General features: G+C 36.8%; 1 protein-coding gene across 1 annotated transcript; it reads left to right on the top strand.

Annotated features, from left to right (window-relative positions):
• Positions 1 to 5,134: 5,134 nt before the first annotated feature.
• DNAJC15 (DnaJ heat shock protein family (Hsp40) member C15) lies at positions 5,135 to 46,340 on the top strand (the record flags this gene model as incomplete). The annotated part of the gene is made up of 6 exons (XM_084234634.1): positions 5,135 to 5,597; positions 23,728 to 23,779; positions 25,876 to 25,949; positions 31,291 to 31,367; positions 34,265 to 34,335; positions 46,270 to 46,340. Exons 1-6 carry the CDS (start codon positions 5,493 to 5,495, stop codon positions 46,338 to 46,340), a joined length of 450 nt encoding a protein of 149 aa, XP_084090760.1. The 5' UTR covers positions 5,135 to 5,492.
• Between the last annotated feature and the right edge of the window lie 14,608 nt (positions 46,341 to 60,948).

Genomic DNA, 60,948 nt, shown 5'->3' with positions numbered 1-60,948 from the left:
CTCTTTTAGGCCTTAATTTTTCCTATTAACATATGTGAACACATTGTGAAGCTTTCTGGACTACCACCTCCCTAGTCCAGTAAGCAAAAGAGCAAAATGGCTCACTTTTTGTACCTGTATAAACTAAATTCAAACTTTCATTTGCTAGAACAGTTCTGAAAGAAGAAAATATATTGAATTGCTTCCTAGGTTTGAATCCTCACATTTATTTAATAAACTCAGTCATGCTAACCCCAATTTATATAAGTCAACACAGCTGTTAAACATAGACACAACAAACCAAAATGTAATCAATTCGTGCTGATCCCACCAAAACCTAATACTCAAAAAGCTGCCAATTTCAACCTCATCCAAAAGTGTCATTTTTAAACAATCTGGAGTTTCCTGGTCAGTATTAATAAAGAAATATACACCAGACATTCCTGCCTTCTCCTAAGGTGAGATTGTATTCAAAATTACCTTTCTTTTTTCTTTTTCTTTTTTTTTTTTTTTGTTAATGACCTTGTTTCACCCTCTTTCTGACTTTAAAAATATTTAACTCCTTGCAGAGCCTTTCTACTGCAATACAGGATACTTGATTCATGAATCATTTAACAAAACTAGATCTTTAAATTCATTCAGATGAATTTTTTAAACACACCCTTACCCTTCTTTCCCCAATGAAATACCACAAAGACACACATAGTATGAACTGAGTATATTTGCAAGGCAAGGCCATTTATTTGGCTCAGGTCCTCTGATTCAGAACTGCTTCAGATTTCTTCCACATTGATAATCTATATCCTCTGTGATTCCTATTTGGGGTTTATTTTATATGAAGTGGAAACAAGGCACTTTAAAAGTAAACTGAGTGTAAAAGTAAACAGTGTAAAAGCAAACTCAATTTTTATGATTCTCTTCCTATGCCCACCATTTGACAGCTGTTTTGGTAACTTGCTTTTATCAAATCTATACAAAGCATTTAATTTCATTTTCATGAAAACAGCTCTCTACCCCCCACATACACTTACAGTTCATCAATATGTAATATCTAATTAAATTTTATCAAAGAGAAAACAATCATTTGGGGATCAAATACAACTGTGGGTGATGGCAGTGTCAGGGAGAAAAAAATACAAGGAAACAAATAGGAGAAAGAGGTAACATAAAGAAAATAGTAACTAACGCTTTTGCATAACTTACTTGATATTGTAGGAGTATAGGGGAAAGTCTCACAGTTTTCTGGGTTTATCCAGTCTTGCAAATAATCAACATCAGACAGATTGACAAAAGATAAAAACAAAACAAGTTTAGTAATGACATGTATACCTCCTGTATACATGGGAGAAACCCAGTAAGACTGAATAACTCACCCATGTGGGTCAGTTACCACTGTAAATATCTTCAGGTTGAGATGAAGGACATTGCAGGTGTGAGGTCAGCCATAAGGCATAGCAAGCTAGGGCTTGGCATTTATGCATATTTAAGTTCAGTCTTCTCTATTAGTAAGAGTGAAAGTGATTAGGTTTCCTATAAGTGAGGAAGATGCCCTTACAAAGGGAGATTTTTTTTTTTTTAATATAGGTAAATGTCTCACAAAACAGTAACCTCTACCTAGCCTTCACAGTCCTTCCTATGAAATAATTCTTACAGCAAAAAGAAATATCTATTGGAAATGGCAGATTTTGTTTCCCAACAATATCAAGCACTCCTCTAAGACATTTGCAGAAGTCAACTCATTTCATCCTCAAAAGGGAGGTGCTATTATTATCCCCCACTTTACTGGTAAGAAAATTGGGGCATACGTAGGTTGTTTTTGGCAAGAATCTTTTTAAACAACAAATATTTAAAATACATTTTTTTACTGAGACGTTTCTAAGCTGTATTACCAGTGTCTGCTTTTCTTTTACAAAGTCTATTGAACATAATGTAATCTGTCTTATGAGGTGTCATAACTGATAAAAATAGGCTGATGAAAATTTAATGTGGCTTTCCCTTTGGGTTTCACAAAAAATACTCTTTCTTTGTTCTCAGGGAAGCCAGAGAAGTGTGTTTAGTGAAGTCAGGGAGAGGACTAAATTGCTCATTTCCATCCTTTCTTTGCTGCTGTGCGGACTTCAGCAAAGAACACAATGCTAAAAAATGAGTAGTTTTTATAGAAGATTTTTAAACTGGCTATTGAAGAAGGAGTAGATGCCTGAGGCAATAGTGGGCCTGGGGGTCAAGTCTGCAGGCAATCAGGGAACTACTCTTAATAGATTGGGGTTTGAACTGAGGTCCAAAGCTGCTGAGCCCATCTTCCCCCCACCTTGCTATGCGCTCCCCTTGGCCCTGTGGGTTCTTCTTTCTCCCCCTTTCCTGACCTCAGATGCCCTAAGCTGCTTCCATAGTCTTTCTTTTTTTTAAATCCTTACAACTTCCCTGATAAACGGATTGTTACTTCCCTTCCACAAATAAGCAAGACTTGGATAGATTTATGGAAATACTACAGGACATGTCTTAGGAAAAAAAAAAAAAGAACATAAGTACTCAGATTTTTCTCCATTTTCCTTGTCCAGTTGTCTTTATATGGCTGATCAAGGCATGTGCTCATGTTCTGGCATGTATTATCATCCTGCCTCAGTGATATCTTCCCTAATAAATTGTGACTTCCTTCAGAACTTAACTGCTTATTACACCTGCTAATAATGTCAACTTAATAAAAGTTAACAGCCCCTCAAAAATTTAATACAGCAAAGGAAAAAGAAGCTTTCTCTTCTTGTATGCTGCTTTTGCAATGGGTATAAAGGGGAAAAGAGCTGCCAAGTTGGCTTCATTTGTTGGTTTTGTTCCCAAAAGGGAAAGGTTTAAAAATTGTTAAAATGGGTCTTTCTATATCCATGTCAACAGAACACCCTTTATGGGGAGTAAGATTTATTTACTAACTTTGAAGCTTCTTTGTAATTTCATGTTAAACATGCAGAGCCATTTGTTTGAGAGAGAGGGAAGTAAGCAAATTCGCTCTTCTATGGCTGGAAGAATTGTGGCATTAAAAACAAACATGAATAGTAGTAGTGTTAGGGGGAAAGGGCATCCTGAGCTAATTCCATACAGGCTTTGTGGACTCCACCCCCACTCCAGACCAAAGCCATCAGGACACTGGAAATGGCAAATCCCATTACCAATGGGAGGGCTGCTGGGACCTGAAAGCAGAGTTAAACAGCCAGGTTTGGTGTAAAACCAGGCACATGGGCTTTGGGTGGCTCTCTTGGCCTCACAGCTCTTGGCTCTTGCCAGCTCTCAGCATGCCATTGGGAATTCTAGGTCGGCAGAATGGGTAGGACACATCTAAGACCTTATCTCCCTCTTTTCTCTCTGAGTTGTACAGTTCCTCATTCCCCTTCCCTTGTAAATAAACCTTTTTATTAACATTTTGTGTGCACCTGCAGTTGAGTATTAAATAAGTCCCTTTTAAGCATACAGGTGAGGACCCACAGTCAGGTAACCCGTTTCATAGCAGGGTTGCCCTGTAACAGTTGTGAAGCTGCTGTGCGCTGTTAATTTAGCCTTTGAAGCACCACAGGTTCTTGTCCCACAATCCAATGACCCAGGAAACACACTGTGGGAGTTGGGCCTTGGGCCTGCTAATATGGAATAAACAAAAACCCCTCTGCTTCCCTGGGGACTTTGCCTGAATTCTGAGCCACCCTTGGCTTTAAACCAACAAGTAGATCCCAGCCCCAATAAGATGTGGTACATATACACAATGGAATATTACTTAGCAATCAAAAAAGATAAACTCATGTAATTTGCAGCAACATGGATGTGTAACAGGGTGGTCCCCAGGAAAGGGGGAGGTTCCAGGTTCCCTGCCCCACCCAAGGGAGGGTGGAGCTGAGCAGGAAGAGAAGAAGCTGCAAAGGAGACTGAGGAAGGAAGGAAGCAGGATGCAGAGCCAGAAGGAGACCTGGAGGAGGCACATGGAATGGAGAGATATGTGAAGAAACTGTGCTTGCCTTTTGGTCGTGGACTGGGTGACACAGATGTGGGTGAGACCCGTGGGGAGGTGACAATGGCAGCTCTTATCTTGATTTTGATTTTGCTCTTTTCCTTCCGGGCTTGTCTGGTTGTTTCTGACCCTTTTCTGTGGGTCCCCACTGGAAGATGCTTTAGACTTGGGGCAGACTTTGGGCCCTTGCTCTGGGCCGATCCCATATGGATGGACTTTTACCCACAAGGGGACGGGTAACTTTGGGTGCTTGATTTAGAAACTAGATTCTTTGCCTTTCCTGTATTGTTTCCTAGTTTTATTAAAGCTTCTTCCCATTAAAGTCTCATGTTTTGTGTTGATGCGGCGGATGGAAGAACCTGTAACAGGGTGGTCCCCAGGAAAGGGGGAAGTTCCAGGTTCCCTGCCCCACCCAAGGGAGGGTGGAGCTGAGCAGGAAGAGGAGAAGCTGAAGAAGAGACTGAGGAAGGAAGCAGGATGGATCCAGTCCGGAGACCTGGAGGAGGCGCATGGAGCCTAGAGACACGTGAAGAAACTGCGCTTGTCTTTTGGTCGTGGATGGGGTGACACAGATGTGGGTGAGACCCGTGGGGAGGTGACAATGGCAGCTTTTATCTTGATGTTGATTTTGCTCTTTTCCTTCTGGGCTTGTTTGGTTGTTTCTGACTCTTTTCTGTGGGTCCCCACTGGAAGGTGCTTTAGACTTGTGGCAGGCTTTGGGGCCTTGCTCTGGGCCAATCCCATATGGATGGACTTTTACCCACGAGGGGACGGGTAACTTTGGGTGCTTCATTTAGAAACTGGACTCTTTGCCTTACCTGTATTGTTTCCTAGTTTTATTAAAGATCCTTCCCATTAAAGTCTCATATGTTTTGTGTTGATGCGGCGGATGGCAGAACCCATTTAGAATGGGCAGGTTTGCGGGGCTTGGGCTGCCCCTCTCCCTGTCCTATAACAAACCCATTTAGAATAGGCAGGTTGCGGGGTTTGGGCTGCCCCTCTCCCTGCCCTGTAACAGATGGAGCTGGAAGGGATCATGCTCAGCAAAACAAGCCAGGAACGAAAAAGAAAAATACCAGATGGTCTCACTCATAGCAGGAATTTAGAAAACCTAAATAAGGGACCAGGAAAAAGACTTATTATAATAAAGTAAAAAATCAAAATCAACAAGCAACTATAAACCAGAGACACACGATGGGGTTTGGTGTGGGGGAGGGATTAGGGTCAGGATGGGGGGGTGAGGGTTGTGTGGGGACTATAACCAGGATGGGAAGGCATACATTGCGCAAAAATGAAAAATGATGTAAAAAATATACAAAATAAAAACAAATAAATTAAAAAAAAAAAAGCAAACCAACCAACCAATCAAAAAAAGAATGAGACCACCGGGGCCCTGCCTTTTTACATCACCAGGCATGGAAGTCTTGGCCTAAGTCCGCGAACGAGCCCGCCCTAACTAGTTTGTCCCAGCGGCCGACCCGTAGGCGGCGCCGGGCGCACCGCGTCTCCCCTCGGCCGCATTGCCATGGCGGCCCGTGGTGGCGTCGCTCCCGCCGCTGACGGGCTGCGCTACGCCGAGTACTCGCCGCCGTCGACCAAACGACCTGACGCAGACATTGACCACGGTCTGGTGAGTCCCGCCAGCGGCTTCCGCACCTCGCCGGCTCTTAGCTGCCTCGACCCTGGGAATCCCTTGCCACTTCCCGCCTCAGCCCTCTGTGCCCGGGTGCTCTGGGCGTTCCTGCACCGTCTTTCTTCCCCTGTTCGTGCGTTCGGCGGAACGTCGCTCCTGGCCAAGCGTTTATAACTAGGCGTGTTCGGAGAGTCTGTTCCTCAGGGAGCTTCCAGTCTGGTCGAAGAGAGACCAGGAAAAACAGGCAGTTGCAGATACCGTGTGATAAGGCTGCGTTTATTCTATCTACTTCAGGGGAGGAGCCCCCAGTCGGGTCTTGGGGGAGTTGGGGGTGAGCTCAGGGAAACTTTATAGAGAAAGCGATAGTTAAAAACTTGGGTCTGAAAAATGAGTAGCAGCTCATGAAAAGGGGAGGGCAAAATGTTTCAGGCAAACTGGGTGAGGAAAATCGGGCCCTTTTGGAAACAGCAAGGGTTTCATTCAGACGGACATGTCGAACCAGGGAAGAAAGTATCCCAACAGAAACCTAATGCGAGCCACGTGTATTTTTTAAGGTTTTGGTAGTTCTATTAAAAAAGGAGAGAAGAAATTAAGTGGGCTTAATTTTGACTGTATGTATTTAACACAATATGCCCACAATTAGACGGCAGCATTTAGTTGATGTAAAAGTTAGTGAGCTAGTTTACATCTTTTTTTTTTGGTACTAAGTCTTTAGAACACGGTATTTTATATATTAACAGCACACTTCAGTTGGACTGGTCACATATCAAGTGCTCAGCAGAGGTATGTTGTCAGTGACTGTCTTAATGGTCAGTGCAGTCCCCAGCGATGAAGGGGAAGTAGGAAAAAACCAAGCCTGTGGTAATCCAGGTGAAAGAGTTGGGGTATTCTGAAGGAGTTGGGTGGTACCAACTCTTTGGTGATTTTTAAGTAGAGAAGTGACGGCTTGGGCCATTGTATGATTTTTTTCTCTGGCTATATATAGGAAAAATGGATTAGATGGATAAAGTCTGGAAAGGTGAGATTGAGCCTTTTATCACTCCAAATTCCATGCTTCTTCAGCCCACAGTCATATATCATGCTTTTAGATAACACTTTTATTGCCCATGTCATTTTTTTACTAGTCGTATATTGTCTAGTGGTATTTTATGTTGACCTGTCATTCTCCAGTGTTTTTCTTAGTCTCTTGAGAGCAGTGATTAGGTATTTACTTCCAGTGAGCAGGCAATTTGTGACTCAGTCTGATACACTTGTGGAGCAAACAGTTTGATGGGCTAGCCTCGATAGGTTTCAAAAAGCAAATATTTTCATACTACAGACATTTCTTGAGAACTGCTATGTGTCAGGTGCCATTGAAGGACCTTGGGATGCCTAAGTAACACGGTCTGTAGTGAACTTCGATTCATACAAACTTTGATACCACAATTTTCTGAGGAAGGAATTTTTAATTTTCAGTTAAGAAATGGAGAAACTCAGAAAGTGATAAGTAACTTGTCCAGGCATATTCTCCAAATAAGAGGCAGATTAGGATTCTAGTTTCCACTGTCTTGATGGCTACTTGGAAAGGTTTTCTGAATGGATTATATAGTCTGTGATATGGGCCTGATAAGATATTAGGTTGGGAAGAAGGAATCTATTTATGGAAAGTCACAGAAATCTCAGTACTGAACTGACTGCCAAGCATTTGGGAGCTCTGTTGTGTTTTGAAGATGTAAATAAAAATGACCAATATTATTTCTATCTATAGATACTTTTGCTTGGAAGAGTAAGTGTATAGAATCCAAGTTAGCAGTTAGGAGACTTCTTTATTAGTTTAGGTATATGATGTTTAAAGTGTAAGCCAGTCCCACACTCTTTAGTCCACTGTTTCCCTCTAACAAATACTTTGTCAAGTCTATAATATCTTGAAATGAGAGTTAGAGGCAGTAAAATCTACTCATTAACTAATTTTTAAAAATCCCAATGTAATGCTGTTATTGAAATAGAGAAGTAAAATAAGTATTTTATTAGAAAATAGCATACTATTTAAATATATTAATGCTTAGACTCTTGCCTACATTAGAAGACTTTATGAAGTAAGCAATTGCCGACTTACTGCACTAATGCCAACAATCTCAGTGAATGTGACAATTATAATAACAGACAGATTTCAGATGTATTATACTGGCAATTCAAATACCAGGAGGGCCAAGTCACCAACCAAACTGATTTTTCTCAAATTGTGAGTAATTTTGGTAAAAATCTGAACAAAGTAGAATCTAATTTACAGCATAGTTACATTTCTAGAAAATTCATTCTATACTAAAACATGAAATACTTTTATATATATAATAAAGTTCTAGATGAAGATGAACTGGCTTTTTACCTTAATGACCAGTGGATTCTTCTAAAATCTTGAGGGAGGCAGTCAGTTCCTTATTGTGCATGGTTGTCTCCTTGGTTTTATTTATTTATTTATTTTGTGGGACCCTTACCAGCAGCCAGGGAACGAACCTGCGCTGCAGAGGCTGCAGGCAGCCCCACAGCGCAGCGCTCAACCCCTGCACCACCGGGGAAGGCCCTCCTTGGTTTTAATACTGACATCTAGGATCAATCGTCCCCTCCCGCCAACTATTTTCTCTCCTAAATTCTGATAACCAAAAAAGTTATACATTTCAAAGTGTCCTTTAAGTCCTATTTTCCTTCAGTTGGGAATCATTGATCCAGGCCATGACTAGTGAAGAGGTAACAGAAAAGAGTTGATAATTTGGGGAACTGAAAGTGATGGGAAACTGACTGAGGGTTTTAGGAAAAGAATAAATGAGCTAAATGTGGGACATACTCGACAATCTCATTGAAAATAGGAGAAAATAAAATGTTTGCCAACAAGGTAAAACATTTTCATGCCATTTTTTTAATGCAACTTATTTTAAAGTTTTTAAAATATCTTATCTGCTGCTGTAAATTAAATAACTCTTCTCAGGTAAGCCCTTTGGGGATCAAGAATTGATGTTCATTAGCCTATTTAGGTTAAAAAAGTAAAAATGTAGGCAAAAATATCAGTGTGGTGCCTTGAATAAAGTGTCATTTATTTTTTATGTACTTATTTGTACTTATGCACAAATAATTGTTTAATACTCAGAGATCATGGCAAAGCTTTGTGTTAGAAAAGCTGGTTTTCATAGAAAAGTACAAAATAAAGTAAATGTTTCTTTTAAAGTTAAAACAGGTTATTACCAATTTTTAAAGTTTGAAAGAAACTTAGTTATATGAAGTAGTAGCCTTTTAGTTTTCAGGACTTTCCTGAAAAGTGTAACTCCTAATGTTAGTAGGATAGTGTAACATGTAAGAAAATTAGCTACACATCCAATATAGTAAAACTGATTCATAAAAGCTAAAACCTATCAACTATGTATCAGTGTTTTATAAAAATAGATCACAATCACTATTTTTCATTTTTTTTTATTTAAAACATGTTTTAACATATCTGAAACTCTTCTTTGAAATTTCACATGGATTATATATATATCCACATATTTAAGTTTGATTCTCTCCTTACTATACTTTTTTTTTTTAAAGATTTATTTATGCATATTAGAACTGGGGTACAAGCCAGAGGTGCAGGGCATGAGAGAATACACTAGAGACAGAGACAGAGTGGGGAACAGAACAGGTGGATCTACTGAAATACACTGCTGAGGGGAGCAGCGGGCGAGACACCAGAGGTCTGCTGTGCCCTGTGGGCCCGCTCCTTGGCTGGCCAGGGATCGAACTCGTGCTGTAGAGGCCGCAGATAGCTTCATAGTGCTGAGACTTAAAGCCCTGCGCCACCAAGGAGGCCCTTCTTATTCTTCTTTATATCATAAGAGGAAGCTAAAATTTAAGCTCCACGGATAGGAAATTGTAAAAATAAATGAAATTCCTAAATATATTGAGTTGGTGATATGCAAGCAAACAGTTAAGGAGGCTGTGAACTAATATTTAGTGAATGTCTGCTATGTACCAGACTCTGTGATTATGTTTTCTCAATTCTCATAATAACCCTGTGAAATTATTATATTACTTTTCACCATTTTACATATAAGAAAACTGAGGATCAAAAAGTTAATTAACTGTTCTCTCTCATATAAATTATAAGTGGCTGGCCTAGGATATAAAACCAGTTTTCACTCAAAAATTTTTGACTTCTTTACTGTGCTTTATTGTTGCTTCATCATTTGAAATCAGAAATTAATGAAAAGCAACTTCAAGAAATGATATACAATCTTGGGTTTTGTGGTAATTTTCAGTCTGCAGATGCTTCAAGATATGTTTAAAAGTTCTTAAACAGCGAAGCAGAGTTCATTTCATTTCACCTTAACTCAAAAAGGAAGAAAAGAATATTGTGTTATGAAATTTAAGCTGTAAGCATTACCACTCTCAGAAATTGCTGCCTTAAAATAAAATAGACTATTGTAAGGGAGTAAAAGTAGTTTTCAGAAATTGGAGTGATTGCTCAAGAAGAATGATAAACAAATCTATAAAATACTGCAAGTAAGACGTACATCAGATGTAAGCCAAAAGAGATTTTAGGTCAACTTGCCAGGGACTCCAAAGTCATTATATAAAAGCTTCTGAGTACATAATAGGGAGGAGGCTGGCTAGAGAAGTAGAGAGATGAGTTTTATGATCAGAGGGCAAAATTAAGTGCAAGGATAAAAGGGGAATACCAAAGATTAGGTGTATTTGTTTTTATTAAAGAATGGAAATCAAAGCCAGTGGTGGTCATTGTATAAAAGTACAAAATCTCCAAAATATTGCGCGACTTCTGCTTGCATCCTTCAGAACAATTAGAGATGGAAATTTTTAGAGATACCAAATACATGAATTGAGTGTGTGATTGATTGTGTAGGGGAAAAAGAGGTAGGAAGGGTCATTTGAAGATAGACTAAAATAATTTAGAACTTAATTCAAGGATAGTTTAGAACTCTTAATTCAGAAAGTCATTAGACAATAAGGAAGTCAGTACAATAATGAGTTTTGTTAAAAGGGGTAGTCTCTGGGTGAAGTCTCCTTGCAAATTTTAGAAAACAACTAAGGGTACTCCTTAAACTTGAAAGAGGTAAATTTAGGACCTGTGAATTAAATAGCAGTGATCAACAAGTTATAGAAACTAACTCCTAGATCTAACTAATATTGGAATGCTACAAGACAGCTTTGAGAACAGATACTTTTGAAGCTTCAGACCAAAGAACAAGTCTCAAAGTTTTACTTTTACACTTGACATGTCCAGCATCAAGAACTAAAACAAGGATGCAGTGCCTTCTGTACTTCTTAGATTCTAACAAATATTTTTTAAACTTTGAGTTCATTTTTCTGGCTTAATTTTCTAAGTAGAATATGACTTTGATAAGAATCTTGTCACTTTTTTTGAAAGATTTATTTATTTATGCATACAGTTACTGGGGTACAGGCCCGAGGTGTGGTGGGTGAGAGGATTCACCAGAGACAGAGTGGAGAGCAGAACAGGTGGATCTACTGCAATGCACTGCTGAGGGGAGCTGCGGGTGAGATTGAATTCATGCCGCAGTGACTATGGATAGCTTCACAGTGCTGCATCTCAACCCCTTGCGCCACCAGGGAGGCCCAGAATCTTGCCATTTTTTTGACCTTTCTGCTTTCCTTGTTATCTTGAGATAATTATATGTTGTTAAATAGTTGGTAGTTGGCCTTATATTTTACAAATTGTCTCATCTAATTTGTAGTTAAAATATTGTTCAGATAACTGGTATGTTAACATCCTACATAGATGACATTTTAGGGATGATTCCTTTCCCTTTTCCCCAACGTGTCTATACTGTTGCACTGAGTTAAGGGCAGAACTTGAATCATATTTCAGGTTTCCCAGTTTCTAACCTTTGTTCTCTCCCTGTACTTTACCTTTAACCTCCTTGGTCTAGCCTGGACCCTTTCCTTCATTTTTTTCTGAACTCTTCTCAGAGTTTTTTTTATGACCCAGAGCAAAGTACTGGGCCAGCTGGCCATGTACCAGCTATCCACACATCAGGCTATCCCATCAATTATAATAATTTTTATTTAGCCCATAGTAAGTTCTGGGAATACAAAGGTAAATAAAGCCAACTTCTGGCTGTCTAGAGGCTCTTGGTTTAGTAAGGAACACAAACTGTGAAGGTGTGGTCTGGGCTTACTACGAAGAAATTACTGGGAGGTGGACAGGTGGAGGATATTGAATATGGAAAAGGGCAGCACTGGCTTTGATTTCTTTCATATTTGGAAGTTGACTTGATCCTATTGCCCTTCTAGAATAAGTTCCAGTTTTCTTGTCTATTTAATAGCTGAAAAAACATATATACCAGATACCCTTCTATGTGAGAGAGAAAAATCAGTCATCTTTAAGGGCTATGTGAGAGTCATCTGAGAATAGCGACGGATGTGACTCAGGTACCAAGTTTCCATCACTGAGAGCCAGAAATAGAGAAGGGAGAGCTTATTTTGAGAAAAAAAAATATGGTGGTCTAGACAAAGGTAGGGACCAGTTCACGGGGAAAATTTGTAAGGTACAAATTTCTTGTTGGTCTCTGATATTTGCTGAGATCCTCTTTCAGCCTTTCACTTCCATTACTACCTACTAGCACTGATTTTACTAAATCTTTAAGAAAATATAAAAATGGAACCTTCTTTGTTCAGGTTAAACCTAATATTAAAGTGAAAGTGTTATGCATTTTTAAAAATTTAAGTTCCACAATTATAATTTTGTGCATTTAGAAGAATATATTAGTGTAGACTTGCTTCCAATTGACTGAATGGATGTGCTAACATTAGCAAAATCTGTACACTAATTATTCTCAGCACATTGAGAATTATCTGAGTGTAATTATATAAAGCAGTGCATCTTAATGCCCCTACACAGTGATGTAGTAACATAAGAAAGGAATTAGATTGATATTGGTTGGAACTTTCGATCAGACACTAATGTGAGCAAAGAAAGATGCCTACTTTAATTTTTAAAAAATATTTTATTTATTTATACATACAAGAACTGGGGTACAGGCCAGAGTTGTGGGGGGTGAGAGGGTTCACCAGAGACAGAGCGAAAGAGCAGGCAGATCGACTGAAATACACTGAGGGGAGCAGCAGATGAGTTAGGAGAGGTCTGCTGCGCCATGTGGGTTGCTCCCTGGCCGGGAATCGAACTCCTGCTGCAATGGCTGTGGCGAGCTACATAGGTTGCGTCTTAACCCCTTGCATCACCACGGACGCCCGGAAAGATGCCTACTTTTTTAGGAGAAAGTAGAGAGAAGGTTCGCATAAGCGGGTCACCAAATAACTGCAAAATCATACTTAGAAAATATTATTTTTAAGAAATCATTATAGTTAAAGTTTGGGGCATTTTTTTGTAAATTATGTTAGAGTGTAGAGAAGTACTCATTTGGTGTCAGCCTAAGATTTTTGTGTCTTTTAATGTTTGACGTTTGATTTCTTTTATTGTTGTGCTTTGATTTTATTTGCCCTTTTACTTAATTCTAGTCTTGCTATAAAAATTAATACTTGCCTGTGGTTTAAAATTAAGTGACTTTGAAATGGAGCAAATGCAGATATAGTTAGTTTTGCCTCTTCTTTTTAATTTGAAGTTTTTACTCGAATTGGTATTTTGAGACAAGTACAGTATTTGTTTTTGGCAGTGAAACAGTAGTGGTGAGGACCAGGTAAGTTAATGTGGATTGGTCCAATTTAGATACAAACATTTGTGAAATTCATGTCAGCTTGGAGATTACAGGGAAGGATGATTGTGTAAAAATTTCCTTCCTGAAGTCATCACATCCGACACTTTTTCTAGAATACAAATTCTCCTCCTGTTTTTTAATCTGTGGGTGAAGTACCTGTCCCACATCTGCTGATTTGCCAGTCTTTCTTGTTTCCTCTCTTTTCTTCTCCCTTCCACTTTATGTGGTTTACATTCAGAGAACTCTCTTTGTAGAAATTGAGCCAAATAATAAGGCAGCAAAAAATACCAAGGTCAGCAGAAAGTGACTTGCTTGAGATTAACCCCTGAGAAATAAGCAAAAAAAAAAGAAAAGAACTTTGTGAGACAACTTGCTCATTTTTTTTTCTATTAGTAGGTGAGACTCTTACCACTCATTGTTATGAATTCACATACTGTTTTTTGAGTTCTATCATCCTCAGCATGGCATGTTTTTAGAAAAAGTATAAAAGAGAGCTTATGACAACCCCTTACTCTCTTCCCACTCCTCCTGTAGTCTTTCTCAGCAAAAGTCAGTTCTACTCTTCCCATTGTAAAAGGCAATAGTAATAATATTCTTTTTATTCTTTCTAGCTTTATTGAGGTTTTAATTGACAAAATTGTGTATATTTAAGGTGTGCAATATTCGAGTACGTTGTGAAATGACTGCCACAGTGTGTGGCTAGGGAGGAAAAGATCACTTAAGAGCTATGCTGTAAGCAAACTTCAGGTATAAATTTTTCATCTCATAACTGAAAGTTGGGCTAACATCACCTGTTTCTCTTACCTCCCGCTCCTGGCAACTATAATTCTATTCTCCACGTCTGTGAGTTTGACTTTTAGATTCCAGTGTAAGAATATACAGTATTTGTCTTTCTCTGTTTTATTTAACTTTACATTATGACCTTCAGGTTCATCCATGATGTTGTAAATAAAGAATTTTTAGGGGTGTGTGTACACCACATTTTCTTTATCCATTTATTCATTGGTGGACACTGATTCTTCTCTTCCTCTCATACATTACATTCAGTCTCTCAACAGATCTTGTTGGCTTAATCTTCAGAATATATTCCACTTTTCCCCATCTGCATCACTAATCACTTTGGTCCAAGCTAACATTACCTTTCCCTAGATTATTTTAATAGGCTTCATACTCATCTCCATTCCTCTGGTTTTGACATGTCTATTCTCAACATGACAACTAGGGATCATTTTAGAATTCTAAGTAAGATAATATTAGGTCTCTGCTCAAAACAATCATGTCTCATATCACTCAGAAAAGCTAAAGTCCTTATTTTGATCCCTAAACCCTGACCTGATCTGCTGCTCAATGATCCTGCTTCCTGGTCCCGTGCTCTTTCTCCCCGCTTCACTTTCTGCTTTATGCATACTGAACTCCTGAGTATTCAGGCACACCAGGCACACCCTTACAGTTTCTTGTTTCATCTGCCCACAGCGCTTTCTTTAGATATTGGCATTACTTCCCTTTTTTTGTTTTTTTTTCCTTTGCAAAAGTCACCTTTTCAGTGAAGCTGTCCCTGCTTTCTATGTAAATTTGCTATTCACCATACAAACACACACGTACTTCTTTACTTGCTCTGTTTTCATCCATCGTACACACTCTTTTGTATATTTTTCTTACTTACAATGTTTATTGTGTTTCTCATGCTAAATGTAGCTTTGTGAGGATCAGGATTTTGTCTAATACATTCCCCAGGAATTAGAATTATGACTGGCACATAGTAGGCACTATTTGTTGAAATCAGTCAACCAATTAAAGATGGGAGATATCCTCCAAATGGGATTAGTCCACATGACTGCTTGATAAGTTGGTAGTTTACTTTTCTTTATGTTTGTTTAACAAATCAGTTGTTCCTTCATGTTTTCCTATGTGAATCTGTGGATTATCTTTGTTTCATTTTCGTAATAAAATTTGTCTGACTGAAGTCCTTCTCATCGTTTTCTTTGTCTTCCATGAAAATTTTGGATTTATTTTTCTGATCCAAAATATTTCAAGGCATGATTATGTGTTTCTTAATTAAGTTTGGCTGTCACTGTCCATTATATTTTCCTACTTCAAAACATAATCCCTGCCACTAGCAGACACCAATACAGTATATAAGTAATAGAAGTTACAAGAAGCATCTCAGTAGTGGAGAAGATCCTGAAGATCATTTTCTTCCCATTATATAAACTTTTTGAAAATACACTGTTTACCAGGTACTTTGCTAGATTTTAGAGAAATAAAGAGATAAAAAGTCCCTACTTCCAGAAGCTTGTTTTAGGAGGGACTTGAAATAGGTCATTATTAACTAATGTGCCATGTATTATAGATCTGCTAAGTACTGTGTGGGATTGGAGAATTTTACTTGAGTGAGACGGTGGGTTTGGGAAAACTTTACTGACACAGCTATTTGTTGAGGAATTACTAGGAATTTCACAGGAAAACTGAGCAGACACTAGTAAGAGTAGAGATGAAGGAGTAAAAATAAAGATGTGTGAGGTGAAGAAAGAGCCTCCATAGAGTACCTGCCATGTTTCCATGCAGTGCTGGTTTATTTTTCATAATCTTATCTCTTAAATCATGAGCATCATATGATGAATGTATCCACATTACCCTTTTATAGATGAGGAAATGAGTCCAGAGCGATCAGCTTAGAATCACAACTGGTAGATAATGAGTTAGAATTGGAGCTCAGGCCTGATTAACTTTGAAACCCATAGACGTTCCATAGTATCCACCTCATGCACACAGAGATGAAAGGGTGGCTTTTGAAGGAGTTCATGCTTGCTGCATGGATGGCAAACATTACAACTTAGGGAGAAAAGTAGAGGTTTAGAATAGTAAAGGCAAAGAGGAAGTGAGGTAGAAAAGCAATTATGGATGAGGAAGATGATGACTCTGAGCACAGTTGAAGACCTGGTAGACAGATTAGAAACCATAATTTTGTAATGATGCTATTTAGTGTGGACATAAGAATTTTTACTTCACATTACAGTCTAGGAAAAGGATTCTCTATGATAACTCTCACCATCTTGATACCAGTAAGTGATTTCACTGAGAGTTTATCATTTGTTAATTTTTATAGTGCTATTATGCATATTCCTGGAAAATTTTATATAAAAAATATTCATGCAATTTTTTAGGGTCACAGGGAATTTAGCAAAAACAATGCTTTTTGGTATTTTTGACAAATATAGTGTAAAGTCATAAATTTTTTAAAGATAATTATCATTGGTCAATATCACATAAATTTATGTTCATGCATATCATCTGACTATGATGAGATTGTTAAAAATGGAATTTTCATATTTTGTGTAAATAGAACGTTTTCTCTTTTCCTTTGATAGACCATTCCCCCCAACACCAATCCAGACCAGTTGTAAAACTATTTTTAAGTGACTTGTAACAGATTTGCTTCTCAGGCATATATATGTGCAGATTTATGGAAAGATGATCTTTTTCTTACTAATTTTTATATTGTATATATACATACATATTAATATATATGTGTAAATATATAGATTTATATATGTATATATAAATATGTATTTATCTCTAAGAATTTATTTAGATCTTTTACAGATCATTCACTGTCCTATGTGTGTGACACCCATGGCAGCTTTAGCTTAGGCTAGGTTCCAAGTGGTATATACATACATACCTTTCTTTTAAAAATCACTGCCTGATTTATTTTCAACACACATTCTAATTTTGCTAAGTCAGAAAAATCATGGCATTTCTCTAGTTCTGTAAGATCACAGATATACCATAATGTCAATTTAGTCATTTAAAGGATTTTAAACATTTAGCCTGGTTACTACCTAGTTGGTAGAAAATGACTGTACTTAATGGTACTAATACTATGCCTGATTCATCGTTTTGCGTTTTAAATTGTCTTTTCAATGTCATTTTGTTATTCTATTACTGGCAATTTAGTTTTAAAGGATAATAATTTAAAAAAAACTTACAAAAAATAAAAAAATTGAAGTACATCTTTGTGCTGCCTAGCATCAAATATGGTGTTGCAATCATAAAAGAAATAAAATAGATCCTCTTAGCCTGAGGATACAATATTAAAGTTTAAGTAAATGTGAATAACATAGTGATACAGCATATGTGAAATTATTTCCGATCACAGTAAAATAGAAAAGACATTGATGGAATTCTCTGATATTTACAGTTATGTCAAATGCATCATGTCAAATGCATCATGGATGATTTTAAAGCCCCAGTTATTTCACTTCAAATTAAGGTCAAATGGTCAAATAAAGGTATGGTCTGAAGTTCTTACTCAGTTTTCAGATAGACTCTCTTTGCATTTCTATTTTCTATATTTGCAATTAGATAGTTTCTTTTCCCCACTTGGGTCATTCTCATATGCGGATGGTTGGGGAAGTTATTGTCTTAACCCCCTAGATCTATAAATTTGTGCCTGGAAAGAGACACTGGTGAATTTTTTAGTGAATGAATAAAAGTTAGGTAGAGGCAGATAAATATTTCTTCTCTAGAAAAAAATTGCATTCTGGAACTGTTTAAGTATTATGGTATGTACTTATATCTAAGAGTCTTAGTATTTCTATAGAAAACCTTATGAGGATCTTTATTTTTATTTCAGAATGGAAAATTTGTTGTATAGGATATTTGTATTGTAGCCATGCTTAAAAAGTAGAAGTTATTTTAACATCATATTATTTTAAAAAACATTTAAAAAGGTAAATCAAAGTTAACCCCCTTCCAACAAGGAATTTTAATTCTAGTAATGGTGTTTGATTAGCTATAGTATACTTCATCCTCTCAGTGTGGATAAGATTTGGTTGCACAAATTTTGGTCATTTATTGAACATCCTTATGTGCTCTAGTGATTACTTAATTTGGGTTTGTTTTTAACGATTAGAAAGCCTTTTGTGTTTATTTTTAAGTTAGTCTTTAGAAATATGTTAATTATGGCATTCTTTTTCTTACTGTGTTGAATGAAAATTGAAGTGTATCTGGCAAATCTTCTGAGGTGTTCTAGGAGCTCAGAGGTGAATGAGGCACCCTCTTTGACTTCAGTGGACTTGCTTGCTTATGTAGTTGTTTGTTTAATTTATATCAGGATTTCTTAGGTTGGATCCATAGATTTTGTCGGATTTTTAAAAGACTCTCAATATCTCGGAAAGTTAAATGAAACAGAACACTAAACTATAATTTAGTGTAATATTGTAATAAGAATGAAAATAAAGATCTGTGGGAGATCAGCATAATTATTGGAGGCCCCAGATCCTACATAGGACTGAGGATGTAAGCCTGAGTCCAGGCTCGTTCCAGGCAACATCTCTAGTACAAAAATAGTGGCTGGTGTATAGTAATGTTTCTTTCAGTGAGGGTCCTGGTAGTGACAAATGATGATTATTTGCAAAGCTTTAGTCATGGTTTCAAGTATCCAAAAAGGGATAATGAAGCACCTAGGGCCCAGCAACAGTTGGAAACTCTTATCCATGCAGGCAAGAGGGCAAGAGGTTGAAAATTACGTTTCGGAATCCAGTGAAAGTTATAGGCATGGAAAAGGAGTCACTCAATAGGAGCTTGGGCCAAAAAGGAAATATAGCAGGGAATAAATTGTACTGTTATTTCTGCCTTCTTCCACGCTGCTTTTCTGCTGATGCTCCCCGTTGGGAAAGGCAGTATCCTGTGCTCGGTCTTTTAACTCTGCTGTCACAGAATGGACCTTGGCTTTGGAACACTTGCTTACTGGGAGATGAGTAAGCCCGCCCTCACAGCTCCTGCTCTCCTTACCTTCTCTGTGGGACCATCTTCGCCTGTTTCTATGCTCACTGAGTACTCCTTTATTCTGCTCAACCACATGGAATGACTCTCAGACCTGCCCCCTACTTTTAGTGGTGCAAACTTAGAGGTTGGTTATAGAGGGGAAGGGTTTTGTCTGCAGCAGCACAAAATGTGTGCTCTGAACCAATTCCCCTTTGTTCACTGACTACTGAGGACACCCTGATACACACAGTTGGAGCTGATCTTACTCTTCTCTGTGTGAGTAAAATATGTTCTACTCCATGCTTGACTCTGAGGAGTTTGGGCAATTTTGATACCCACATGCAGTAGGTAGACGTGTTTAGGGAATGGTCCCCGGAGTTGACAACCTGAGCATGGTGTTCTATACTATACTTCCTCTCACTGGCAAAACCTAACCAGAAACTGGCCAGAAGTGAGGGGACAGAACATGACACAGAAGGGTAGAAAATGGATCAAGAGGAACAGCCAGACAATAATTAGCAGAATGCTCAATACTTATTTTTTTAATTACATTGAATTTTGTTGTTAAACACAAGTTAGCCTTACATGTTATTATTGTGAAAAATTGGTTTAACGTTTCTGGTATGAATGCCTTGAAATGAAAATCTCTTTGGAATTGTAGCGGCAACTATTGGTGTCTTACATTTTGAATAATTAAAATAGTAAAAATCTTATAATTTATAAAAATGTGAAATTATAATAATTCCACTTGTTAAAACTTTTTATTTTTTAAATATGCATTACTCAAAATGTGGAATTTAGATTACTTAATATGGGGAAGACCAGTTTATTTTCTATGGCCTGTCTGAAAAATCACTACTGTGAATCTTTTATTTACAGATTTAAGGATTGTAGAACCTTATTCATACTTCTATTATACCATTATTTTTAACCACATCTAGCTATTTTTATTGATAATATTTTTTTAAAGATTTATTTATTTTTATACAAGAAACGGGGTACAGGCCAGATGTGCGGGAGGATAAGAGGATTCATGCCAGGGACCAGCTTCCGGCAAAATGTCGTGTCAGGGGTTCCTGAAAGGATGAGACGGCCTCGGCGACCTGTAAGGGGCTGAAACTTAAGGGCTAAGGGGAAGGGGATGAGGTAGTATGAGGAGACACTGACACTAGGTGAGGTGCAAGTATCTTCTGCGGAGAGACTCAGCAGGTCTTTATTTATTTATTTTTAGTAAGCAGAAAAAAAAATACATTGTCATGTGTAAAGCAGAAACAATTAGTGTATTTTATTCCCATGGACTACTGGCTCCTACGGGTCCCAGCTAGACGGTAGCCTTCAAGGTTAATAGATAAAAAAACAGACCTAACACTAAAACTTATTTTTTCAGCTAGACCATTATCTAAGACAGTGGATAGTCGCCAGTGCATCCCTATCAGCTAAAGCCTAAGCATCAAAAGACTATTTTATTCACATGGCCTTCAGTCAGAGACCAGCTGCTACTCAGCTAATCAGAACTTTTTCTACCTACAAACTTTTTAACACAGTTAACTTCATTTAAAAACTTTCCTAAGAAACTTCTAAATAGAAAGGAAACTTCTAAAAAACAAAAGAAGGATTTACTATAATTGTTATGCTGGATTGCTTGTCAGATATGTACAATAAATTATCTCCCATTGTTAATTGGGCCGAATTGTGTAGTAACTAATTTCTAAACAGGTAATTTTCTGTGCCAATTGCTTGCAGTCTGCTGATACATATAATTTATAGCCTAGTGTACTTTTTGGGAAATTTTGTCTCTCTTTATGACCAAGAACAAAAAATGAAGGAATGTTTGATCTTCAGCCCCACGGTGTGAGGCCCTTTACCTTCGCTGTTTGCCAGTGTCTTATCTGGCTGGGGCATCAAGGCCTCCTGCAGCAGATTCACCAGAGACAGCTGGGAACAGAACAGGCAGACTGACCGAAATACACAGCTGAGGGGAGCAGTGGGCAAGACAGGAGAGGTCTGCCCCGCCATGTGGGTATCTCTGCAGCTGGCGGGGATTGATTCGGCGCTGCAGAGGCTGCGGACAGCTTCACAGCACTGTGCTCAACTGCCTGCACCACCGGGGAGGCCCTTTATTGATAATATTGTTTTAGATACTTTACATAACTTACTGCAGTTTGTTCTCACAGTAACTCCAGGAGTTAATAGATACTATTGGTTAGTACTTGGCATGGTAGTCAACAGAATGAATTTCAGAATGACCAGAAAGCTTTATGTTCTGATATTAATATTTCTACACCATTATGACTTTGTTGTTATAATTGGTATCCCATAGTTACTCTTCTCATATTTGTTAGCCATTTAGATTTTTTCTTATGAAGTCCCTGACCCAGTCTTTTGCCTGGTTTTTGTTATTATTTTCTTCTTTTGGGTTGTCTGTCTTACTATTAGTTTGCAGGAAATCTATAGGTATTTTTGGATCTTTGTTAATTGTTAGCTTTTACAGATTGCTTTTCCCATTCTTGTGGCAGATTCAAGTTGCAATTTCAAGAGTAGATCAGATCTCGATAGACAAAGATAATATTGCTAGTCAATAGAGAGAATAAGCAAGATTATAAGGCACAAAAACCAACTCACATGAAATCGTTGACTTGCTTGGTTGGACGGAAGGTCCTTAAAATGAACTAATAAAAGATAAACTTAAAATTCGTAGCACCAGGGAGGCTCTAGAAAATGTCAGAAACAGGGCCTCCCCGGTGGTGCAGTGGTTGAGCGCTGGGCTACGAAGCTGCCAGCAGCCTCTGCAGCGCCAGTTTGATCCCCAGCCACCAGGCGAGGGTCCCACATCGCGCGCAGACCTCTCCGGCCGCCTGCTGCTCCCCTCAGCAGTGTACTTCGTCAGTCTGCCTGTTCTGCTCCCCGCTCTGGCTCTGGTGAATTCTCTCACACTCCCACGCTTCTTACGGTACCCCGGTGCTTGTATAAATAAATAAATAAATCTTAAAAAAAAAAAGAAAATGTCAGAAACGTACCTCAATAATTGAGACTAGACAAACTGAAGGAAACCTTGAAGACTGTTTTACCTTTGTGGCTAGCTAGGTGTAGGCTTTTTGCCTTTTCTGCCAGGGAATGAATCTTCCTTTACTTAAATTGTCTGCCCTTGTGTCACTCCTGCTGAGAAGGTGAATTTTGGAGTTGGAAGTGAGGAGGAGCCTATATGGACTTGCTTCATCTTATCTGTGAAGAACTCTAGAATTCTAAGACAGACTTACAGGATAGTAAGCCATAAAATACCTTCATATAACTACCTTACTGACTTGATGTTTCTTTTTCTTTTCTTTTTTTAAACTTAGACGTTCTTTATTACCAAACTTATGCAGGGTTAATCCTAAACCAGTTAACAGCAAATGGTATCTCTAATAGGTTCTAGGATGGAGCAGCAGACCTAATAAAAAATGGCCTCTTAAAAAAAGGGATTGATATATGTATGCATATACACACATACACATACATACATATCATATATATAAGCATTTTTTTAAAAAAGTAAAATTCTCCAGTGTTGAGGAAAACGTATATACTAAAGTGATTTCAGTTTATTAAAAAACACCATTTGGCAGTCTATGCTGCCTTTATTTAAAAACCCAACTCAGGATAAACCCAGGAGAAAACCATCTTCTCTTTTAAAAAAAAAATTCCTCCTGGGCCTCCCTGGTTGCACAAGGAGTTAAGATGCAACCTACGAAGCTATTCGCAGCCACTACAGCACAGGTTCGATCCCTGGCCAGGGAACAACCCACATAGCACAACAGGGCTCTCCTGACTTGCCCGCTGCTCCCTTCAGTAGTGTATTTCAGTCAATCCACCTGTTCTGTTACCCGCTCTATCTCTGGTGAATCATCTCACCTCACACACCTCTGGCCTGTATCCCAGCTCTTGTTTGCTTAAATAAATAAATCTTTAAAGAAAAAAAATTCCTCTTTCTTCTCCTTCTTGTTCAACTTCCACTACTTATTCCTAGAAACACCCATGGAATAACAGTGTAACAACAGCCAGCAGTCCCCTTTCAGTCTCTTCCCATCCATCCTTGAATACTCATGCCAAGAATTGATTATTATTTAGGAATGTTCACCTCTTCTACTATCAGGGCATTGATTGTAATTTCAGGGCTAGATATCTGGGAACTTGTAAAAAACCATCCTTACTCTTTCTTTCTTCAGTGAGGCTCCTGCAAGCTCTGTGAAAGACCAAGGTGGGCAGTGAAAATAACCCAACCAGAAGACCAGGGGCCCTTTCTAAATAAAGACACCCAACATCTTATAACCTAAGTCTAACCTACTAGGTAAAAATGAGTAGCTGCAGGCACCAAACTATTGACATACCAGAAGGTGCTCCTTTCTCCCCACTTTTGCTATTATGCAGGTAACAGAGGGGAGGAAGAGAGAATGAATTCAAATATATGGAAATTAAATTATTATCTTCATTGAAAATTATCTATTGTATAGTGTTCAGCAGATAAAATCTCAGACTTTGCAGGTTTTTTCAAGTTCTGTTCACAGCAAAGCTTGAAGAAAATGTAGTATTTAACATAACTGTTCTCATTATTAGGAATGATATACTTTTAAAACCTAGTGTGTAATACTAAGTGATAATCATTTTTTCCTCCATAGGCAAGAAGTTTGATAGCTGTAGGACTGGGTGTTGCAGCGCTTGCATTTGCAGGTAAGATAAATAAAGGATAAACATTAATAAATTTTACAAGAGCAATATTACCAAATAGCTCCTATAGTGATTTGTAAGCAGACTCTTAGTATCCTAAGGTGTTTGGCTTTAGGACATTATCTAGTCTCATTCTTTCCACCATTTATAGTCACTGAACATTTGTCAGCAAAATCTAGATAAACTTTGTAGTGAAAAAAATTAATAATATAAAAGCTAGGAAAACTAGCCCCATAATAGTCAATCTGCCTGTTTGGTTTTTTTTTTTTTTTTTTTTTTTTTTTTTTTTTTTTTTTGGTAGTATGATCAATAGTGTACTATAAAAAAAAATCTTTAATATGAAGCAATGTAGGTGATATGGGGTTCCTTCATTCTCCCATATTTATTTTTCTTGCAGGTAAGGTCACATATTTCCTGCTATGTCAGTTCTTTCTGATCAGCACAGTTGGTCCCTGTGGTGTACTTGTTGCTTCATTTTTTTCTTTTACAGCCAGAATCACCTTTTTTTTTTTAAATCTTGGGGTACAGGCCAGAGATTCAGGGAGTGAGAGGATTCACTGGAGACAGAGCGGGGAACATAATAGGCAGACTGATAGAAATACATTGCTGAGGGGAGCAGCAGGCGGGTGAGACAGGAGAGGTCTGTTTTGCCATGTGGGTTGCTCCCTGGCAGGCCAGGGATTGAACTCTTGCTGTAGAGTTTGCGGATTGCTTCATAGTGGGGTACTTAACCCAGTGCGTCACCAGGGAGGCCCCAAAATCACCTTTTAAGGAAGAATAGTTATAAAGACTTAAAGCACAATTGTTCCCTTCTAGTCATTTATTTACAGTTTTAACTGGCATAGCTGTTCTTTAATTAAATTATCTAAAAGCATTTCCTTATTGATAAATATTTATAGTTTTTGTCTTAGTATTTGTGTCTCTAAATAGATAGCTTCTTCTAAAATATCTATGTACTTGTACTTTTTGTAGAAATCTTGATTCACAAGATAAAGTTATGATGGGATATTGAATTAAAGTTCAGCGTGTCATATAATGGTTTCGGACTTTTGGGACAAGGGACTAGTATTAGTTGACACACATTCGGATTAGGGTACATAAGGTGAATTAGCTAGATAATTTATTCTTGTTCTGTGCTCTCAAAACAATTTCAGACCTGTTTTATATCAATTTGTAGATTATTAGGATGCCTAAGAAAGGAAAGTCTAAATAAAATAAGTTCAGAAAAGTAGTCATCCTCAGTGAGAAATTGGTAATAAACTTACTTGGTAAATATTTCTACATAATTGTTTTTTTATTTTAGAATTAACTTTATAAAAATCATGCCTCTGTTGTATAGATTTTATTTTTTTTTAAAGATTTTTTTATGCATACAAGAGCTGGGGTATAGGCCAGAGGTGTGGGGAATAAGAGGATTCACCAGAGACAGAGTGGGGAACAGAACAGGCATATTGACTGAAATACACTGCTGAGGGGAGCAGCGGGCAAGTCAGGAGAGGTCTGCTGCGCCATGTGGGTAGCTCCCTGGCCCTGGCCGGCCAGGGGATCGAACTCGTGCTTCAGTGGCTGTAGACAGCTTCATAGGTTGCGTCTTAACCTCTTGAGCCACCAGGGAGGCCCTGTTGTATAGATTTTAAGTAGTGTTTGTTTTCTGTTGTTTCAAAGTGATCATCATTGAAAAGTAATACAAATAATCATTTTAGATACATGAATATCTTTATACATAAGGGATGTTATTAACAGTTTCTTGTGGAAAGAGTACTAGAATATTATTTTTTGTGACCAGTAATGTTGTATAAATTAAGGTACTATAAACATGAACACTGACATTTTGGAATTTTATAATCATGTTCTAGAACTTGATAAATTTAATAGCCATGGTAATGATGTTAAAATGAAATTCTTGTCCATTTGATAAATTAGAAGTTTGAAAAAATACAACTTTCTGGTAAATTTTGAAGTGGTTATTAAAACAATGTGTATATATGTGATATGTGTAAAGAAAATATCTAAATTACCATAAATACCAAGGTAAGCACCTATGGGTATTGACTTTGGTTATAGAAAATATATTTGCTTTCATTCCTGTTACTTTTTAGGTCGCTATGCATTTCAGATTTGGAAACCTCTAGAACAAGTAATCACAGAAACTGCAAAGAAGATTTCAACTCCTGTAAGTTAAAGATGCCTTTAGTAAAAAAGTTCAATTTGATTGTTTTATGCCATATTTGATAGTAATTTATAAAATGTCTCAGATTGTCCAGTGTTTGTAGAAATTTACTTCCTTCATTATATTATCTTGGAGTTATTCTAATTTACTGATTTTATGTCTTTAAAGTTTCTTGGTCATTTTTTTAATGCCATCTAATTCCTGTTTTTAACATATAATTGTTATATTTCTTTTAACAGTATTACATCAAGTCTGATGTAGTTTATTTTCCTTGCATAATTAATAGTCATTTATTCATCTAGTGATAGTCCCTGTATAAGGAACTGATACAGGTCCCTGACTTGATGAGCTACATAAGCATTTATTTCATCTTACAATTTGAAAGTAGGTCCCTTGTACCATAATACCTGTGCATTCCAAATATAGAATAATAAGATTCCAAACCTGAAATCCTGGAGGGCTTACATATTTACCTACTATACATTATAGGGACTCTGCTGAGCTAAAAGAAGAATGAATGATAGCAGCTACCTAGAAAACCTCAGTGTGGTGAACTGGTTTGTGACTACTTTAGACATTGCAAAGAAACTCACTGAAGCAGTGCAGCAGAAATATTGACTTCTGGGAAATAGAAGCAGATCAGGAATAGATCAAGTTGACTTGCAGCAATTTGAGAATGAATGACTTGTTTTAGCAAAGGCATTACAGACTTGAGAGGCTTAGTTAGCTGTGAACAATGACTACACTTTCAAAGGATGACAAACTGACAAATAATTAAACTGAGGTTCAAAAGAATAGCAAGTGATTTTGCAGACCTCAAGGTGCATGTCTGTGAATAGAGGAATCTTCTGTTTATTTTCTGTTTCTCTATTTTATTTGGCTAACGTACGGATAGCTGTTTAGCATTCATTCAGTAGATATTCCTTATGCACATGCTGCATGTCAGACAACAATGTGGGAGTGGGAATGTAGTGTCATGGATGATTATATATGTGTACATGCATTTTAGTGGAGGCAACTGAAAAATGACTAAGTAAGATAAATACTATTTAGAAAATAGGGCAAGCGAAAACAGAATGTAATCTGTTAGATTGATCAAGGAGACCTCTCAGAAAAAATGAGGGAGCAGGCTCTGTGAATATCTGAAAGAGTTTTATGGGCACTTGGAACTCCGCAAAGATCCAGAGGTAATAATGAGTTTAGCAGCAAGAATAACTCCAATGGAGAATTTGAGGGAGTCCTGGTAGGTTGCTCCTAGATCATAAAAGACCTATGATAAAAATTGCAAATACTACAGTAAGTATGATGGAGCTTCTTTGAAACATTTTGAGCATGAGGGCAATATGATTTGCATTTTAGATATCACACTGCCTGCTACATAGAGTTTAAAGTAGGATGAGCCAGAGTAGAAACAAACCAGCTAAGAGAGTATTGAGACAGTCTAGATAATAGATAACAGTTGTTTGAAATTGAGTAATAGGAATGGAAATACTGACATAGTTTTTTAAGTGAGGCTATGTATGTCTTTCCATATGTTTATAAATAATAAGTAGAGAGAGAATTTCAGAAATCATTTCTCTTCTGGTAGGGTATGTTATATAGATATATTTATATCATATGTAGATATATTTATGCCATAAATTGAAGAACTATATTATTTAACATTGTAAATGAAGAGAGAGCAAGAAAAGGAGAAAATTTTCACTGTTCTGTGGAAGCTTGCAATAAGGCTGAGTAGTTAGTGAGATTGCTGTGTAGACTGATCCTGGGGCCTTCGTTTTTCTTTCTTTTTTTGTAATAGCTTCATGAAAACTTATTTTTTTATTACTTTATTTTTTTATTTTTTTATCATTGTTCATTTTTAAACAATATTTGCTTCCCCCAACCCCCTCAGGTGTAGTTCCCATAGTTTCCTTCACCTGTGTGGTTTTATTATTATTTATTTATACAAGCGCTGGGTACAATCAGAAGCGCGGGAGGGTAAGAGAATTCACCAGAGCCAGAGCGGGGAGCAGAGCAGGCAGAAGGACCGAAGTACACTGCCGAGGGGAGCAGCGGGCGGCAGGAAAAGTCTGTCACGCCATGTGGGACCCTTGCCTGTGGCCAGGGATCAAACTGGCGCTGAAGAGGCTGCAGGCAGCTTCGAAGCCCAGCGCTCAACCGCTGCGCCACCAGGGGAGGCCTACCTTGTGTTTCTTAAGGGGAGGGAAATGATGTATGCCAGTTCCCTCTCCTTTGTGGGCTTCAAGTTAAAAAAATAAACAAAGGCTTTTGTTAAGTCTGGCCCCCTTTTAAAGTACTACTACTCTTGCAGCTTGCAGTGACACATCTTAGGATATCTTTATTGCCATCATCATTGTACCTCAGTTGAGCTATGAGTTTGTTTACTTTTTAACAATTCTTTAAGTTTTAATTATTCTGGGGAAACTGAGAAGTGGAATCTGCATACATTCTCTTGGTTCTACAGACTCCAAAGAAGAAAAGCTTCATAAATAGCATACAGTGTTTTCATTTTGTCAGCATGATTTGTTATTGAATCAAAAGTTACTGAAAAATAGGAAGTGTAATCATGTGTTACTGTTTCTGGTACTCAAAGGAGAACTTCGAGGCTCAAGTTCCTTTGGGTTCTTTTCATTTTTCCTTAAACATTTGCTTCCTCTATTCTTTAATATCATCTCATTCTTAAATCTCATCTTTCTGTTCACCACACTTTTTTTTTTTTTTTCATTTTGTTGGAATCTTCTCTCCCCCCCCCCCCCATATGAATATGTGGGTAGTAAATAAGTTCTTTTTTCTTAAATAATTTGCTTCTAATGCTTTCACTGTTAATTAGCAACTGCTAACTCCTAAAAATGTGGTGGAGCCAGTATCAGAAAACTGCAGAAATCTCTGTGCTCTACCTAATCTCTTTACACTACATAATCTCAGCCAAATTTTCTGTTATTCCTTGGTTTGCAGTTGATTTTGATTTTCTTTTGTTGTTTGGATTTTGGTTTTTGATGATTTTTCTTTGTTGCTTAACTCTGGAAATTTGGAAGATTATCTCTTTATTACTGATGCCCTCAAATGTCAAAGGAATCCTAGTAAGCCTTACCTAATGCGAAAAGTGTCTATCTTTTGTTCTGTAATTGTCTAGTGTATTTTAAAATATTTTGTTTTTCTTTTTGTTGTTGCGCTATACCTGGAATTCTTAGTGGACAGATGCTGGATCTATGAGCCTGTTCTTCATGCTTCAACATTTAGTCTCTTTATTTTTTTCCATCTCCTTATCTTTTTGTTGTATATTCCACAGCATTTCCACAGGTTATTTCCCAGATCATCAGGGTGGCCTTTAATAGTGTTTATTCTGTTATGCAGTGCATCCATTAAATATTTTGCATTAGTAAATTTTTAATAATCCAAGAATTTTTCTTTTTTCATAACATCTTATTCTTTGTAGAGGTATGTTATCCTTTTGAAATCTCTAAAGATACTAGAGAAAATTTTGTCAAATATTCTTCTGCTTCCTGATATATCTCCTCCCTCTAAAGTCAATTATTTTTTTATCTTGGTTCTCTTCATCCCTAAATATTGGATTTGTTCAAATATCCGATGATCTTTTGTTATTAGTTTATGTTTTTGAGGACTAAGTTGATTTATATAAGTGACCTTCCTCAGCAGTTGTTAGGCTTGCTCTAACTATTTAATTGAATGAGAGGGTTGATGTGGACTGAAAATACATATATGGGTAATGTCAACACTCTTGTCTTCAAAATTGAGGATTCCAGAAGATACTTGGGACCTACAGTGTCCTAGAGCAACTGAGTATTGTGTATATTTTACTCCTTGATATGACTGTCCTCCCCAGCCTTCTGGATTCTGAAATGTGATATTTCTCTTTGCCTCTTATCATTCATAGTAAGATGCCTTCCAGGTTTAATGGTTCTCTTTTTTTTACCCCCAGGTCCTAAAGTGGCAAGACCCTTAAGCTGGCAAGGCCCTTATGCTGTGTATTGATAGAGAATGTGTATCTCTATTATTATGGTTTAATTATTACCCTGATGTTATTGTTTGCACTTATTGACTCTAATTTATTGTTTTCTTCTTCCTGAGTGGAGGATCTTCTTTCCTCTGGTGATAGGGGCTGTTGTGATTTTTCTGTCTGTAAAATGATGTTTCTTTAACCTTTCTTATTTGTCTCTGCTACCCTTGTGGGGAACTCTGAAGCTCAGATTATGCTTGTCCCAATTTGGTCCATGAGCCATGAGACTAAAATGACATCCTCTGGGAAGAGAATATACCAATAGATAAGAAGTCAGGCATTTATACCTGCCTGTCAACTAGTCATTAGACAGAGACTGCCCTGGGTAGGGGGATATGAACTTGGCTTTCTTCAGCTAAGGCAATTCTGTATAATAGCAGAGTGCCAGCAGCAGCCCTGGAGTCAAGGGGGAAGTCCTTCTCTCTGAAGGGGGATCTATATAGCCTTTAATAATACTACATCATCCTTAATTTTTCTTTTTCTCCTAGCCTCTATTCACTCCACTAAGCAAATGTTAGTTCTGTTTTTAAAGTATCCCCAAAATCAATTTTTACTGCCTCCTTATTACCACATTGGTTCATTATACCATCATCTCTTGCTACCTTTGTTATGTCCTCTTAACTGGGTCTCCTGCTTCCTTTTTTTGCACCTCTCTTTCTAGTCTCCACATAGCAGCTAGAATAATCCTTTCAAAACAACATCAGATTGTTACTGCAGTGCTCCGTATGCTCCCACTGAAAATACTATCCTAAATGATTTCCTTTACCTTCTAGGCCCTCCACAATATCATCTGAATTCCCTCTCTTTAAGTCTACTCTTTTTGCTTACACTCTCCAGCCACATCGACCTTTCAATTCAGTTTTCCACTCTTTTGGCCTACCTGTCTGCTATCCTAATGTCCTCCTCACTTTTGTCAATTCCGTCTTTTCTCTATTAGCCTGTCTACCGACGAGGTTACATAGGTGTCTGTCATATAAATCTACTTTAAATTACTTGGTCTCACCAGCTTATCCAGTGAAATTATTGCAGAATTTAAGAAAAGTTCTAGCCTTTGCTTCTACCAATATCTATTGTTCCTCAAGTTATATCTTAGTATAGAAAAATGAATGTATTTGAAAATGAAGAAAGTTGTTAATGTCTTCTAAGTGTTCTTCATGGTCATAATTTCTTGCAAAAAGACTCATTGTTTAGTTTACCCACCCCCACTTCCCAATTTCAAGTTGACTCTTACTAACAGGCATTACTCTTATTGCAGCTGGGGATTGAGGTCATAAAATCCCTTACATGGAACTAATTATTTCTTGCTCTTTCTTTCCTGTACAGAGCCTTTCATCCTACTATAAAGGAGGATTTGAACAGAAAATGAGTAGGCGAGAAGCTAGTCTTATTCTGGGTGTAAGGTAGGTGTTTTGCATTTGTACTGTTTTGTTATGTGGCCAAGTTGTCTTATAAAATGAAAAAAAAAATTACTGTAAAGTTATCTTTATATTTTAAATTATAAATAAGAAGCAGAGGAGAAAATGACAAATTTTTACATTTCAATGATCAAATTTAAGGGACTTCCCCACTCTCTCTGAGAAAATCCGGCAAAGTTGTGATCTGCCTTTATTCAGTAACAAGGAGTTACATTTGAATACTAAAGTTCCAAAGCAATTATTGTGACATTGAATTCTTCCTGGAATCAGTTTTATAATTTGATAACTGGCATTTTTTCAGTAATTCTTTTTTAGTTCCACAATTTGACCTCTAGCATACAGTATTGTTTCACCTTCCTGCCCATTTATCTAACTTTATTTTTTTTAAGATTTATTTTATTTTATTTTATTTTAAAGATTTATTATTTATGCATACAAGAGCTGGGGTACAGGCCAGAGGTGTGAGGGGTGAGAGGATTCACCAGAGACAGAGTGGGGAACAAAACAGACAGATTGACTGAAGTACACTGCTGAGGAGAGCAGCGGGTGAGTCAGGAGAGGTCTGCTGCACCATGTGGGTTGCTCTCTGGCTGGCCGGGAATTGAACTTGTGCTGCAGTGGCTGCAGATTGCTTCATAGGTTGCGTCTTAACCCTTGCGCCACCAGGGAGGCCCAAGATTTATTTTATTTATTTATGCATGGAAGAGCTGGGGTCCGGGGGATATTGAGAAGATTCACCAGAGACAGAGTGGGGAGCAGAACAGGAGGATTTACTGAAATACCCTGCTGAGGGGAGCAGTGGGTGAAACAGGAGAGGTCTGCTGTGCCATGTGGGTTAGCTCTCTGGCCATGAATCAAACTCCTGCTGCAGTGGCTGCAGATTGCTTCATAATGCTGAGATTTAACCCTTTGTACCACCAGGGAGGCTCCATTTGTCTAACTTTAGACAGGAGAAAGTTTATGATAGTGTGTGATTGCTATATGGTATCATTTAACACTTGACGTTTAAGAATATCCCTTACCATAGATTTACCAGGGGGCTGTATTTATTTGATTACTTTGTGGTCTTCTACAGACTGCTAAATTTTTTAGTGGGGTTTTAGTTACAGTGTGTTACGATAAAAATCTTCTGGTGATTTATAAAAAAGCAAGAGATGAGAACTCTCATTTAGAGAAGAAAAAGGGAATATTTTTTAAGCAGGAAACTAAATTGGAAGATAACTATATTATTAATTATTCCTTGCTTTAATATTATTCAAAAATGGCATTGCTATTTTTCTTGAACTATTAGTGGGCCCCCATAGCATCCCTTTATAGTCTTAGAATGTGATATGAAACACATTATAACACTAATTACAAAGGTTTTTGAAAATTTCATTTAATATCCAAGGCAGTCCGGTTGTTTGGATACTTAGGTATTGACTTAAGATACATAGAAAGTTTTGTCACAATGAACTGGACTGTACACAATTTCACATGGGAAATTCAGTGGTTAAGAGCACAGGCTTTGAATCTGGTTACAAATACTAGTTTTTCCATCTATGACTACTCTAGTTTAATCATTGGTAAAATGGAGCTAATGCTGCTTTCTACAGCATACGGTTGTTGTGAAGATTTATATATACAAAATTCTTAGCACAAAAATGGCACTTAGTAGCTTCTCAGTAAATAACAACCAAGCAGAACGTTCTTATGAATCTGTTGCTGGGGCACTGTACTACGTAATCTTGATAAAGTTATTTTTAGCCATTCTGTACTTCAATTTCTTCAGCTTTGAAAAGGAATTATTAATATTTAGCCTTGTTGTAATTTGTAAAATGATATGATGACACACCTTTTTATAAAAGTCCCCACCAAATAACAGTTGTGGAATAAATGGCTCTGCTTTCTTCCCATCTCTATCATGAATGTAGAAGCTAAAGATTTTACCCTTACAACATTAAACAGAAGGTTGAAACTCCTTTGCTTTTCTCTAAACCTTTATTTCAGTTAGGCAACACTGACTTGGACAAAATTAGTCAAGATGTGAATGTATTCTTATGCTTCCAATTTCCATGATCAATGAATCTAAACTATTTTGACTATATGACAAGTAGATAGAGCCACAAATGTAGCTGACTATTGATAACCTATTTAAAAAATACTCCTTAATTCTGTATATTTATACATATTTCAAATAGCCTGAAATGGGCCTTCCAAGTGGCACAGGGGTTAAAGTCTCAGCTCTAACAAGCTATAGCCAACCACTGCAGCACAAGTTCAATTCCCAGACAGGGAGCTAACCCCACATGGCAGCTGACCTCTCCTGTCTTTCTCTCTGCTCCCCTCAACAGTGTATTTCAGTAGATCAGCCTGTTCTGCTCCCTACTCTGTTTCTAGTGAATCCTCTAATACCCCGTACCTCTGGTCTGCATAAATACATAAATACATGATAGTTCTTATATAGTTCTTATATAGTTCTTATATGCATAAATACATAAAAATAAATCTTTCGTTTTTTAAAAAAAAATGATGTGGCATTCTAGTGGCTCTGGTGTCCAAATACCTCTATATTGCCTTCCCTCAAAATAACTTGAAGCATCAATCATTCAGTTTACAGTATGGTACTCAGACAGAGATTCACCTACCCATATATCGTGTTCTATTTTTTTTTTAATTGATTAAGGACTGGTATTACAATGGTTTGAAGAAAAATACAAGCAACATTGAATTAGTGATTTTTTTGATGGTTGATGGGATTAAGTGACAAGCTGTAATTTCATAATTTATCCACAAGATGGTGAAATCCTCACTAGTTTTAATTTCTTGAAACCCATATAAAGCATTAGTTTATAATCAGCATTTGACACTATTTATTATACGCACTTTAATATTTTTTACAGCCCATCTGCTGGCAAGGCTAAGATTAGAACAGCTCACAGGAGAATCATGATTCTGAATCACCCAGATAAAGGTAGGTAAAATTCATGTTTTTCATGATATATACTTCTGAATATACTCTGCATTCCTTTCAATTTACTTAAACTTATTTAAAATGATATGTAGTTGAAGTGGAAGTTTATATGACACATGTTTTGTGATTTTTTTCTTATAAATAAATGAGCCTTCAGATTACAGTTTAGTGATCCACAGAATTAGTAGCTTTATATTATCAATGTTCAAAGGGCTTAGTTACTGAATTTTGCATGTAAGTAACCTCTGTTAGTGGTTATCCTAGCATTTTGATTTAGAAGAAAACATGAATTGTGGACTCTTTGATTGTATAAATTGATCTGGACATCATGAATTACATTCGTTTAACCTTAAACACAAAAGTACAAGATTTTGAATGTAATATGTCTTAAAGAGTCTGAATTTCTTATTTTTATTCTAGAAGGCTCTGAGGCTGAGCCATTTGTTTTTAACTGGCCAGGTTTTTAATGTAAATTTATCTTACAGAAAGACAATTATTATAACTTTAACTACACTACAGCTGCTTGAGAGAGAAAGCCCATATGCTCATTACTGTTTCTTCTCTAAAATAACAGATGGTAGAAAGTTGCACTGTATTTCAGAAGTCGGGGGTGGGGGAAGGAGGATGAAGGTTTTTTTAATTCTTATTTTTAGACTTTCAGTTTTCTGATTATTTTGAAATAAAATCAAATTTTGGATTCCTGCCCATCCTAACTCACACCAAAATAAGGCATTCCTCTTCATCTTTCTCACTTAATTACTTACTATAAAAATTCTTTTCCCTAAATATCATCTCTTTTGGTTTTTGAACTTGCTATTCTTTAGTATGAATAAACAAGAGAATAAATTAAAAAAAAAAGATGTTGCTTAAAATTTCTAAACAGCTTCAGTGGTTACTGAAAGCACCACTCAACTAATTTTCTCTGCATTGTGGGCTTTCAGAGTAATTGACTCAGAAAAAAATGTGTTTAAGTGCCCCCTTGAAGCCCTCCCTCTCCTAAACACCCTCTGTCCCTTCCAGGTCAAGTGTATGCCCTTCTCTTATTGATTGCAGTAAGCTCAAGCACTCATAGTTTTCAGATGATTGACAAATCGTTGATTGTGTCTATGGGCAAGGATTCAAGTTCTGAAATGTATGAAAGATAATATGTATATTAGATGCCATTAGTACAAACAGGGAATATTTGGTATCTTAGAAATGAAGAGTTTGACAAAATACTTGATTTATTCTGAGATTGTGTATTTATCAGAGGCAGGTTGGCTGAATGCCTGTAGTGTGCGCACTGTTCTCCCCATGCCTGGTTAGGGTGGGTAGCAATGTCTGAGGGAGTAGAACTGGAAGCAGGAGGCCAGCATTTCTCTTTGGCTTCTGCCTTCTAGCTTCCAATGTGGCCTTAGACACAACCTCAGCTTCTCAAAATGTCAGCTTTGTCATCTTTAGAATGAAAGGAATGATTTTTAAAGCCCCCTTTTTTGTCATGTAATGTAGTAACTTTATGTGCCTACTCAATTAATGAAGAACCTATACTCTGTATTTCTATTTATTTTGTATGTTTAATATAAGAGAAATGCTTTTAATCTTAGAATTAGAGTACCTTCTAAAAATGTATTAGTTGTGGATGTTTGTCCATGTCATTACTCATGAACCCCCATATTTAAAACATTTGGAGCTTCAAAGGGTTCATCTACATTCATAATTAAGAACTCTTTTGCTCTAGGAAAAGTATGGCAAATTAAGGAATATTGGAACTACTGGGTGGAAAACATTTGTATATGATGGAGTTGGGAGATGATGGCTCATAAATCTAGAAATTGTCTATTGGAAAGGATAATTCTTTTGGTTTTAGTGCGAAGAAGAAAATAGGTTTTAAACAAAAAGGTCTCGTTGGATAGAGAAAGCCAGGAATAATAGGGGAAATATGAGAATGGACTGCTCTTACATTTTGCTTCCTCTTGAATAATTTATTGTAAGTAAGATGCAGAATAAGGATTGAACATTAGATTTAGCAGTGTAGAAATCTTTGTTTATCTTGATAGGAGTGGGTTTGGAGGAATGGTGACACAAAGACTATTGTCTCCTCTTTTTATAATTCTTTACCATATTTACTTTGACCAGGTCACCACTGAGTGTTGTTATCTATAGGTGGTTGCAAAAACTTAAATCTTCTACCCATTGCTTGTGATATTCATGATGTTGCCTCACGTCGCCCTGCCTCCCAGTTACATTTCTGTTGATTTTGCTACCTTGATAAAATAAAGTTAGAACTCCAGAACTTCACATGTGTGATCAGCTATAATTTGTTACACATTTCATTATCAGCTTGTGCAAAGAAAGTGACACCAGAAAATTAGGTGTGAGAAATGACTAAAAGTAAAATTTTTGTAACCAGTTTTAAATGAGCATTCAAAGATGTTTTGGTAAAAATAGAATTTTGCAGTTTCAATTTAGTGAGATAAAAGGTTAATACAATAAAAAATCTGAGGTCTTTCATCTAATGCTTTTAGACTAATATCTTTTAAATTATGCTTTTGTAAATTGGAGAGAGAGGTTAGTTGTTATGAAATGAGTGGCTTGTTTTTAAGATCCAGTGAATATAGAAAAGAGAACAGCCCAGATAAATTAGGAAAACTGTAGAACCACTGCGATCTCTTACAGGCTATCTGATTCAGTCTACTCGAAGTATAGTTCACCTGTTCATGCCAGGTTACAGTTCTGTTTAAAAAAAGAAGTTTAAAAAGAAATCAGAAGTAAGTATTTAGGAAACCTTATAGCAGTTTGACATTGTGTTGACATCCAAATGTGTTGCTTTTGTATTTTAAGTGTGAAAGTTTCAATCTACCACAAATTGGAAATTTTTTTTAAAGTTGTATTTTTCTAGTTTGAGAGACACTGGTTTCATCAGTGCAGCTCCTAAATCAAGATTGTTTCTGTTCCATTCCAGGAAAAAGGACCTACTAACTTCCTTAAAGATTTTTAGTGATGGAAACCTAGTTCTGCTTTGCCAGGCAGAGTTGGTGGACTGTTCTGATTCCTGAATGTTCTTCCTTGCATTTAGTCAAAATCTGCCATCCCGCAACAGGGGGATTCTCAGAATTTTTCCATTTATGCCCCAGTAAACGTACAATATCCTCTCCTTTATTATTATTTCATTCAAAATTTAGTGAAACGTTGGGATTAAAAACAAATCAAAGTAATTTATACTGTCGAATGAATTTTCCCTAATAATGCTTATTGTAGAAGACGTTAAATTGACATGAAACCCCCATATGTTAAAAGATGTACTGCAAACATTTTGCAAAAGAAAGACACAATCGCAAAGAGTAATCACAGGTTCACGATGAAAAAGTGATCCCTAAGTTGCTCAATTTCCTTTTCTTTGATAGATGTACTAGACTTATTTTTTGCCAAGGGTTAATCTTTCCTCATTTCAATATTTTATTTCAATTTAAGACTTTGTATTTTTTTTTTTGTTTTGTCACACATTGATTTTCTTTGATACATGGTTAGACCTTTATGACTTACTCATCTTTATAAATCATTATGACTGACACTAAAAAAATATATTTCCCCATGAGTGAATGAATAAGCAAATGAATAAAGAGTCATATGTATAAAGTTTATAAGATAGAATTGAAAATTGTAACTAATACATAATGATCATGTTAAAATTTTGAAAGACTCCTTATATTATTAGTATGAAATGACCTGAAACTATTCTTTCATTCAGAAATTATTTATTCAACTTCTACAATGTGCTTGAGATTATGCTAAATCTTGGAACCTTAAATGTCAAACAAGAAAGGTAGATCTTTGTTCTCATAGAACATACATTCTAATGGAGGGATGTGTCTTGAGCCTTATCTGTGTACTTGAGAGCTGATAGGAATTTACATCTACTCAAGAGGAAAGAAGACCTGGGATAGGAAACAGAAAAGTTTTACAACAACCATATGTTTAATAAGAAAAAAGTCTCGTAAACAAAAGGAGAAGCATAGTGATTTGGTGAATAAGAAGAGTACAGGCTCAGGAACCAGATTTTCTGAGATCCTGATTCCACCTCACATTAATTCTGTGGCTGGTGTTGGACAAGTTACTAAACTTATTTTTGTGATTCAGTCTCTTTATGTAATGAAAATATGAATTAAGCAATTACAGGGGATGGTTGGAAGAACCATATGAAATAATATATTAGAACAGTGCCTAGTGACTATTTTTGTCATCATGGACCTGATCATAACCTTGCCACCAGTTTATGCACATATGAATTTGAAGTATAATCAAACTTCAGGGAGGCCAACATATCTCCAGTATTATTATTTTTTTAAAGATTTATTTATTTATACAAGCACTGGGTACAGTCAGAAGCTTGGGAGGGTGAGAGGATTCACCAGAGCCAGAGTGGTGAACAGACAGGCACACTGATGAAATACACTGCTGAGGGGAGCAGCGGGCAGCAAGAGAGGTTTGTGCACCATGTGGGACCCTCGCCGGCAGCCTGGGATCGAACTGGCCCTGAGTTTCGCAGCCCAGCGCTCAACTGCTGCGCCACCGGGGAGGCCCTCCAGGATTATTTTTTAAATAAACTTTTTAAAATTGAAATATGTACTCATTAAAGTACACAGATCATAAACATGCAACCCAATGAATTGTCACTTACGTAGCCAGTTCAATGTTAAGTACTGAAACCTTATATAGTCTCCTCAGTAATTTTCCAGTTATCTCTATTCAAAGGTAAGCACTATTCTGGTTTTTTAGTAAGATTATCTTTGCCAGTTTTTGAACTTTATGTGTTACTGTTTGTATTTGTCTTCTCTCATTATCTTTGAGATTTATTTATGTAGCAGTGAATGCTATAGTAGTGATTCATTCATATCTATTGTTATACAATATTCCATGATATGAATAGCCTACTATTTATCCTTTTTTTTTTTTTTTTTCTATTGGACTGCCTCTTTTCCTATTGACTTTTGGGCAAACGATGCATTTTAGTATCCTGGATACAGATTCTTTGTTTTGTAAATGTCTTCTTTTCATAGCTTGCCTATGCATACTCTTAATGGTATGTGTTTATTTTAATCTTATCAGTGTTAATTTTAATAGAGTCCAATTTTTAAGTTTTTTCATTTATAGTGCTTTTCTTTGTTTTAGTTTAGGAAATATTTGCCTATCTCAAGGTCTTGAAGATAATTTCTGGAACCTTTATAATCTTTCATAGTTTTATCTGTTGTAAACTGAAATCTATATTTGTATATGATATAGGATTTTTATATGTTGAGTGTCATAGATATCCCAGTGGTTCAGCATTACTTATTAAAAAGAGTATTCTTTCCTCAGTGATATGTACTGTTACCTTTTATAAAACAAGTAACCATGTATTTACAGAAATGTTTCTGTATTTTCTCTCTCCTCTGTTAGTGAATTGCTTTATGCTTGTGACAATAGCACATTTAATAATAATTTGTGTAACTTCATAACAGGTCTTGATTTCTGGTAGTGTAAATCCTTTAAATTCTTTAAGATTTCTTAGCTTTTTAACATAAATTAGGAATTTTCCTTTTCACATGTGCACATTATAATCTCATATATCCACATTCACACCCAAATCTTTTGGGTTTATGATTAAGATTATTATGAATCTGTAGGTATTTGGGAGAACTGATGTCTTTATAATGCTGAATTTTCTCATGCATGAACAAGACCTACCCTGGTTTTTATTTAGGTACTCTGTAATTTATTTTAATGAGATTTTTTTAGTTTTCTGGATTGTAGTCATATGCCTAATTTGTTAAATTTATTTCTAGGTACTGTTATTTTAAGTGCTATCTTTTTTTTTTTTTTAAAGATTTATTTATTTATGCATACAGGAGCTGGGGTGTGGTGTAGGCCAGAGGTATGGGAATGGGAGGGTGAGAGGATTCACCAGAGACAGAGTGGGGAGCAAAACAAGTGGATCTACTGAAATACACTGCTGAGGGGAGCAGAGGGCTAGGTCAAAAGAGGTCTGCTGTGCCATGGGGGTCAGCTCGCTGGCCAGGTTTTGCACTCATGATGCAGTGGTTGCCTGTAGCTTCATAGTACAGAGATATAACCCCTTGTGCCACCAGGGAGGCCAGCTATCTTTTTTTTTTTTTTTCCTTAATTCAACAGACTAATTGAGATACAATTTGCAGAACATAAAATTTATCCATTAAACAAGTAAATCTAATAACTTTAGTAAATTTATAATTATATAGCTATCCACAATGCTATTTTAAGTTGTATTGTTTTAAAGGTTATATTGTATAGTTGTTTTTCTAGGACATACAGATTGGCTTTTGTATATATTGCTGTTATATCCAATAACTTGTTAAATTCATCTCTTAATCCTTTTGGATCTTCTGCATGCTCAGTCATGTCATTCATGAAGAATGTCAGTTTCTTTCCACTTCTCATTTCTTTTTTAATTGGGGGTGGAAAGTTTCATTAATTAGTATCCTTTTCATGTGACTGAGGTTTCAGTATTTTGCTACTACATTTTATGTTTGCTATATTTTTTCATAACTTCTATCACATAAGAGAAGTTTTCGCCTATTCTTAGTTTACTAAAAGTTTTTATTATCCGTGTGTATTGAGTTCTCTGAATCTGTTGAGGTGATCATATGACATTTATTCCTTATTCTGTTAATGGAATTTTTTTTCACTTCCTTGTTTATAACAACTTTATTTTGAATATTAATTATAAACAACTCAAGTGTCTATTAATTGGAAAGTATGTAATAAATGTATTGTGGTGTATTTGTACAGTGGAATATTACTTAGCAATGAAAACAATTAGCTATATTTCTAAAGCTGTAACCAGATGTATCCATAAACATAGTTACATGACTGAATCTCAAAAACTCTGTTGCAAAAAGGAAGCAAGTTATAAAAGAGAACATACCATATAATTTATGTGAAATTCAAGAAAGTAAAATCTAATCTGTGGCCAAAATTCCAGAAAAGTATATGACTATAATAGTGTATGTTTGATTAGAAGAAAGCAAACTTCCCTGTTTTATGAAAATGTCCTGTATTTTCATAAGGCTGATAGTTAGATGGGATATAAATTTATCAAAACTTTTTGTGTTGTATACTTAGCTGTATATAAAGTTTATCTCATGCCAAAAAGATAATATTAACAAGTATTGAACTCTAGTCGATAAATTTACTTTTGTCATAGTATGTATTAGCAGTTGTGAAAACACTTTCTGTGTATTTTATGTGCGAGCAGTTGAGTAAATATATTGAGGATGATAGGAGTTAAGTTCCTCACAATTGGAGGAGGTTGTTACAGATGCAGATGGAGAAATTACAGTGTCAATTTAGAACTTGAGGTATCATTGTTTATGATACTTTTCTATACCCTTATCTGTATATATATGTCAGTTCATACACACACCTGTATGTCTTTGTCCACATATTTAAAATAGATACAGCTATCAACATGTGTATACATGTATCTACACATACCCTTAATTAGGATTAATTATATTGCCTAATTTTCTAATGTGGAAGTCAACCTTGTATTCTTAATATAAACCTAAGTTGGCATTGATACTTGGCCTGACTTGATAAGCTAATATTTGTGGGTTTTTGCATCTTTGTTCATCCTGTGATATCTTCATCAGAGTTTGTTGCCAGAGATATGCTAACCTCATTGAAAGAGTTGGAATGTTTTTATTCTTCTGGGTTTTTTTTTTTTGTTTGTTTGTTTGTTTTTTAAATACACAAATAAAACTATCTTTACCAATCTTTTTATTTGTGGGAAAGTTTTTAATTATTGGTTTAACTTCAAAAATATATATGATTCTTTTGATTTTCCATTTCTTCCTGTATCAGTTTTGATATATTGTGTTTTTCCTAGAATGTATTAAATTTTAATGCTTTGGTATGAAATGCATTCATATTTTCAGAGAACCTTTGACATGGTTAATTTTCTTGAATGTTAATTTCTATTGCGGTATTTTGTCTGATGCATGGATTATTTAAAAGCATATTGACTTATTTCCAAACACTGGAATCCCCTAGACACTATTGATTTCTACCTTAATTCTACTGTCATCAGTTAACATGTTTTATATCATTACTGCACAAACTACCTGTGATAGAGCACTTCTTTTTTCCCCCCAATATCTGGTAGACTGATAACTTTCATAAAATATAATAAAAATGAATTTATTAGAAAATTGGAATAAGAAAAGATATAGAAGACCTAGATCCTAAATCCTAGTTTTTTATTAGATTCTTCAGATGTACACTACTATAGTAAATGGCTATAATATTTTCTAAACATTCTTCATTTCTAAACATGAACACATCCTTCATTTCTAAATCTGTCTAGTTGAAGTCTGTTAACACTTGTAAGCCAGAGTTAGTCCATGGGATACACTTAAGGTAGCTCTGTTCATTGTGATCTTAGTCTTTAAAGTTCATTGAGACTTGATATATAGTCTAGCCCATGTTCTGTGTTGCATGTGTAATTTAAAAGAGGATATATTCCACTTGTCGGGTGGAATATTTTATATATATATATATATCATTTAGACAAAGTATTGATTTATCCAACTTATTATTGTCTAATTGTTCTATGGATTACTGAGAGCTATGTTAGATCTCCAGCTGAATGTGTATTTGTATGCTTGATTCTTTTCATTTTTTCCTTTTGTTTTTGAGATTATATCATTAGGTATATTCAAATTTACAATTGTTTTGTCTTACCAGTAGATTGACCCTTTTAACACTATGAAATTCCCCACTTTATCTCTAGTATTGAATTTTGCCTTAAAGTGTACACACCTGGTAACTGGTGTGGCATTACCAATTTTATTTGTGTGTGTGTGTTTTTCTCTTCTTTAAAAACTAAGTAGTCTCTTGTAACCAATATACAGTTTATGGCTTATTTATCAACTATATTGAGATATAGCTTATATACAAAAAAAAAAATCTATGTAAATGTTTGGTGTGATGTTTTGACAATTTTGTATATCCACCCATGTGACCAATGACATGATGAAGTCAAACACTCAAAATTCAAAAGTTTCCTTGGCACCCTTCCCTTTGGCAGTCCCTAACCCAACTTGGATACTCACTGTTCTGCTTTCTGCTACTGTGGAATAGATAAGTCTTTTTTGGCATTTCATGTAAGTGGACTTGCATGAGTATATGTCATTTAGTGTCTGGTTCCTTTCAGGGACGGGAAAAAGCAGTACTGGGCTTTGGACTCAACACTGTGCATTTTCCTTCCTGCCAGGACCTTGGCCTTTAAGACCTTACTGAGTTGGTAGACCTCCAGCTTTCATAGTGACGTGTATGCTTGTATTTTTATTCAGTTTCCACTGATGGTGTCAATGGGAGCTTTGGTTTAAAACATGACAGTTAATGATTGCTAAAAGCAGAAGAGTTCCAGCAGTATTTAGTGTTTGAAATACAAAGGTACTAGATCAAAGGTGAGAGTGAGAGTTCTAATTCACTGGAATCCAGATGATTCCCCCAAGAAATCTGAGCAGGATTGATAGATTTAAGAGCACATTATTTCCACTAAACACAGAGTATTGTTTTTTCAATCAGAATTCATTGCCAAAACCTATATGATTTAAACAGCAGATCATTTAGTACAGAGAATGAATGTTACAAATTGTTGGAAGACCTGAAGTAATGAATTCTAGACGTGGCCTACAAAGAATGACTCCCCAAACAATTATGTAGAGTTGCTCTGTTAAGGAGGCTACCACTTCATGGAATGCCATTAGAACTGTAGAAAAGCACAGTTTACTATCACCTCTACCCCGTCATCTCCCTTACTGCAGTAATAAAGTGATCCAGCAAGAAAACCTTTTCCTCACTGTAGCCTTCCAAATCTCATGAGATTGGTCCTCACTGATAGATCTTAATTTGAATGAAACAAACTTGACAGGGATGTAGGAATTTCAGTTTTTGCTTTAGGAGCTTTTCTGTTTTTTTTTTTGTTTTTAATAGAGGCATGTTTTATTTATTTGTTTGTTTGTTTGTTTGTTTTTGTTTATACATGCACTGGGTACAGTCAGAAGCGCGGGAGGGTGAGAGAATTCACCAGAGCCAGAGAGGGGAGCAGAGCAGGCAGAAGGACCGAAGTACACTGTTGAGGGGAGCAGCGGGCGGCAGGAGAGGTCTGCGCGCCATGTGGGACCCTCCTCCAGTGGCCGGGATGCAGCTGGGGATCGAACCGGCGCCACAGAGGCCGCGGGCAGCTTCGCAACCCAGCGCTCAACTGCTGCGCCACCGGGGAGGCCCTAGGAGCTTTTCTGCTTTAAGAAGTTAGAATAACGGTAGTATGACAGCCAATCCAAACATTTGTCCTAATCCAAGACCATTGTTCCTGTAACTTGTAGAAATAAGTGGCAATTCAGTAATCTGATAAATTGGTTTTTTTCTTCTCACATTGTCATCAGTAGAGTGTTAATAAGACTTTTGATCTCCTATCTTTGATTTTTTTTTCCTGCCTATGAAATGAGCATATTACCAATGATACAAATATCCAGAATGTATATTAATTGAAGGTTCTGTAGAAATTCAATTACTATTTTTTGAGGACATACACAATGCTGGGTATTAACTTGGTAACTCTAAAATTTAAGCACCTTATCAAGATTGTCATTATTTAATTCCTAGATCAATTTCAAAGGCAGTCATAAAATCCATCAATAACTAAGTACATATGGAAACATTCATGACCTTCCTTTGAAATTCTTATTGTACATTTGAAGACATGCTGTTTATAACATCAGATCTTGATATGAAAATGTCATTGATGTCTTCAAGGGCAAACAACTACGGCTTCCTCTGACTTGCCCTTATAGTACCATGTTAGTTGATCTGTTTTCCTTGCTTTCTCTTTCCTTTGTAAGGTGGGTAATAGGATATCGATAAAAGGCCTGAATAAAATCAGAACAATTTACACCAATACTGTGTATGTGTCTTTTGGTCTGCTATAAACTACTGAGGCTTTAGGATGCTTTCAACAGCTATAGATGGTTTGTAATCAAGGGGAAAATAAAAATAAAAACAAACAAAACAAGACTGGTGGACTGTATTATGATTGTTAGCTTGAGTGTTAAGCAAGGAGAGTGTTCAAGACTTGAAATTAGAAGGCATATGATGTTTAAGTAGATTTAACGTTGACAGTTTGGGGCTAGTATTTTTGTATGTCAAATAGATTCTGTGATTTATAATGATTCTAAATTTGAAATTCACTTCAGTTTTCTTTTTGCTATTAACATTAGAAAGAATTTTTTTTCAAAGAACTTTAAACTGACAGTTTTTTTTCAGGGCACAGTGAATCTACTATGCCCTAACTATTAAAATGGGATCTTTTAGACACAGGAAACATTTCCTTTAACATTATTATTATCACTCATTCATCTGTATTAGTGAATATGATTTTTAGAACTGTCTGATACATAGTTGCCCTTCCTAACATGTATTTTTGTGGAAATGGGAAACTTGATAAGACTGAAAGATCCCTTGGATTTCTTTACCTCCTGCAGATATATATCCCCCTTCATAGATGGATATTCTTTCCTTTAAAAAAAGTCTAGAAGAAAGACAATTATTTATTACCAGAAAATTCTCCGGCTAACTATTTGAATTATGATATCTAACCAGCGAAAAAGTTTGAGTGTTTTTTCAAATTATTCTTGATCATAACTTGCATTGTTTTTTCCAGAGATTATTTATCATTGTTGGGTGTCTGCAGTGCTCCATTAAACTAATTTATGCTCTTTTGATTTCTACTCAGCTTATAAAATAATTTGTCAGAGGGTGAATATATGGAAAATATCTGAGAATTGTAATTGAATGGTCTTCTGTATTTGACTTTAGAAAATGTCAATAATGAAGTGTGTTATCCATTTACCATTTATTTTTTCTTTGTCTTCTCAGGTGGCTCTCCGTACTTAGCAACCAAAATAAATGAAGCAAAAGACTTGCTAGAAGCAACCACCAAACATTGATTGATGCTTAAGAGCTACTTTGAAGGGAAAAAAGGGTAACTTGAAAAAGAAACGTCTGCGAATGAATCTAAAACACGTTCTTCTTAATTTTCATGTGTACTGACCACAATCATTTATTCCATGATTAAGCTATATAATAATAAAAGATTAATAATCTTAGTATTAGCATTTAAATGAACTCCTTAAAATTTTATGACTGCTCTTTTTCCCTTGTTTCCTTTTCTTTGTAATTTTCATACATCTCAAGATTTTCATGGTTAGTCCTAAATTCTTTCCCTACTCCCCTACTTTTATTTGCTCCACAAACTGATGCAAAAATAAGATAATCAATAATGTAATTGGGATGTGTGACCAGTGAGTAGAAATTTTTTTCCTGCTTATTATATTTATACTTGCATCACCCCTTGTTTCGTCAGAGGAATTTAGTACTCTGCCTATAGAAGGTGCCTTAAGTGTTTTGAGACCAAATACTGACAGCCACCCCTTGGGAAAATGGTGTTTTTTTGAAGTCATAGTTAGGAGTTATTGAAGAACTCTGCTCTCTTTGAGACCCTGTAGCTGAAGCATTGGAGAGCTACTAAAATGATTATAAAGATTCACAAAATGAACCCTCTGAGGAAAGGCTGAAAAGAGCTGGGAGAAATCTGAAGACTTTATATTTAATTATAGTCTTCTGGTACTATATGTTTATATAATATGTATTATATAATTTATATAATATAAAAACATGTTTATGTATCATGTACTGTATGTTTATGTTATGTATATAATGTAAGTTATATAATATATATTATATTAATAAACATATATCCTACAGTTATTTACTGACTACCTATACTGTATCAGGCACTGTAGTGTGTGTCCTCTGAGAGTTTCAGGTGTGACCCAGTCATGGATCCTGATCTAAAGGCACTTACACTTAGAAGAGAGATAAATCACATGAGTACTTTAAAACTAATATCTTGGGGGGTGCTGCAGGAGACTGCATAGAATAAGTGGCCTTGCACTGGGCTTCAGACAATAAGATACCATATAACTAGTGAGTTGTTTCTCCTGAGCCCATCAGAATTAGCAAAAATAGGACATAATAATTAGTATGATTAAAGTGCTGGGTTTCTCAAAAGCTGAAAATGAACACATGGTCTTGAAGGGCTAGCTCTGTGATTTACACACACTAATTTTTTTCAAATCAGCCCTTTGTTCGCATCACTTTATTGTTCTAAAGGTGAAAAAACAGATTGAGGTACCAAGTACTAGCATTATTTTCCAATACTCCTTTACAAGCCATGCATTCATCCCTTAGTACATTTATGAACTAATACATTTCATATCTTAAAATACTTTTTCAATATTCTAGGTGTGTCTTTCAATCTATGGCATCTTCTAGGAATACTCAACATTGGCCATTTTTACATATTGAGCTGAATAAGTCCTTTTTTATTTTGCAGAACTCTCCTGTGTATTCTAGGATGACTAACAGCATCCCTGCCTGTACCTGAAGGTACAGCATCCCTGCCTGTACCTGAAGACCACTAGCACCCCCTCAGTTGTAACAATCCAAATGTTTACTGACATTGCCAGTTGTCCCTTAGAGGGCAAAATCACCCCTAGTTGAGAGAACCTCTGCTGTATATATTTAGTATTTTGTTTTTTTTTTTACATAAAATAATGACCTGACTTAAAATTGATTGAATTTGAGTCAGTAAAATATGGTTCTTATTTAAGTCCCCTTGCATGCCCTAATTTTCTTGTGCTTTGCTAGTGTTTTCCATTTTTCTGCTTATTGTCCTTCTACCTCGAATGCCCTCCTAAACACCAAATCTCTCAAGTGTCCAGAGCCTAGGGATAGATCAAGACCAAGCTAGAGGGCCTCCCTAGTGGTGCAGCGGGTTGAGCTGTAAAGCTGTCTGCAGCCACTGCAGCGCGGGTTCCATTCCTGCCTGGCCAGGGAGATTCCCACATGATGTGGCAGCTATCTCCTGACTCTCCCACTGCTCCCCTCAGCAGTGTCTTTCTTCCATCTTCCTGTTCTGCTTTCCGCTCTCACTGGTGAATTCTCTCTCACCTTCCCGTGCCTGTACCCCAGCTCTTGTATAAAAATAAATAAATTTTTAGGGGAAAAAAAAAGGGCCTCCCCTGGTGGTGCAGCGGTTGAGCGCTGGGCTGCGAAGCTGCCCACAGCCTCTGCATCGCCGGTTCGATCCCCAGCCACTGGTGAGGGACCCATATAGCACACAGACCTCTCCTGCCGCGCCCGCTGCTCCCCTCAGCAGTGTATTTCGTTAGTCTGCCTGTTCTGTTCCCTGCTCTGGCTCTGATGAATCCTCTCACCTTCCCGCGCTTCTGACTGTACCCAGTGCTTGTATAAATAAATAAATAAATCTTAAAAAAAAAAATAAAAAGACCAAGCTAAAATTTAGCCTTCCTTTGCTGGTGCTTTCAGCGAAAGTGATATGAATTGGCAGCAGGGACCAGATCTGCCTAGGTCATTGCTACATTAGCACCCAACAATTATTTCCCGAATTAATGAATGAATTCTCATTGCACTTTGTCACTTACAACATGCCTTATTTCTCCTATTAAAGTATGGGAACCTCCAGATCAACAATCTTACCATTTTTAGTTATCTCTCTTTAGTTTGAACACTTGCACTTAGTAGAAATCATGAAGTAAGTACTAAGAAAATGTTTTCTGAATACTATGCTTTAAAATATGTTATCGCTAAATTTGAAAGTTATGCTAATCAATATTGGGATACCCTCAGACACAATTTTAATTAATATCATTTTCTTATTCATACAGTGTGAGAGTTGGAGTCTCGAGCATTAGCTTGGTATTCCTTTATTCCCATTTTCCTGCTAGGCATGCGCAATGGAATCAACAGATCTGTTTTTGAATATTGCCCTCCTATTACATGATCTTAATGATTGTCCTTCTATTACATGATCTATATTTTTCTATAGTATAGAAAAATAATATTTTTTGTCTAATGAGGTTGTAGCTGTATAAAGCCTTTAGTCATAACAAATACTCAATATAATTATTGTTCTAATTATCCCATTTAATTAATTTAAAATCTATTAGAATACCTTGAATTAAGATTTGTGGTATGTTCCAGTAATCATTTATTTTACTCTTAAATCTGCAGCTGGGGTGGCACATGGTGGGAATAGCTCATCTCCATTCTATGCAGAGTCAGTTGGGCTGGGAGAGCCACCTCCATGTGGCTGGCAGGTTAGTACTGACTTGTCTAGGAGATAACCAGGGCTGTCAGCTGAGAGCCTTGGTTTCTCTCTACATAGGCTTTTGTACAGGGTTAAGAGTGTCACCACACTGTGGTAACTGTGTTGCAAGAGATGGAGGTCTAGGAGACATGAAGGGAAGGTACAAAGTCAGATTGTCTCTGTCAGTAGGTCTCATAATTTTAGAACCTGCTGGATTCCAAGGGGGAAGACAGTGGGAGGCTCTGAAATTACTGACTGTCTTTCAATATGTATCAGGGCACAGTGATTGGTGATTTGGTTTTGTTTTGTTTTAACCCCTTATTCATATCAAGTAAACTATTGCTTTAAAAAAAAATTTTTAGAAATGTAGAATTTAAATACAACTAGTTGAAATAGTTCCGAAAGCATAAACTGCTGTTTTAGGTAGATATTAATTTGGAAGTCATTCTCTGAATGGCATTGTACTTATAGAACTGAATTTTAAATGGTACTGACCCTCAGCTCTTTGTTATCTGTAAAAAGCTTGTTTGAACGGTTACCTGTCTTCAGTAAAGACTGCTTTTACATATTTGCTGTCATTGCATAACTGCTTAATTAAGTTCTTTGTTGATACTGCAGTTTTTGTTTATTCTTACATCTTAGATGCATTCTGAAGAAACAAGAAAGACCTTGAAAGTAATAAAAGTTACAAAATAACAAAAGTAACAAAAGTTACTTCCAAGACTCCAGAGAAAGTGTAAGTCAAATGGACAGTTAATTAAAGAGTTCAAATTTAGTGAACTTAGGGAATGTCATCTAGACTGTAGTTGATGGTGTCTATCTCCAGCATAAAAGTAGGGAAGTTTAATAAGGAAAAAAGTATATTGATTATGGAAAAGATTGTTTTACTCTGTTTTCAAACTATTTCCTATATTTGGCTTGAAATGCATTTTAGACATTTAGAAAATATTGAAAACTTATCACCAGATAGTAAAGATACATAAAATAAGTTCATTCTTAAATTATGAAATAAGTTCAAACTGAATACAAAAAAAAACCCCGAATTCTTAAATATAGGGTTGTTTTTTTTTTTGTTTTTTTTTTTTGCCTCATTCTTTCCAACAAATAAGAATTATTAAGACTTTTATTTCTGGGCATGCTTATGATTGCAAAGCAAGATCTTTAGAAATAATACATTTTATCCAAGTACAGAAACCCTTTGGTTTTCATAGAAAGACTTGAATACAGAAAAGAACTTTTATTTTTTTCAAGATTTATTTTTATTTATCCATAAAAGAACTGGGATATGCGGGGAGTGAGAGGATTCAGCAGAGACAGAGTGGGGAGCAGAACTGGCGATTCTACTGAAATATTCTGCTAAGAGGAATAGCGGGTGAGACAGGAGAGGTCTGCTACACCATGTGGGTTAGCTCCCTGGCCAGGGATTGAACTCAGACCACAGTGGTGATAGCATGATAGCACTGAGACTTAACCCCTCAGCCACCAGGGAGGCCCCAGCTGAAAGCTTTGAGCACAACACATTTGGCAATTGGCTTATGGTAATTTAATGACATTTGTGAAAGCAGATGAATCGCCAGGCCCTTAAATGTCAAAAATAGGAAGTTTGTCTGATCTAACTCACTTAGGATGAGCTAGAGAGACAGCAATGAGAAGTTAAATATCCAAATGGGCCAGTTCACTGTACCCAGAGGAAACCAGGCCATGCATTGGCACTCTGCCTGGTCTCTGCAGTCACCTCCTGGATAAAAAGGCCTCTGGCTATAAAGGGGATTTGATGATAGTGAGCAAATGTGTCAACATTGTCCCTCTCTCCCAATGGAGCAGCAACCTGAAGAGCACATCCTATTAACACTAGATCAGTATCATCTACTTGTCAAAAACATTCCATGAATTATGAGCAGATTTTTATTTATAGTAGAATTATGTTCAGAAATTAGAATTTTTTAGTATAATTTATTAGCTGAAAAAGTTGAGAAGGTTCTCTGGACTCATATTTTAGGTGGAATCTAAGTGATCTGGATCATTGCCCACCAGTGAAATTGCTGGGTATGGTAGACAAAGGAAATGTTCCTTCTAATGGTTTTTATGAGCTGAGTAGCTATTGTTCCCAGCCAGTGCTCTTTTCCTTTCTCCTTTGTTGCTGAGCAAAAGAATTTAGAAAAAGCTTTTCTTTTTTTTTTTTTTTTTAAAAAAAACTCTGCTCAATTGTAATGCAAGTTCATTAAGCACTGTTCATGTCTCTTCCTGCCATAATAACCCTTTCCCCCTCTACTCTATTCAGCAGTGCCTCGCTGCACTGGTTAACATTTTAGGCCTGAACAGACTCTTATATAAAGACCTGCAACATCAAGGGGGACTATAATTTCACATTACCAGGATATGTTCACGTAGGCTAGATGTTGGCCATAAATTTAAAACTTAAAGGGGGGAAAATGCCCCTGTAAAATTAAACCAACAGTAGGAACCTTGATTTGATTTTGGCAAGATAAAAGTCTCATTGAAATAGAGGTCCCATATTGACATCTAAGTTAAAGACCAAGAAATTAGAATCAGCTCACTTTCATAAATTCAAAGTATTTTAATAATAACAGCTAATACCTGTTGAGTACCTTTGACCCTTGTACGTATATTATCTCTCTCACTTCTCATAGCACCCTTAGGAGGTATGTACTATTTTTATACCATTTTACAGATTTAGAAAAGTGGCTCAAAGGAGTCTGGGGACATTCCCAAGATTACATAGCTAGTAAGTGGTGGGACTGGGATCCAAATCCAGCTTGACTTTACTCTTAAGTAGACATTCTTTACCTTTCCATTCTGTTGTGCTGATTCTCACTACATGGGTATCATGATAGAATGAAAGGGCTTGTATGACTCTTGGGTCTTTTTCTCATGATTGTGATCATGGGCTATAGATTAGGAAAATAGGTTTACATAAGGATACAGTGTTATTTGGCATTATATGAAAGCAGTACGTAATGTATTTAATTCTGCTCTAAAAGCTTGTGCTGCCCATCTAACTTCATATAGCAAAGCTTCAGTAGTAAATTCTACAGATAGGGGTTCTCTGACTTAGAGTCACCATAGAGGAAACTTTGGTGAAATTTTATTTGAATCATTCATGGACAAGAGCTTTCTTGGAGAACATTTGGAGCAATTGAGGAGACAGTTGATGAAACTGGAAGGGTAGACCAAGGGGGAGGACTGAAGAAATCACTCAGTACAGTAAGATGAGAATAAGAAGGCTGAATTTATTGAGAGGAGCAGAGAGACAATGAAAAAAAATTAAGGTTATAAAGTGAGACCACTGAAACACAAGATGACTTACAACATTAGAAAGGGAATTGCAGTGCTGTTGTAGAATTTTTGAAAATTACTTTCCAATATTCCAGTTATGGACTAGGTTACTCATTCATTCCATGCTTTTATGCCAAACTCCAAAATTATATTTTGCCCCTTTATAAGGTTATCTAACAGAACTTTAATCACTAAAGAATGCGTCTTTGAGATTATCACCTCTACATTCAGCTGCTCTAATTAAATGGTGAAAAGAGTTTTAACTCCTTGGGACTATAATATTCATAGCAGACCTGTGAGTTTTTTGAATGTTAAATATACCTGTATTCAAAGAGAAATGCACAGTGATCTTTCCATTTATTAACTCATGGGTTATCTATGCTTTTGCTCTTTCTATGAATGTGAATAATCAATCATTGACTTTAGAAGTATTTACATTTTGGCTGCTGTATCTCTGGAGTAGGATAAAATTACCTAGTAATGTTTGTCCTCTGGTGGCGAGTTGCATAGTCTGCATCTCAGGCTATGTTGGAATGTTGTGTAGTGCAATGTTGTACAAAACAGTTGCATGTACACACAGAAATGCAACCCTCCCTAATTAACCCCACTCAGATCTGAATAATGCTTTGTCCCTCAAATTCTGGGTACTTAGGCATTCAGTGTGCATTCTATTCTATTGTTTTCTATTCCATTTTGTACCCCTTCATATGCTCTATACTTGTTTGGCTCTTTCCTTCCTGGTAAACAGCATCTGTTTTCTTTTAAATCTAATATGTGGAAATGTGGAAGTAAATGAATACATATATACATATACACTGTTGTATTTGTTTTGCTTTAAAATTGTAAAGGGTATACTGTAAGATGCTTTATCTACTTTCTCCATGCAGTTAAAATTAAATCTGACTTGCCAAAATTGAATTTACACTCAATTGTTCTGTCATACAACTCTTGTTAAAGAAAAAGACACTAACCTTATGTGCTATATAATTTCATCTACATGGTGATCTCTCATACAGCCTCTGCTTCAATTTCTTTTACATCTTCCTCCACTTCATGAGATACTTGACCAGTTGTCCCTCAGGATATAGTATTGATTGGTTCAAAACCATAGACGTGAATTTTCTTAGAGCCATTGGTGAAACAGATTTTTATCTCATACTAAAATAAGCAAGTGAAAAATGGAAATCATCCAGCAATACTTTAGAATTGATTGTTGTATTTATCTTACAATGTAGACATCCAAGAAAAATGCCTGATTTCTTGGTTTATTTCCTTATTTCTTGCTTTGGCACTTATAGACATTGGTATGGAAGTGCTGACACAACCAAACTGTCATCCCAGAATATATTATTGAATATGTCTGCACACTTGCCTAGATCCCATATAGTGTAGGCGAGGAATAGGGCCAGTATTCCGTTTCTGGCAGAACGGTTAGATGTGCCTACTGTTTCTCACATCTTACCCTGTCTTTGCCCTCTTGGAAGGTTACGCACATAGGCACACACACACTTCTGGCCCATGGAGCAGCCACATCTCAGTAATCTCTAGCAAAGCCAGTTAGACCATCAGTGCATGTTCCAGTCACTGAAGTGGCCTGGGAGGGTCTCATATCTCTCTCATGTCAGGGTATGACCTGTTCTCAAATCAGTAGAAGACTGACAGTGTAGGGTTAACATAACAAAGAGACCATCTACCATAAAATACAAGCTTGGATTTTGTTTTGTCAGGGGAGAAATATATTTTTCACAGCGATCTGGTGAATTAAGAATAATACATAGACTCACACGATAAACATTATATTTGACTGTTGACAGGACTTATGTATAGAACATCAGTTTTCTATACAGACATAATTGAGTATCTATTACCACGATATGAAAACTCCCAGAATACGTATGCTGTGTGGGATTTTAAATTTAAGAAATGTAGTGAAGGGGAAAACCTGAAAATATGCAATGGATGAAATTACTAATTTGAATTTTTTGTTCAAAATATATCTATGAAAGCCACTCTTCTCTACGTATACTGCATATATAAATACAAATAGATAGTTTTAATGTGTTACCAACTTCCTTTTTGAAGGTTAAATTTCTTAATATAACAAGAATGCCTGAAGAGCGGTTCTTAGGGTCTTGGAGATGGCTCAGGTGTGCTTTTAGTTTGTTACAGCTTCTTCTCTCAGAGTCTAAGTCAAGTGTCTAGTGTCAGGAGATCTGAGGCTCTCTTATACTTTCAGTATCAAAGGAATAGGGGTTTACCCCAAAGCTTGGCTGGTAGTTACTTCTGAGGAAAGAAGAACTCTCTGGCTGACAGATTTGTCTCCAGTCTGGAGCCATGAACACCTAGTTAGAGGAGGTCAGATGGTAATTGGCAGCACCTCATTCACTGGCAGCAGTGGGATTAACTTACTGCTGTATAAATTGACTTCCAGAGACAACTTGATCAAGCAAAAGAGGCTTTAAGATTATAGTGTTCTGGTAACAAGGCTTCCAACTTTCTGGATTCAATGATGAAATGCATGACAGTTGATCACTGAATTTTTGGTTTTTGCTGTCTAGGAATTACAAATCCACAATGATGGTGAAAGTTTTTCTTTTTCCTAAATATCTCTCCTACTCTTGTTCTTTTTAAAACTTTTGCACCCACTTAGTTACACATACATCAGCCTGTAGCACTGGGGTGTGATTCCTGCTGGGCCCTCAGTGAGCTCTGGGTCCCCAGCTCAGCTCCCCAGCCTGCCTTGCCTTGTACTTTCCTTCTGGAATACCACCCATCTACCTACCCACTGAGTGAGATGGTGAGACTAATGAGAAAGGAATGAAAAATAACAAGAGATGCATTGAATGTTCTGGACTCCTTGAAGGGAAGAGTTTGCTCAAGGCATTATTAATATTTTTGCAAGGAATAGCAGCATTGATTTTTCATGTAAGAACCATTCTGCATTTGAACAGTCACTAGAGTGCTGAGCCTTTCTCTTGTAAATGGGGGAAGTGCATAGCCTCATAGCAAAGACTTTGAAATTGGTATTTTTATTTCTAGCTCCAGGCATGTATCTTTGCTCCATTTTGCAGGTGGCTGAGAGATCTTCTGTTTGTTTAAATCTATCTTGGGCAATACTGTATTATTTCAAGTTTTCTATCTGGGTCTGTTTTATGTGTTTGCCAACATCAAGCATATACTTCATTGTGAATAGCATGCTCTATAGGCTTCGAGCTGCAGACTTACCACAACAATGGATTTAAAATTTTCCTTTGCAACCCAGCCAATCAGATGTCTGACTGTACTAGTTTGATTATTGAAAGCAATTAGTATTTTTCACAGAGCCAGGTGTAAAACTGCCAGGCAACATCTGCAAGAGATTTGCATTGCTCTAATGGTATCTGCATATGATCAGCTTTTTATGAAGCTGTTTCTCACTTGACAAAGAGTCATCTTTGGTGGTTGTCTCCACCACCACCATATGTTTGTTACCTACACAGATGCACCTACACACGTTACCAATTTGGCGTACTTTCAGAGTCAGTGGTGTCTTGCACTTCTCTTTGCTGATAGTATTTATGTAGATGCCTCTTTGGGAATGGGAAGGGCAACAAAACTTTGTGTAATCATCAGACATTTTCTGATAATGTTACATGTCTAAATTATCCGGTAAAAATTTGAGGATTTTGTGTTTTCTAAACATTTTAAAGATGGCGGTTTTCTCAAAAAAGAATGCGTCCGAGTTCCTTTCATTCTAGGGTCTGAAAACTTGGGTTTTTGTCCCCAAGGTCTGCAGCTAATGAGTTTCATGATTCCGGGCAGGGCCTCACCTTTTCAAAACCACTTGAATTAGCCACTCACCAAAAGGCATATAGTTGTCACACATTTCGCAGTGACACAGACCTAAGTTGAAATCCTCTATCCACTTTCTATTAGCAAAGTGATCTTGTGGAAGTTGTGTAGCCTTTCTTTTGACTTCTTAGCCCATAAATGGATAGATTATGTGCCTTCGAGGGTTATTTGGGAAATTTCGTGATTTCATACATAGGGATATACCTTTTTAATGCCTGTACGTAGTAGGTTTTCTAAAAATACTCATTTTTACTGCTTATCTCTTTGACTCTACTGGCCTATTATTTCAAGTATGGTACAAATTAGGCTATACAACAAATGTGTCTTTAAAAGAATGACTAATAGGGCCTCCCCGGTGGCGCAGCGGTTGAGCGCTGGGTTGCGAAGCTGCCCGCAGCCTCTGCGGCGCTGGTTCGATCCCCGGCTGCTCCCCGGCCACTGGAGGAGGGTCCCACATGGCACGCAGACCTCTCCTGCCGCCCGCTGCTCCCCTCAGCAGTGTCCTTCGGTCCTTCTGCCTGCTCTGCTCCCCGCTCTGGCTCTGGTGAATTCTCTCACCCTCCCGCGCTTCTGACTACCCAGTGCATGTATAAACAAAACAAACAAACAAATAAATAAATAAAGCATGCCTCTATAAAAAATAAAAAAAAAAAAATAAAAGAATGACTAATAAATTACCAATAAGTCCGATATCCATTTCTTATTTCTGGGACCCCTTCCAGGACATCTCATAAAATCTTAAGAAACTGTCTTTATAGGAAAATGCCCATGAACAAACACAGATCTTTAGATTAGAAATCAAACTATAGTATTTTATAATAACATTGTAATGAAGTTAAAATAATTTTATTAAAGTAAATAACCAAGTAGCCATATGTGTGACTAAAGTACAATACTTATTTAATAGCTAAAAATTTGATCTGAGAGAATTTAGGGGAAGTAAAAAGTCCTTTGGCCAGATTTATGGCAAACCAAGGCATGAGAATAGTAATAGCGATCTGTTATGGAGGGCTGATGTTTGTGTCAAACATTATCTGCATTATCTGTTTAATTCTTACAACAATCCAGTTAACAGATTACTTTTGTCCCCATTTTTTTAACTCAAGAAGAGTGGCTTCCAGAGCGTAAGCACCTTCCCCTGTCACAAATCAAGAGCGGGTAGAGTTGGATGTGTTCTTACCTGGAAGGCCTTCCCTTCAGAGTCATAGTGTGAGTTCCTAAACACTTCATTCCTAGCGTAGAGTGGAAGCTGAGAAATGTAGCAAGCCTTCTTGGGGCTGTCATTCCAATATGATCACAGTCCAGAGACATCCATACCTGTCAGGACATTTGTCCCTTGTCATGTTGCATTTTGGATGCCCAGAGAGATCCAGTAAAATGTACAGAAGGCACTTTTGTGTCAAATAGACTTAAGAATCTGGGGATGGAACTGGAAATGTCCTTGTAGATCTTTAGGCCTCTCCTAGGTTCAGCCTGATGGATTTCTAGATCTATGGCATTAAGTGCTGATCACAGCAAAGAGGTTAAACTCTGAATTAAAGGGGCATCCAATCTGGGGGCAAAAACAATTACTACTTTCATGTCACCTCTGTTGGGAAATGGCAGGATTAAGAACTCGGGCTTTGGAGGCAGATTAATATGGATTTAAATTCAGGCTCATATACTTGCATACTATGTGGCTTTGGACAAATTAATCTCTATAAGCCCTCAGTTTCCTTATCTGTAAAATGGGGATCATATTACCAGGATGAAATAGTGATAGGTGTAAAACATCAAACAGAGAGCTGGTACTCCATAACAGTGACCATAATTGATTTCTTTTCACTAAGCCAGTGATTCACTACTATAATCACCCTTGTAGCTTTTACAAATTCCAATACTCAGACAGCATTCCAGACCATCAGATTTCCCGGGGTGAGAGTCAGGCAAGTTTTTTTGTTTTTTGTTTTTTTATTTTTTTAAATCCCCCTGGTATTTCTGCATCTAGTCAAACGAGGACTGTGGTCTAAATGTGGGCATCATGGAGCTCAGCCGGCAGCAGGGATTGGGGTCCTGTGCAAGGTGGGAGGGAGATTCAGCTCCTTCCAGGCCTGTGTGAGGTTAATCACCCTGGGTCTTCGGTTCCCCTGCAGCATTTTATTTAAGTGAAACCAACTTGAAATGGAATTTGAAGACAGCCTGGAGAAGAATCAAGTCCAAAGTGGGCATATTAAGAAAAAATTTAACCAAAGCAGAAGAAAATACTGCAAAAAATGGGGAGAACAAGCCTATACCGTAAGTCCTGACTACAAAGGCACTGACTTTCATACAAGACTTTTAGCATAAGATAATGCCAGGGTTATCATGCTTTCTCCCTCAGGAGTCAAGCACTGATAAACTCATTACTTTCAATAGGGTTTCCCCAAATCTTACTGGGAAGTACAGTTTGGTTGTCTAGGACTAGTAGCATTAGCATCATAGGGAAGTAATGAGAAACTCATCTCAGACCCCACTGCAAATCTGAAACACAAAATCCAGGGGCAGGCCTAGGACTATGCTTTTTACAAGGTTCCGTAGTGATTAGCATGCTCATCAAAGATTGCAAAGCCCTGCTATTATGAAACGAACAAGCTTGCTAACTTCTGAGTGTGAACCTTGACTCTTTTACTTACTGTGTGATCTCTAAAATGTTACTTAACTTCGCTGAACCCATGTTTCCTCATCTGTAGACTGAAGATAAAAACATTTATCTTAATGCACTTCCAAGGAAATAGTGGATGGAATCAGGGTCTTTGGACTTGGATAAGGGGGGAAATCATTTTTATTTTCCATTATGAATGTAGGCAACAAATCACAGTAATGTTAGCAACCCACAACTTTGTCAGCAAGAGAAATAACATGTTTTCATATCGCATTTCAGTTATTACAGTTATCTACATATCATTTGTATTCATCTTTCACCTTCAAAATTACAGTTTTTAGACTTGCTTCTAGATCCAGATATTTAATGTACTAATAATGAGACACATATATTATGATATCATACTTTCGGGTTTTTTTTTAGTTTAATGAGAACTGTATTTTAAACTAATTGGTTTCCTGGTAAAGTATTTTTTTATTCTATGCATTTAAAAACTTTTTTCTGAAATGTGGCCCAGAGGCTGAGCTCATCCATAAAAAGTTTAAGAAACCACTCTTTTGCCTTGCAAGTTGTTGTGATGATTAAACATAGAATCAAAAGTATCTTAATATTTAGCAGAGACACAAATTACAGTGCCTTGAGTGTTCTCTTCAACATTTGGCATGGTTTTGTGGTAAACCTGGACCAATGGATTCTTTAGCTATTTGGGGGATGAATCGCATTACACTGTCACTCAACTTTCCCTGCAGGGACTTATCTAATTCTGGTGTTATTGAGTGAAGGTTTTTGTTTATTGCTCTGTGCCACAGAGATGAACTAAGTAATGTAGAATCACATACCTCGTGAGCGAGAAAGCTGGCACTCACCCTGCCCACAGCCACATATTCGCCTACATCCAGAGAGAGGATTACAGACTAAGAGCTCCTGCATCCTCTTGGTTCAAGAATGCAACAGAGGGGATATCAGCTGGCTCCCTAACCTATATTCTCTTAGTTCTTGTACATTTAGCCAACATTTATTGAGCACTTACTATTAAATGGAACATATAAAAAGGATACAATCTGACTAACCACATCACAGACACCAAAAGGAGGCCCACCACAGCTAATTGGATACCTACCTGTGCCCTCCCCCTCAGCTGGCCCATGGGCACCTCCAGTGGTCCTAGCACCTCATCCATGCACATCCCCACCCTGTGACTTACTCCCCTGACACATGGCTGGAGAGCAGGAACTGAAATATGGCCTGAATCTATAGGCTTAGAAGAGACCACAAACAGGATTTTTAAGTTACCCAAGATCAACTGAAGTCTGAAAACATTAGACACAATAAGATATGTTGATAAGAGTCCACATTCATATAAATTACAGCATATTGTTATAATTGTTCCATTTTATTAGTTATTGTTAATCTCTTACTGTGTCTCACTTATAAGTTAAACTATATAATAGGTATGTATGTATAGGAAAAAGCAATAAATAAAGGGTTTCAGGCACCCACTGGAGGTCTTAAATTGCATCTAGCCAATGATACAGGGGAACTACTGTGTAATGGAATATCATTCAGCCTGAAGAAAGAAGAAAATCTTGCCATTTGTAGCAATGTGGGTGGGCTTGAGGGCATTATGCTAAGTGAG

Source organism: Talpa europaea (genome assembly GCF_964194135.1).
Source record: "Talpa europaea genome assembly, chromosome: 6".
Lineage (NCBI taxonomy): Eukaryota > Metazoa > Chordata > Mammalia > Eulipotyphla > Talpidae > Talpa > Talpa europaea.
This window is presented reverse-complemented; position numbering and strand designations above follow the sequence as displayed.